Here is a 72,089-nt window from a genome sequence, read left to right on the forward strand (position 1 = left end):
TGAGAGGGGCTCCAGTTCCGAAAACGGAAATCCGATTGGCTTAAAATTTTTACCAGATACTCTATAAAACACTAGATGATTGTACCTTGTCTCGCAAGTTCAAAAATCTTGAAGGTACTCTACTTTGGTTTAAGGAAATCGTATTTTTACTTAAACAAAAATATTTCAAAAAGCATAGAAAGAATATGATGGTGCTAGATGAAGGAATTAATTAATTTTTTGTGTCAGAAAAATGTAAATATAGACACAAAATATGTGTTTTTTCCTTTTCCTTGCGAAGCGTCAAAAATCCTTTTAGGTAGAATCATTTAGTGTGTGATAGAGTATCTGGTAAAATTTTGAAGCCAATCGGTGAGTTCCTGTTATCGGAAGTCAAGCCGTGAGAAATTTTGTTATTATTTCCAGCAACGACTTTTTTATTTCTAGTAATTCTTATAACATGCAAATCATCAATTAGTTTTAATGTCCTGAACCATGAAATGGGAAAAAATATGTTATAATAATGAATCAAAAGAAAATGTATAATTTGCATAGGCTTATCTAAAACATTGCAAAAATATTACATGAAGTATCCTTTTTTCGTGCTTAATTTGATGTGATGAATTGATTTTGATAACAAATGTTCTGTTGCTTGACATTCCAAAAATCCGCAACAACACAATGAGAACAGTACATTTAATAATTTTTGAATAGGTGAATCATCATACAATTTAAACAACTGTATAAAGGTTAAAATTTCGTAGTTGTATATAACTGTTTACAAATCAGTTTATCTACTTATAGAAAAATTGAAATACAAAACTTTTCTCCAAAAAATTCTTAACAAGTTGCATTGATTAATATCCTTGTCAACTGTTCTTAAATCACTATAATAGGGAAAGTAAATCGTGTCTTTTTATCCTAGATTAGTGCAAACCGAATAGGTCTTTCTTGGTAATTTAAACCTGTTCACTTCACTCTCAGTCTACAGGTAATCATAAATATTTATAAAGCAATTTGATAAGACAATAGATAACAACCAAAAGATTGTTTTGTTCCTCGGAATACCGTTCTTCCCAATGAATTTATCTTTAATAATCTAGTATAACTTACTCCATTTTTTGAGCAAGTATTCTATCCGCGATTGTACTAATTTACCAAATACTACGGCCGATGCGATGATCTTACTGCAATACTTTCTTCAAACAATAAATTTTATTCTACTGATATTATCGGCGATTTTGACTATATAGTTCTCACAAATTCCAAGACTATTCCATATTTTACATTGCAATCGCATACATCTTGACTTAATTTTCAAAAAATTACATTTTCTATAAAAAATTTGAAATAAAAATTATATATATATATATATAAATATATATATAAATTTCTTATTTCTTAGACATTTTGATATATTAATGCATCTAAATGTTCTTGATTTTAGGTCTCATCTGTTGTAAAATTTCATTTCATTTTTTTCAATTGATCAATATTTCTATCAACGTCACTTTGAGTATTGAATTTTGAATCCTATATATTTTAAATTTTTACAAGAATTTATACAATTCAAAGCCACCACAAATCTCAGTTAATTATTTCCAATTTCCAAGACGATGATTACATAAGTTTTTGAAAGCTCGGAAATATATTAAAATAACTTTGGTGTTTCATTGCCACGTTCTCAATAAGAAAACGTTCATAATAAAGCTGGAATAGACTTCGTTACAATTCACAAATATATATATATATATATTTAAATCAGTTTTTTATAATTTTTGAAGACAGATAAAAATTTGACGTTTCGATTACTTCAGTCTTTATCAAAAAATGATTTGCGTCTTTATATTAATCAATAGATCACCTACATCGTGAATATCAAAATAAAAATAAAATCAAAATAGAAATCTGTTTTAAGAAGAAAAATGAATAGATTTTTGCTACATATTTTTAGATTATTCTCTAAATTACAACCCAAATTTAATAAAGTACTTTACAACGATGCTTCTCAAAAGGAAAGTTCTATGGGATATTCCATTACTGTTTTCTATAAAACAGTTTTTCCAACTATATGTTCATCTCTCCTTCCTCTTTGCAAACGGTCATCTTAAAGTATGTTGGCATTATAGTAAGCCTTCCATTAGAATTTTCATAATTGGAAATATTTCTAGTCTTTTATAAAGGACCCGACAAAGACAACTCAAACTCTCATGCACCAATTATCAGAACTAACTACAAAATACAATACAATACAACTTAAATAATTGTAAATTCAATTTTCATAGAAACTAATCTTGTATTGCCACCTGGATCAATGGCCTCCAAAGCTTTCAATTAAAAAATATTTTATTCACATCAAAATTTTCGACTTTTATCTAAATCTAAAATAAATTTTAATACCGTCAACTGTGCAAGTGTATAAAATTACAGTCGACAGTTCAAATCAATAATATTATATCAAATATCAGTATTAATAATATTATTTTTAATTAGAAAACAAGTATTGTCTCCTCGAGTGGTTGTAAAATAGAAGAAAGTAGGTACTTACATTTCCTCTAAACAAATAATAAATAGATTAAAATTATTAGTTAATTGTGCAATAGCGACTGGTTTGAAGTACATGCTCAATTTCGCCATTGAAAGATTTCTAAACAAAAAAATATCAAAATTATATCCAGTTTAGATCTATCATATAATGGTAGAAATTTAAACTATTTAACTGTGTTTTTCATCAGGAAAATATTTCAAACTCATTTCTCTTAATATGAACTATATCTACAAGTTTGAACTCAGAATTTTTTGTAGGTACTTACCGTCGGAAACAGAATAAATCTTGAAAAACTTAACAACTATATTTTTCAACCAAAAATCACAACGTGGAATAAATTTGTTTTTATATAAAGAGGAAGTAGGTTAACTGCAGTGATACTTAAACGTTAAAAGTTAACTGAGATTTATTTTATATATACATAAGAATAAATTAAAAACTCATATCAGAGTTCTTCTTCACAATGCGTGCGCATACTAATATATGGATATATACATTACTTTATACATAAAATCAGTCTAAATACATAATCACAGAAACATATTTAGTCATACCTAAATAATAGAAAAAAAACATTAACTAAACAAGTGAATTAAAGTATGTAACTTTAACGTAATGTCAACAAAGGTTTTTCAACACTAATACATCACCGAAACTGGCACTGGCCGTCTTATTTCTAAATCTGAACTTGCTGGACTCGATGCCGGACTTGATGTCGCTGAGTACATCATTGGAGCAGTTGGGATAGAAGGAAACATGCTCATGTGATGAGCTGGTGCAAATGCTTTCGGTGGTTGATACAATGATGAGTACAGAGAATTATGAAGTGATGAATGAAGACTTGTTACTACCGCAGGTTGAGTGATATGTTGTTCTTCCGTTTTCATCGGCATCCTCGAAATATCAAACGCTGGGTTGAAATATGGATAAGGAGAGTTCAATGAATCCATACCTGGGAAATGATACGGTAATTGTGGCATTGGGAAACCTCCCATAGAAGATTTCATACCACTAACTAAAGGTCCTTTGGGTTTTCTTCTCGGTCTGTATTTATAATCTGGATGTTCTTTCATATGGAGAGCTCTGAGTCTTTTTGCTTCATCTATAAATGGTCTTTTATCGGATTCAGTTAATAATTTCCATTCCGCACCCAATCTTTTAGATATTTCTGAATTGTGCATTTTTGGATTGTCTAATGCTATCTTTTTTCTCTGAATTCTTGACCATACCATAAAAGCGTTCATCGGTCTTTTAATATGGCCTTCGACACCAGGAGAACTTCTCTGTTGATGTTGCTGTTGATAATCATCAGTCATCGTTGCGTTGGCAGCTGAAAAACCGTACATATGAGCCATCACTAAACACTTTGTTGTTCACTCGACTAACGTACATTCAAGACTGATGTATCAGCAACTTGTCAAAAGGTATTTGTGAAATTTCTAGGCGGAGCGTTCGGCTACGAGAAACGTTGGAAAGGGGTAGAAAGCGGACGACTCCGCCTCAATTTTTTACCATTGGTTACTTTTATCCCCTACTATATACGTAACAACACACAACGGTGCTTTTTTCTCCTCTTTTTATTGTTGATATTCTTTCAATTCAAAATACCTGTTCATATTTTCTTGGGAGGTTTGTTATGTGTTTTGTAAATGTTTGTGTTGTAAAAGTAAATTTTATGAATAGTTGCATGGGTTTTAGAAAGAATTGATGTTTATGTAGCGTTGGCAATTACATTTTTGAAGCGAATAACACGTCTCTAACATAACCGATTCTTTGGACGCGGTCTTCTTACAACTCGAAATTAAGATATTGAGCATTACCAAATAATTCTATTCATAAATTGTTTCATTTAATTTAATATGAATCTTCCTATATTTTGGATGAGGAAAGAGACTTGCCGTTTGTGCTTGTAACATACTAGATATATATCTAAAATAAGACTAATAATCATAAAACTATGCCTCAAAAATTAACTATGTTATTAACTGATGAACTATTGGAACTTTACTTGAAATTATAATTTTTAAGCTGATAAATTCTTCAAAAAATAAAACAAAGAGAAAGGTAAAGACTGGAGTAGTCGAAACGTCAAATTTTTATCAGTTTTACAAAAATTTTCACATCAAATGATATATTCTTAGATTATAAACATTTTTGTATATCTTTTTCTAATGCAGATGTTGTAACCTTTTGTACCTTACGACTGTGATAACATGCTCAGATCCTGCATGAAGGATTATTAAATTATTATTAAAACTTTGCCTTTTCCAGATAGATTTTTCAAACAAGTAGAGGATTATTTGAAAAAAGCATCTCTTTTATCTCAAATAGATGTATCTATCCATATTATGAAATTTGTTTGACCTTCATTTAGCCAGATGTCATTAAGGAAATAAATTGGTCCCTGTTCTCACCTATACTGTTTGATAGATCTTAGGCAATCTTACAATATAGTTGCGTTCTATTAAAATACTTTTTCTATTTCTTCCTTCTTCTCCGGTATCTAAAAAAATATAATTTTCTTAGTACATACATAAAATAAATAAAGGAGCTTTCAATTTTTGTAAAAAGTATTATTATTTCCAGCTCATTGGAATTTATTTTTTTTTTTCATAACTTCATGTAATGATGAAGAAGATATTTGTGGTAAATCTGGGTATTCTTCCGTTTCAGTTGAAATTTTATTCAAAGTTGATATTTCATTTGAACAAAGCGTCGAATTAATTTTTTTGTTGCATCGTCGAATGTTTATACAATACCTGGACGACTTCTACGATTGTTAGAAGATACAAGTTTCTTTGATGTGTTTCTTCAATAATTCGGAACACATTCGATCTATCAACTCTAGCTATTTTCTATAACTTACCCATAGTTCTTACAAGTTTAAATACAATGGGCATTCGAATTTTCCTCTGGTTCATCATCTGAGATGACAAATTCACAATGTTCAGCTCCTCTGTAGATGATAAGTGGCCTAAAATTACAGAGCTCCTCTTTTTGAGGGGCGAATAATATCTGTTCTTATATTTTAATAGAACAATAACAAGAACTCAAAAAAGAGCAAAACGGACACTATTCTTTCCCAATATACAATTGTCAAGCATAATATATGTCAAAAATGCTGTCTAAAACAGTCTGCGATTTAACCAATCAGAAATCTACAGAATTTCCAGCTTAAATTCGAATCAGTGCTCCCAATTAACAGGGTATACACTACTATATTTCAGTGATAATCACAGCAACGCCCAAAGTATTTCATTCATTTAACAGTTTTTGAATCTTCCTTTTACGCAAAACTGTAATATGTTCATCACAATCGACTTGACTGTTTTTGTACAATTAAACAATGGTTTTTCTCTTTTGTATACATTTTATAGAATCACAATATCTTAGTGTAATGTGCTTCCAATTTAAAATTAATCAGTGGAAGTATATGCGAACCAAAGACCAATCTTCACTCATTATATTCGGACTACACTCTTAAAAGACATTGGGAATCAAGAATAACAGTTTTAATTAATAGTGATTATATTCTACACTGGTAGATGGGTAAAAATCTTTCTAATTCTATAGAATAAGATATGAAAACAACAATTTTATCCTTTTAACGTTGTAAAAATAGAAATGTCATTTATAATTTATGGTATTTATAAAATGTATGTGACATTTAGTTAATAATGTATAGCCAAAAGTTCTATTTGCTTGGTTTTATGATTGAACTAACAGACAGAATTCTTAGAAGGACGTCTTAAGTTGGAACAAAGTAATTTCAGCTTTCTTTTAATTTTATAATCAATAATATGCATTCGTGTGGCTATCGGTTTGATAATGAAATTCACTTGAAATGATATATTCGGAGAAGTAGGAATATACGAATAACGATCACTTATTAGTACCCAGAAAATATTTTTATCTAAAAGAAAAACTGATTTCAAGATTATGCAATAATTTTCAAAACTAGAGTGATTAAATTATTTCATTTTCATCGTTGATAGAACGCCGTAAGTTAAATAATATAATAGGGGAAAAGAAATAAATACTATACACATATCCACAAGAAAAGATACAGTCCAAGTTGCTAAATAGTTTTGATACGATGACAATCATATAAAACTACGAAGGACATTTTAATTTCGTGATATTTGGCATCCATATCAGATATCGAATGATTACCATTTCACTGTCCAACAAATTTAATAACGGTACGAAGCCTCACGATTTCTGAAGCATTTTTATTTACGTACTTATGAATGGGTGACGAATATCCTTTGGAATTAGGGTTATAAGAGGATGCTTCAATTCTCTTGACTTTCTACTCCCTATGTGTCATGAAAATCCTAGATATTCTGGGCGAACGTAGGAGATGAATTTGAGCCTGCAAGTAGTAGTCCAAAGTTCGTCCAGCTACCTGATACCAAGCGATATCTAGCTGCAAAGTTATATTATGAAGGCTTCTGACTTGAGACACCATAGGATAACTTCAAAGTGCGATATCCAAAAAATTGAAGGTCACCCTCGCTCGACCATCATGCATGTCTAGTCAGAGACGAGATGTATCAACAATCGTGTTTCATACTTGTTAGTCGTTCTTGGCAGTACTGAAGTCTATTTCTTTGATATTCCCAAATTAAAGATAAAACTTTCTTTTCTGTCTATAAGCACGTATTTCATTATCTTTGTTGAAGAGAAAAGGTAGCTTTCATAATAGCCCAAGATAGTGATTTTGACCCTATATCATTTTGTTCATGAGTCTAATATTAAGTGGGATGAAATTTATCCAGATCCAAACTAGAGAAATACGAGTAGGTACACCTATTGTTAAACGCTTGACCTAATTTATTATGGAAAAGTGTTGAAAATCAACATTGTTACATATCAACGTAAAATTCGAGTTTTACGATTGAGCAGCTCTAAACACTACTCAGAATTATCAATTAGTTGTTGTTATTGGTCGATTGTTTGATAGCGCGGCACCCACTTTGACAAAGCTTTCGCATACCCAATTATTTATTCATTCACAATATACACGTTTCTTTAATATTCAGTTTCACTTATTGGTTTTCCGAAATTATGCTGCAGACTTTTTTGATATTTTCGTCAGTGCGAACCTCTTCGTGACATCCACCGTATGCTTTATCTTGTCTTGTCTTTTTAAGATTTTGGCTAATTGAAAATCATATGGATTTAAACTAATAGCTCCATCTATGTGTTAGCTTACGAACTTCTCAACCCACCTTATAGAATCGGTTTATTTCTATTTAATTTTAATTACATTAAATAATAAATTATTAACGTTTCTTCGCATTCTAGACCTAATAAACGATTGTGAATTTTTGTAAGGCAACTGTATTTAAGTAAATTCTTTATGCTGATAGGTCAGTTCGTCCAGTACTAACAGGAAAAAAATAAATAAAAACAGGAGTATTCAACTGCATTGAAATTTTATAAATCGTATCAAGACTTCAATGTTAAACGTATACGTGGAATATTTTTGAACTAAAATTATTGCTGGGTGTTAAGATTTTCATATCACTGAGTATATTTTTAAAGGAAAGTTCATTTACTAAAACCACTTCGAATACTTAATTAGTTAATTCAATGGACATCATTAATGTAGTAGGATATTTCACTGGAGACAAATTTTCCGTGAGGCTCATTGTAAATTATACAAGGTGATGCAAACCAGAGCGAATGGTCCAGTGAACATAGACAAGGGTCAACGTGACCCTCAATATTGACAACTATAACGGTTACAATAGCCTTTTGTCTTGCACAGGTCGGGTTTATTCTAAACAGTCGCGTCTGTATAATACCAGTACAGTTATGAACAAAGAAGGTTTAATATACTGTTGCTTTCAACAAACTAAATACGATCCTTTAGGACATTAGGATAATTTGTGTAAATGTTACTCTACGGTATTTGGAAACGAAAGTGAGTATCCATATTGGTCATTAAAAAGATTTATTTAAATGTTGTACTACGTGCTCAAATATATGAGGGAAAAGATAAAACAACTTATATTAATATCCCAAGTTAAGTCAACTTCATCAGGCATCAAATTAACCACTATAATGATTTTTAATTATTTTTTTTTGTTGAAGAATGAAGTGTTAGTATCAAGAAAGAATTGAGATATCTGTGAGTGATACAGTCTAGTATATACATACAATGCTTCTTTTGATAGTAAACCTAAATGGGACAAAGTAGATCGATCAAGGAATCAACATACTTCCATTACATCGTGTTATCAACTGTTGACTTAAATTATAATTTTGTGGCATCCGTTGACAAACTATTAAGGGCAAATTTATAAATCTGCGTCTGGGTGCAATTTGTATAATTTAATCAGTCTCTGTTGTTACTCAATTTTCCTTTTCCACTAGTTTAAATTCTCCTTTGCGGAATACACATTCACAATAAAAATTTTAAAGAAATTTCTATTATTATTTTCTCGGTTGCTGTGTATGCAAATGATGTGTCTAGCTTAAATAGAATATCATAATAATTATTTTCCATTAGATATTAACCGACATAAAAAATATATTTAAATTTTCATGGAAAACATTTCTCTCTAAAATTATTCTTGACATAACGCGAGTCAAAGCGATATAAATTAATATCGAAGAATTTAAATAAAAATATCTATATTTCAATAATTTCCCATAGCTTTTGTCGTTAATAATAATTAACTCTCCCCAGCTCTGGTAAAATATACCTCAAGAGGGACATCAAGGGTCAAATTCACAGCAAAATCGAATTAGATTTATTATAAAGCTATTTAAGATTACGCAAGTGCATTGAAAATAAGTGGATAGCTGACAAAGAAAGCTGAACTTGAAGTACTTGCAACAATTGTCAGCTCGGACCTTCTAAACAAGGTACTCAGGATAAGTGGACTGAGGTTTCACTGTGGGAACTCCACCGGTCTCACCACTCATTTCTTTTGTTTGAGAAAACAACACATGTACGAGATCAAACAAAGAAATTTGGAAAATTGAATGGGATATGCTTTGATATTGGAAACAGAGATTTCTGTGTCTGATAGCATTATAGGTATTGATTGATGAATTGAATTGAATATCTCGTTTTATTATCGTTCCTTATAAATGGGTTTATTGAATTACGGGATAAATATTAACGTTATAGTCAAAAGTCAAGAAGATTAATAACTTGATTTATATAGCTGAAAAATCCATGGTGCCAATTACTGACTTTATAGATTTATTTAGAAAAACTACTTGGAAAGATACAAAAAAATGTCTCTTAGTTTAATCAGACTACTTTTATTATCTGAAAATAAGGCATGAAAATATCTTGACATATTCGAATCGATAAGAAAATATTATTAAATTAGAAAAACTTCGTTGGTTTTGAAACCAAATAATTTGCGATCACTCGATATAAATTCATCTATTCAAATGATTGTGTGTGGGTCAAACGAAAAAAAAGCTCCACTAATATTCCAGATTTGAAAATAAAGACAAAAGTACGGAAGGATAGAGTCAGATATATTGCAAAATGCATTATAGAATCTTTGATGTCGCGTAGTCCGTGCCACGAAGGAAAATTTTGAGCATATCCTGTACTTACCCTAATTTCTTTCTATGTTTAATAAACTGCCCTTTTAATGGACAATTTTTTGTCACTTTTTCTCTTCGTGAGTCCAATCTTTTTTATACCATTTCGACAAATTTTTATTTAGTTTCATTATTATTCATTTATTGTATATATATATATATATATATATATATATATATATATATATATATATATACGTGGACTGATTCTATTATTCCGACCCTGGCTCAATTATATTATCATTACGCCAAATTATAACCTATTATATGTAGACGGATGTTTAAACCTATTGGAGCGTGCCTACAGTAGGAGTCCTTATTTCATATAGTCAATAGTAGGTACCCAACACAGAATGCACAAAAATTTTGGGGAAATATAGGAGGAATCTGTAGTATCATATGATATAGATATAGAAACAATCTCGTGTCTTGGTTTTAAATGTGGTAGACAGACGAACATGCAAATTGAGCCCCCACAACAGCAAACATACACGAAAATGTTCATGATATCGTGTTGCTAGATCAAAGTGATAGTATAAGATAAATAATTGGAGTCAATGGTCTCTCTTATCACTTAGTATATAATATACTTACTGCTAAACTAGACATAAAAAATTTGTCTGCACGATTGGTTCCACGAATGTTAAGAGACACTCACAAGCAAACTCCAATAGACTTTCCTGTCATCTTTTAATGCAGTATAGACAAAACAAAGGATATTTTCTTGCATTATTCGTTACAATGGAACAGTTATAGATCCATCACTATAATTTACAGGCCAAAATACAGAGTGTAGATTGGAAACATAAAGATTCGCACAGAAAAAGTAATTTTAGTGAATTACTTGCAAAAAGGATACATATTCAAGGGTGCTTATTATGGCCATTTATTTTCAAACTTGAGTGAAGCATTAAAAGAAGAACATCGGGGAATTTGCGCGAAGTTGCTCTCTTGCATCACGATAACGAACCCAGTTACAGATCCGCCATAGCTCAGGCAGGGTTCTAATTAGTTGAGCATCCGCTATATTCTACAAGTTTGTCCCCAAGCAATTACCGGCTGTTTCCAAAGCTTAAAGAGTAATTGCGCAGTAAACGATTTTTTTCGGTTAATTAATGAAGCCATTCGAGCAGTAAATCAGTGCTTTACAGGGGTTGAACAACTTCCTTTCGAGACGCATCAGAAATATTAGAACATCGATGGGAAAAAAGTGTTAACCTCATTGGAGAAGAGAAAATTAAATGTTCTGTTACCATAAAATTACGAGATTTATTATAACCCAACGAGTGGCATAATGAGTCACAATAGTATGAGTTTAATAGACTTCTGAATATTATCATAATTTTTGTAATTATTATAAACTGCTCGAATACAATATAATTCTGTTACGGTAAGAACTTAGCAGCAAACACGTTGTTATTCACCATTATCAAGAATAGCTCATTCTCCTCTTTTATTCAAATAATAACGAGCTGCCGTGCATAGCTCGACGTTAAATAGAATGACAAGATCCTTTGGATGCGAAGTGAAAGCTAATAAGATAAATTACTGTTTTGAATAATTCTATAATACCGAACACTTGACATTGTCCATGTTTTGCTCTCATAATCTTCGTTGAAGTTTTAAAAAAAAGTCCGATGGCATAAAGAAATGAAAATTCATGAGCGTCTGCAATAAAACAAAAAGTATCAGTGAAAATATGATTACCCGAATGGAAAATTATTAACTTTGCAGTATTGAACTTAATTTATTGTTAGAAAAATCAAATTAAGTCACATTCTGTAAATAATCTTGGACGTCGTTTGAAGCAGTTTCTACTACATTCCTAATCGATGGTTAGTGCTAACAACGAAGAAAAACCAAACCTCAAATTCAAAGCAAAAAAAAAGAGTTTGAATTTCATAGCTCCGCATTTGATAAGCGTAGTTGAAGTATAGTTAAATTTCTATTAAAAAATGTTTAATGTGGCAAAAGGAAAATTTATAACAGAAGTTTAACAAAAAACACCGTTACAACTCGAAGAATTGTCAATTATAGTTCACTACCTCTTGAATTTATATCAAAATGGAAAAAATAACAAAAAATCATAAATTCAAAGGATTTATTGGTGTATTGGAATATTTACCTCAATTTTATTGTCCACGTTACAACCCTTTATTTATTTTTTTGCGCAAGGACCTTTCCTCATTGAACCCGCCTCTGAAGATTTACCATGAGCGATGAAACGGATCGTTAGTTTTCATTCTCTAATGTCATTGTGGTCTGTACGAGTCATTAGAGGCGTATTGTAACGATGTGAGAGAAAATCTTGAAGCATTTTGTTAAGGGTTAATGATTAATTATTCCTATCGGCATTGTAATCCTTTTTTTAATAAATTAGAAGAACTTCTATATGTTACCCCGATGCCGGTGTCAACAGTACAAAAGAGGCGCCAATACGCTTTCAATAGATACAATCTACGCCTATAGCGCATATCGTTTTTTGTCATTGTTTGCTTAATGTTTACCTAGGGTTATAGTTTTCAAAACACAGGTAACCACTTGGCAATCAGCCTGATTGTTGTGTGAATTGATTTCACAGTAAATCTTTTAATGTCGCACATAATATTGAATTGAGTGTACTAAACAATATTATCTTATTCCAGATTTTGTAAAATGAACGAAGGATACTTTTATGATAGATTGAAATTGAATGATGAAGCAGAAAATTTCCAATAAGTATGTAGACTTTATTTCACTGAAAAATATATAAAATAAACTATTGATCGCATGATTCATCTAAAAGAAATAATTACAATTTACAAAATGACAATTGAAACAGTAAAATGATTCATGCAGTAATTTTATGGGAATAGAATACCACATCCCAATAGTAATAGTTATAATTCAAATATAAAAAAGCGACTAAATTCATTAATTTTTATACATCCACGTATAATTGATGTTATAAAACAGAGTTCAAATGTTTGAATATTGAAAGTTTCTCCTCATATTTAACAGAAGTACCTCCCCTGTCATGCTTCCAGCGTACTGCTTTTGGTAACGTGAATCATTATAGATGGAAACGTAATCCTTGTTCTTCTAAATGTAATCTCCAATAAATTTAGCTGAAAGTGTACCATCCAATGACGCAAAATTTTTTCAATAATCAGTTCTAGCTCTTTGGTTATCAAGAAACCAAGAACCTGTTCCAGGCTATTTGTTCCTCATTGCTAAATAACTGCCATTACATAGTACAGTCACACAAGATTCCAACAATAACCTTTGCCTCTGATGGATTTGGGAAAAGCTTTTCAAATATTTGGAAGCTTAGGACTCATAAATTATTTAATAAGGCCCAATTTGAAATACAATATTACAATTTTCAGGCCAAGGTGGGGCGGAAGTGAACTGAATTTTTCCTACTTACCTAAGGCACAAATAACAGGAGTATTCATTTCAACCACTACGCAATTAAGTTAAGAGCCTCATCATCTCGAATTCTGCAGTAACTTTCCAAATTTGGAATTCCATACATTTTATACCCGTTAATATTATTTTAATACCATAGTAACTTTATTTGAGATGTACGAGGATATATTGGAAAATTCTTAGCCTACTATAGAACCAGACAAAATGTCAAAATATTATAATACTCAACATATTTTCCTTTTAATTGGATACATTCATTACAGCGAACCTACAACGTCTCTAGACGTTTCAAAAAAAATGTTTTCTCTTGCTCTGCAAACCAGACCTCCAAAGCTTTTATTACCTTCTCGTTGGAAGAAAAATTACGACCTTTTGAACTTTTTTTCAGTTGAGGAAAGAGATGATAGTCGGACGGAGCCAAATCTGGTGAATAAGGGGGTGCTCTAGTAATCTAAACCCTAAATCACGATAGTAATCTCCAATTATTATTCTACCCTTATCCAAAAAATCAATCATGATTACTCCATGGCAATCCCAAAAAACTGAAGCAAGAACTTTTCCAGCAGATTTTTGGACACGAAACTTCTTAGGTATTGAAGAATCAGAGTATCGCCATTCCATCGATTTTTGCTTTGTTTCTGTATCGTAGAAATGTACCCCAAGTCTCATCCATAGTAATCCATTCGGTTTGAGAAGGCTACATTGTTTTCAAATCGAGCACAGATCGAATATCGATGATCGGATATCGATGGTAAAATATATTCCTCGAATTTTCACGTTTAAGCTTATTTACATGAAAACAAAAATCTGTGTGACATCCACTTAGTTCTTCCCAAAATTTCCGCACCAACACGCTAGTAGGTAAGATAAAACTTAATGGAGTGAACAATACAAAAAGAGAAACAGCTCACTCTTTAGAATATATCTGCAAGCGATACATCTGGAGTCAATTTTATACTTGTAGTAAATTTGATAAGCTTCACAAATATTCAAAATTTCTCAAATTGCACTTTTTTCTCTCACTGCAATAGATTTGTCGTTCCGTTACGAGTATATTTTGTACAGGTTGATACAGGTAAGAAATACGAAAAACTCGTTACGCCTCTATCTTCAAAACCACTTCTTTCTCTTTTTCTATCTCATTTTTAGATAGATATTCTGATTGCAGAGCGTGTGTTGAGGTGTATGACCTACCATTTTGTTTAGGTATAGCTACTAATTCCTACTAATTCATTACTTCTTTTGCAAAACAGTAATCTTAGCTATACAAACTAAACACGCTCTCAGTCCCTCCACCATAGTTTTAAATATTCAATAGCAATTCAAAAGCCTGTCAATATCAATTCTATCTCTATAATTATCAATGATTCTCAAAACTGTTTCAGAATTTTTGTTCTTCATTGCTTTATAACCGCAGAGAAATATCACAATTCATAATTTTTTTCCGAGGAGAATACAAGATTCCATTTTTAGGTATATTTGCCTCAACAGCTTTGAACAAATATTTGGAAACTTCGAACTCGGAAAACCGTTTACAGCATACGATAAGACCTGAGATAAAATGTAAGAATATATAAGAAAAGATAATAACCTTTTCGGCACTTGAATCAAATATCCCGTAGCGGAATCTGCAGAACAGAATGAAACGAATATAATTCCTACAACTCTACTTAACCGGTACCAAAAAAATGTGAAATTTTCCGGCTCCGTGTTCAGACTTCAGGTCTGTATAACAGCACAGACCAAATATAATATTTCATCATTTTTGTCTCAATTTTAAGATCAGGTTAAGTTAGTTACGAATCAGTAATCTCATCTTCTGGAAAGTTGCACCGGCCGATTCAATCCGGTATCTAAGTTTCTTATTCGCGTCCAGTTGCTCGGTGATGCAACATCCTTGGTATTTAGAATAGAGTATAAAAGAAAAGTAGCTTCAGGAGCTGAACATATGAGACTACAAAAAGTTCATCCATGGTACAAATTGGACATAAATTTTTTCAATGTTCACATGAATTTTCTTCCCAAATACGATGATTGTTTATTAATAACATTTGATCTTTTCTGCACGCGTGACTAGTGAGATTTATCTTCGTTTTGTAGAAAAAGGTCTACGTTTTATAATGAATTGCATATTCCAGTATTTCAAGTCTTCAATTATCTCAGTTCTCCTATGCTAGATTCGCAAAAATACCAAGTAAAATCATCAATTTGTGAATATGAAAATTTAGAATCTGTTCCATGAAAATGAGTTCAGTGGTACCTTCCTTATATAGATAATTTTTTAGAAATGCATCTTCTTTAAAGTGAGTTACAGTCGTTGTGTAATTAACTACTGGTGTCCTCATTGTGGAAGTCTCTTAAAATATGTGAATCCCATGAAAAATGTGATTTCCTGAAACCCCAAAGATTCGTGTATGTGAATTATTATTATGATTAATATACTTTTGAAAACTCCAGCCAGGAGCTACGAGGGGTTATGAGAGAAATAATTAATTGAAATACAAAATCTTCATATACTGCATATACTCATTTTCACAGACAGGGTATTCAAAAGTAGATGTAAAGGATAAGGATATTAAATAATATGTAATAGAAGGAAATTCTGGAAGCATTTCAGCATAATCATTTTATGAATAATTTTATTCATATTGATTAAAAATATGATGCTAAGATCTGCAAATTATACAGGAGATTATAATTTTAAGGATTAATACGTCCCTCGAATTTGATCATTTTCGGTTTAATTGTGAAGATTAGACAGATTATTTAATGTATTGAAAGATATTTTCTCTATTTAGTCATAAAATTTTAATCTCTATCTTTTAAAATAAAAATAAACTGCAACATCTCTAGTTTGATCAGAGCTGAAGTTATATCTGACCCTAACAAGGTCTGTTTATGTAAGGTCCCAACGCTTTTGCCTGTGTCAGTTTACTTCGAGCCATGGAACAGTATGTATTATAAAGTTCGATAGTATCTTTTAAAACGTCTACCAAACAGCGCGAATGTTTGACCGTTGAGGCAAAAATTATACTTTGGGTATTTACTCAAAGTCAGTAAAGTGAGACCACGAAAAATAATGCACTGATTTCTTCAAAGAAGACTTAATTCACCGCAATCTTAATGGAATGCATGCAGAATAATAAGTGCCAGCGTTATTGCCATTTTTACAGAGACTGTTCCAGGAAACTAATGGTGCGATTAATTGTTCCATTACAACTTTGTGGCGTACTCTACGTTGTATGGGGTTTCTATACAAAGGAACAGACAAAAGGCGAGCTAGCAAAAACTTACAGCTAGATCGGAGAACCGAACGATTTTCTATCTACATACAAGCTCAGAAGAAGGTGTGTTTTTAGCAGCCAGAAATATTTAGGATGCCAGTCTGAATTATCACTGCGATATAACCGCGGTTTTACAACAAAATTGTAAAGAAAACAAGTCACGAAGTAATTCGACTTCCACTATATTATAGTAATAATCCGATTTAGTTGATATGGCATAAATTGAAGTCTAATGTACGTGGACACAATAATACAAACAGTAGGGTGATCGAGTTGATAAAAAGTTAACAATGTAACCGTTAAAAACTGAAGAAACTGTATTCAACACGTGAAAAAAATTGAGGATGAATCCAAATAGATGTATGTATACAAATATAAATAGTTTAGAACCCGTAAAAAACTTATTATTGATATATATTTATGTATTAATGTTTTGTGTACCATTTAGAAGATTTAAGATTAAAATTCAAAAGTGCCATCATATTAAAGTTTCAAACACAACATTGATACAACAACATAACAAATATACTCTGTTTTAAAATCAAATAAATTTCATAAAATTCAATTTTCTCTTTAAACTATAAGGAAAATATCATGTATTATAATAGTGGGGTCCTGCAGAATGCCCTTCCAATAAATAGCACGACTTTTGAGTCTTTATATAGATCTTAGATTGTGAAAAATACTATAAAAATTATATTTTAGAACTTGGAAGGATTATGTAAAAATCATACAAATTAGTAAATTGTTTCAAATATAAATAATATTCACAAGATTTTGGCTACTTTTTTGGAATATGAATTTACCATAATTGTGTTAACCAATCTAGTTCTAATATTAAAGAGTCTGCTACGAATATCTCGCATAAAACGAGAGAAATTAAAAAAATAGTGTCACGCATTTTTCGTTAAGACAGAGAGAAAATGTTTAAGAAAGAGAAAGTGAATATTATAATCCCGAATAGAAAAATCCTGAAAGATGAAAAGTCATTGTTGGTTTCTAGTGGAAGAGGTATACACTTACAATATGAATAAATCGATGTCTTAGAAAAGCCACCAACTGAAAACGAATTAAATTTAGCTGAAAAGAGAACTTGTCGCCTTCGCACAAAACATTTTCTATATATATAACAGAAAAGCATATGCCTTGGAGTGCACAAGTGTAAATTTTCATCATAATACTGAATCGGGGGTCTTTCAATCGAATTTTGTACACAAATATCTGCAACATACAGCCACCCACAGTGGATATATTGAAATCTTTTCAACTGCTTTGTAAATTCAGACCGCACAATGCTGCATTTGTGTATTTTATTCGTAGCAGTCCACAATTCTTGTGCCTACGAAATGGGTTACATTTGTTGGATTACAGATTTTTCAGGGTGGAAAAGCCTTTCTTTACTTATCAATGGAGAATTTTAGGTTTTTATAAAATCGAAAAATGCTAGAAGTATTGCATTATAAACTTGATTGAAAGTATATGGTCTTGATAAAACGTGTATTCAAAAAAATTATATATAACCGCTTCAAACCATTAAATTATACCCACATGTATTATACACCCAGAAAAAGAACTTGAATTAGGTGAATGGTTTTACCTTTAAATTAAATTTTTCAATAATTTGCTCATATACATTTGTAGTAAAATAAATCATTTAGACAATAATCTCCATAAAGATATTGAGCCAATTAATTTTTAACGTCGAAAGCAAATAATACTAATTATTTTTAGGAAGAAAATGAAAAGAATTGTGGAAATATTTTCTCTACAAACAGAATTCGAATAAATTGATTTTTTCGAAACACAACAAGCATATAATCATGTTCGATAAAATCAGAGAATAGAAAACACTCGCTTTATTTGGTTTAATGTCATTCAAGTGGAACACCCTAATAATTAATATTCACAGTTTGAGTCATGAGCAAACATAATTGAAATACGCTAAGTTTTGATAACTAACCGTGTGAATTGAACTGTATTATCACGTAACAATGTACTACAAACATTAAATTATCAAATAAAATAATTTTTACAATGTTCACATGAACTTATTCAAAAAGTAAATGTTAGTATTAAAAGTATTCAGAATTTTCTAAAATGGGATTAATTTTATACGTATAAAGTTCGCAGGGTGTATGGATTGTAATCAATGTATAAAACAAAATTTTTGATTATTGTTCATAAGAATAATTTGTTGTTTCCTGCACGCTAGGGGGCTAAATCTTCCTGAAAGGACTACGTTACATATTGATTCGAACATTCCAGTGTTTCAAATTTTCAATTATGCTAGGTCTCCCATCATAGACTTACAGTATTACCAAGAAAAGCCATGAATTTATGAAGATGAAAATTCAGAATCTGTTCCATGAAAATGAGTTCAGTGGTAGCATTTATTCGAAATGCATCATTCATCACCATCAAGATGCTCTAAACATGCGTTAAACAATTTTGGTAACCTCAGAGAGTTACATTGAGGTTGATTTCAACGGATATTCTGATTGTAGAGCTTCTGACGTACCATTTTGTATATATATTCACTACTTTATTCATAGATGATAATGTATTTGAAAAACAGTAGTATTAACGCTCCCAGCTCCTCCAACAAAATTTTAAATTGTTTAGTAACAATTCTATTAAAAGAAAAATATTCTTAATATTTACACGTGGATATCTATAAAATGTTCTTATTTTCTCTCTTAATAGTTGGTTAAGCAAATTATCGCCTCTAACTATGAGTTGTTGTCAAAAAAATAGAGTAAACTTTTCTTTAAATTCTGGCGGGTGCGCAACGCAACCCTTAAATGTTTTTTATAAAAAAAAGATATTTGGACAACTGAATTGTAATAACTGCCTTAGTATAATACTGTTCCAACATCTAATTAAACAAAAAATTCTATCATTGGTTTAAAATTACGCAAAATGATGGTTGTAACAACCCTATAAATTATCTGGTATCCCTTAACCACTACGAGGACCGTGTGGCCTAATGGATAAGGCGTCGGACTTCGAATCCGAAGATTGCAGGTTCGAGTCCTGTCACGGTCGAATTTTTTTCAAATTTTTTCATCATCAGCCTCCTCAACTGATAAATTTTTAGTTAGCATAACTTTGGAATTAATATGGTTATGGGAACATGCAGAACAAATTTCAAATTTTAGCAATTTTTGAGCTAAAAATTGGAAATGTTGATTTTTCATTTCCAAGAAAATCCGATTTATATGATTGTTCATAAATATACTAACTGCATCTATTTGACTTTCTAAATTAAAATACCGAAATTCCCGTTTCGGCAATTTAAACAAAATCAATGGGGAAAAATTATTCCCATTTTTCAATCCAAATTCAAATATTCTAATTTGAAATTTTCGTTCACTATTGTATTTTTTAGAACTTCATAGACGTAAGTATAAATTTTTTCATATTATATATATTCCATCCTCAGTATATAATTTGTTTTCTTTTCACCCTATATACGCACAGTTTCCTGCCCTTTCTATTTCATGCCAGATTTTTCGCTTCGACCTATGACCTTCTCTAATTTTTTCTAGCGTGTTGTCCCATTTTGCTGCTTACCTTCTTTTTTCCTGTCGTTATACTTTCCAAAATTTTCTTAACTAGCACTGTGTTATCCATCCTTTGTGGATGGTTCTCCATCCTAGTCACCTTTCCTATTAACTTGTGCGGTTTTAAATCTTCTATTCTGATCTGATGTTCCAAGAAAGAATTGCACATATTCTATGACTATTTCTTTCGATAAATATTTCAAGGAACCTTTGTGAAAAATATTCAAACCCGTTCATTATTTTGAACCCATTGGAGTTCCCATAAACATCAAATATTTTCTATAAAATTACATACATTATTCAGTTATTAAAATTCCTTTCGCTTCATTTATATACAGGATATTCCAAAAGTAATCTGATAGATTCGTTATGGGTTTATTGACGCTAAAATAGCCGAGAAGCTTGTTTACTGAACCTCCGTTCACAAGAAATTAACGACTTAGTACTGCGAGAAATCTACAATTGGAAGGTCAAACTTATCAAATTATTGACAAGCATCCAAAAGCGAGTACCAGAAGACTAAGTCAATAAGTAAATAAGGAATAAATCTATTTGGGATATTCTAAAATGTGGTTTATTTTATCCGTATCACGTTTAAAGTATGCATGCAGTTTTGCTTCTCAATATATGGTATTGTAATTTTTCATAGAAACTATACACTGCTTGACGAATAAGCACACGCACATTCAAATGCAACAAATTTTTTTTGTCAATGTATATATACAAAATATCGATGATTGTTTATTAGGAATATTCGACAAACCCCTCCACTCCTTGGGATCGCACTCCTGTCGCTTGGACTAAATCCTCTAAATTTTTGGGTGTGAGTGGAGACATTTAAAATCTGTCTGGTAATTTTGTCGAAAAGATTAAAAAAAGATGTTCGTGCTTCAGGCAGTATCTGTATCATGATAACACGTGTTTGTTGAATAAGCGCATTTTCAGAATGATTAATTGATCACAACTTGGTGTACTGGAACGACCAGAATCCTCACGTCTTCATTGAAGAAGAATTACGCCTGCCTGGGGATGTGGATGTGTGTGGGCAGGTAACCATGCCGTTGATAACTTGAAGGGCTGAATTTATCTGTAAATGCTAGAAGATTTACGTGGAAAAATGAACAACGATCCAGCACTCGTGATCATCCGACATTTCGCTGCACTACGCGTTATGCGTGGGGGAATACCTTAATGTTTATTTTGGAGAATGGATAAGCTGGCGAGGATTCGTAATGTGACCTGACACCCTGTGATTTCTTCCTGTGGGGCCGTCTCAAGGGCCCCGTTTTTGCAAGAGGAGTACGTACCCTTCCCGATCACCGAACTGCAATTGAAAAAGAATTTGAACAGCTTGACATGTTTCGACGGACCTGCCTCTCCGTTGAGAAATGTTGCCGTAAATGCATTGATCAATTTAAACCTTTTTTCGAATCGCTTTTGTGATTTCTTTTAATAAATTCATTTTGATGCTGCATTTTTTCTCTTAATGCAAATTTGTTGCATAACTTATGCCGACATCTGTATAAACCGTTTCGGTTTTACTCAGCAATCTATTTGTCTTGTGTTTTAGCTTACAAATCACTAAAAATACTTTCTGTATTAAACATGACCTGTTTAAATATTATCTGATCTTGAATATATGCATATATATCACGTTAAAGGAGAATAAATAGAAAGAATTTAGGTAATTGAAGATTTGAAGGGATATTGTAACAGGATAGATTCAAATTAAAAATATTGTATGAAAGAAAACTGGACAAATCAAAAGAAAACGTATATCATTGTAAAACAGTAACAATCATTCATGTATCTTTGGATCCAAACCACCCCTATGCTGTTCTGTCACCCTCTATCTAGAGTGAAACTAAATAAATTCACAAAAGCGTATGCTACTGTGGTGAAATAAACCAACTCAACGACCACTATGCGTCTCCATACACTTTCACAACTGTGTTTTATTTTGACATTTTAATTATATGCAGTGGCGACGACAGTGGGTGTGACTTTCGGACTAAGGGGGTGTTTTAGTAACCACAGGGGGTGCAATTAGTTTAGTGGGTGTGCTAGATCTGCGGTTGATCTTTCTTTTGGGGTCTTTTATCGCAATTAAATATCTCACTCACGCCTTAATTATATGTTTAAGTGTGTTTATTTTTTTATGTTAGCCAGGTATTCTAAATACATGTGCAACAAAAAGCGATAATATAGATAATATACAAAACAGGACTATAAAATTATTCATTAGAAATTATGGACCATAGTAAAAAAATTAAAGACCTACTTCAACTAAATCGATGAAGGCCAACTTAACTTCCATCAACTTTCGACTTTTGAAACCTAAGAAATGGGTTCGTTAGCTTATTGACATCCACTAATGTCATTAACATATGATTTTGATGGATTCACTGAATAAGTTTGACAGCTGATCTGTCAAATTTTTTAGGTATATTTGGTGTTATGCCGATTTTAACTGATAAACGTGAGAAAAAACAATTTGAAAATTCAACAGTTGAGGCCTTCAGCACTTTGTCTCAACTGTCTCAAAATCGAACAAAAAAAGTAAAAAGTTCGATATCCTTCGTGATATGATTTTTGCAATTGGCATTGGAATAACGGAAAATAAGATATTCACGAAAAACTGACTTTTGTAACCTTTGGACTTATTTTGAAACGCAGAAAACAGATTCACGAAATAAGGTTAAAATCACCAACATAGGTATATACGAATATATATGTTATTATTTCTTATTCCGAGAAGATAAAACTACTATTAAACATCAAAGTGAAGATTTACTTTACAATTTTCAATCACTTGATCTCTGATAACTGACATACATAATTCAGTTTATGACCGATGACATTTCATTGAAAATTGTCAAGAATTATTTTGAAGATATATTTAAATTTATAGTCAGAAATACAAGATGATTAAGGTAAGCTCCAATCTTATATTAAGCATTATCGAATTTTGGAAATTTCAGGGTAGAGTCTATTCAAAGTACGATCCATATCTACGCAGGATGCTCAAGGATTTGAGGAAAATTCTTGAAATATTAATGACCGCCAAACCCAAGCAAATCTACATGTTTGAATTTATTATAAACGAGAACCTGAAACGTGTTAAAAGTGACATGAAAGAGGTCATCGAAATTGCCAAGAAGATTAGAGATTTCAAAACTCAGATTGCGGTCACAGAATTATATTTCATTATTGAGATTGATTTTGGAAAAATTTTCAAAAAACTTTGTAGACATTGAGCAAATGAATACTTTGTAACCATCACACAATATATGCTTCAGATTTACTAATGATTTTTATTTGAATTAAATCAATTCCGCTCTGCCTACGTACCTCCATTTTCTTCTAATCTATGACAGTATAAATTTCTTTTTCCGCTCACTAATCTATCTAAAATCGTTCTTTACATATATATCTTCAAATTTAGTTCTGTATTTCACCAGTTTTTTGTCTATTTTAAACAAAAAATCAGTAAGTCATTGATGACACTTTTCTTTTCTTTTCAACTTTAAAGGAACCTATCACTATTTTACATGTGAATTTATATAAACTAAGTTTTTTAATACGAAGAGACATAATTCCAGTACACAAAGAATATTTTGACAAATACAATTAGATTAGAAAGAAATAAAAAAATTTGGAAAAATATATCTATCAAATAAACACGAGAAGATAAGGATGATGAGAAAATTATTGAAAAATACTCTCAAACAAAAGTAAAAATCAAGGAAAAAGCTTCTCGTGTAATTAACAGAAGCATATGAGATAGATTTTCAAAAATTCTCGATAAAAATAAAGATTTAGGGGAGATAAGGAACTTGCAAAGAAGAAAGAATTTTTTTATATAAAACGCAAACACAATTACACTCTAATAGTTCGAGTGATGCCTACCGTGTGGATATTGAGCTTCTGTAGGTTGTAATGTTCGGGAAAGAATTGCCTTGGTAGCTGATTCTATAGGCTTGCACATCTCCAAAGAAAGAGGTCCCGAGCCCTCAGCGTTCATGAACCTGTCGAGTAGGTTTTTAAAATAGTATTCGTGGGAATATGCCGGACAACTCTGAAGAATTACTCTCTTCTGTATTGAGTCGAGCATCCTCATGGTATGCTCAGGAACCTGAGCCCCAAATTTGCGAGCAATAGTTCATAGATAGATGAATCTGGGTCTTATAGAGGTTTAGAAGTTGTTACGGAGTATATAGCTTTTTGGTTTTGAAGAGGGCTTCAAATTTTTGTGAAGCTGTCTTAGCTAATTGGGCCAAATGACTATGTCAGGAAATATTGCTTCGAAGCTCAATACCCAAACGGTAAATTTGCGGTGATGGTGATATTTTATGTACAGATAGGACCAAATTCTGAGCTACAATACCAGCCTTCTTTGTAAAAACAGCAGCCTGAGTCTTCACTCCATTACACTCGATTAGATTGTTTCCAAGATTGGTATTGATGGTGGTGATCTGTTGCTACCTACAGATTTGGGTGTTAGTCGAATTTATTGAGGCCGCTGATTGTAATGACGACACTAATGTGCTCTTATCGAGTTTGCAGTTTTGTCGAGGAAATCTTTGATGTACAGGAGAAAGAGAGTAGGTGACAAGATGCATACCTGGGAAACACCAGCATTAACCTTAAGCCTTTCTGATATGTGTCCATCGATAGCAACCTGAATGGATTGGTCTTTAAGAAAGTAAAGCTACTAAGGCAGTCGATGAGTCAAGAGGACAAACCGTACGATCTTAATTTATTCAGAAACCCTGTCAAAAGCCTTCGATATGTCCAGTGCGATTGCTCTGGATTCCCCATATTTTTCTACAGTTCCAGTCCATACGTTGGCGCCAAAGGACAGGAGATCTTTGTTTCATCTATTAATGAAAGCCGCATTGATAGTCGCTGATGATGTTAGTAGTTACAAGATATCTCAAGATTTGTTGATTAAAGATTTTCTCCATGACCTTGGCAATGACTGGGACTAGAGCAATCGGACGGTAGTCGTTGTTAACCGTCTTGTTCTTTTTTTTTTCAATACAATTGGTGGTAATCCAACGGGTCCAGTGGCTTTATTGATGTTCAAGCCTTTGAAAAGTTTTGCCATATCGCGGTGTCAAAACTCTACCGCGAATCAAGAATTGAATTTGAAGCAAACATGCGACCCAACATGTCCGAAAAAATCTACTTTAAAGGTACTTAGAAGAAGTAGACCGAAGCAAACGTAGATAAACCAAGAAAATGAAGAAAAAAATTTATATGTAATGAAAATATTAACGAAAGAAAGAGAGAGTAGAAGCACACTAGAAAACGGAATCCTAAAAAGATGAGAAGGAGAATATATGTACTTGATTTTAAGTCTATTTTGATAAAAAACGGCGTTTTATAAAGAAGTTATTTTTGACGTTTTGACCTAATTACTGAATACTTAAAGAAACAGGTGTTTCTAAGCCTTTAGTGAATGTGGTTTCGATAGTAAGAATATTTTCTTTATACTTATTCTTTTTTTACAATAAAGTTCCTAGTAAGTGGCCTAAGGGAGCGGTTTGTTGCATACAGTAGGCAGTAGGCACGAAATCGAATCACTTCTTGGATCAATGAACAAATAACCACCACCTCTCTTAATATTGGCTTCTAAACGAAAGCTGAAATGTCGATAAATTTCACATTTTCAATTATTGAACCCACGAAATTATATATATCCACAATGCTCCGTTCCTATTTCTTTATTGGCAGCACTGTGATCACAGTTACGAGCATGCTTTGCAGTTCCTCTGCCTCAAGCAGAAGAAATTTACATTATTTGCTGCTGCCGACGTGGTCTTTGTCGTGCTTTTTAATGATGTCAACTTTAATTGAAAATGCCACTTGTGAAATCAGATCTATGAAGTGAAATGCGAGATTGCAAGATGCTATGAGTAATTAAATATGAGATGGTTCAGACAGTTCAATGGAGAAGTGAACGATGAAAACGATGTTGACTCTCGCCTTTGGTTATTGATGTACTAGTTCACGCAATTGAAGAGAAGCTTGAGCAAAACCGAAGGTTCACAATTAGTGCTATGGAATGTCCGCAAATTTTGTGATCACTAACTTATCAACTTTTTACTGGGAAACTGTAATTTTATGAACTCACGTTGGGTACCCAAAATTCTTACTAAACAGCACATGAAACAACGGATGGATAATTGACTTCACTTTTTGACACGCTGCAATGAAGACGATGATTATTTTCTTCATCGAATAATCACGGGGGATGAGATGTTAACACCTCGAACCTCGCACGATTTTAGACAGAAACAACATTTTGCTTATTGATTTCTCACCACGAGACAAAACAATCAATGTACATGTTTAATGCGATAGCATTAAGAACTTTGATCACCCTATACAGAACAAATGCCGAGATTTACTATCAAAAGGTGCTGTGTTTTTTCACTAGTGTTTTGGCAGTGTCCGACCATCCTCTGTACAGCCCGGACCTCGCTTGATGGTCGGTACTTCAAAGATGATGACAAGTTAAAAGGACATTCTACCACAAAGTTGAAAACAAAGACGTATACTTTCTATTAATATGGGTATTGAAATAAATATTTTCCAAGCTTTCGTAACTTAATAACTTCCATTGCCACCGATAGTAATCGAAATTTTATCAGAAAGTAGTTTCAAACGTTATTTCTTAAAAATGATTCTCAAATTGTTTTTTTTTAATAATTGTACAAATGAAAAACAAAAAAAGCTTCTCAAAATAGTGTGGGTTTTCTAATATGTTTGTTTTGATATGTAATTCTTCAGCAAATTTGGATTACAATAAATAGAAATCACTATGTATATCTGAACCATCTATTATCTATTGGTTACAAAATATTGATTTAACGTCCAAAAATATTGTTGAAAACTCTCTCTATATCAAACTCAATAATAAAGAATAATTCTGCCAGCGACATCTGAACTTTAAAATCCTTGTTCCTCGTGACGATTTTCAGAAGTTCGTTTAGGTCTTTTTTGATACGTTCCAATCTTTCGTATATACTAGGTTCATGTCTGTATATTTTCTTGGGTCTGCAGATTACTATTGATTCACATGTTTCATAATCCGGGTGCCTCTTCGCAATTTTGACGAGTTCCTGCATTTCAGCTTTTAAATGCTCCAGGCATTCGTTCAGACTACATTCATATTTGTACATTTTCGGTTTGCTGGTTACTATTTCAAGAGCTTTCCTTAACTGCGTGTGGATTCTATGTAAAAATGGAATAAAACTGGAAGAATTTTCACTCTGAAATTACAAAAACTCAATATTTGAATAAAGCGTGATATAAAATGGAGCTTACCTTAATCATGATGTATTTTTCACTAGAAATTTGAATATATTCTCACAAAGAATATTTGACAATGTTATTGTCAAAAGACATCGAACAGTAATGAAGTTAGGTATGTTAATAACTATAGATCAAGTGCTAGCGGAATGATCATTCGCAAGGTATGACACTTGAGGTATGTCAATTTCAATAAATCAAGTGTCTGTAAAGTGAACAGTTGTCAATTAGGTATATCATTTCGTACTTGCGATATGATTGGTCGTAATTATCCACTCATTTCTTAAATCAAAAGATCTAACTTTTAGCAAACTCTTGTCCACTTCCACCAATGAGAATCAAATCAACTAACTCAGAAGTTCTCAATTCATGAGGAAAAGTTAAGCATCATTTATGACTCAAGCAGTTCATTATTGGAAATTTCAACGACATGCGTTGTACAGAATAATGCAGTAAATACACCCTAAAAGAATTATTATAAAATTTACTCTGGTGTTAATGTTATTCAATACATATTAACGGACATATACACAGATTGCTCTCTTTCTCTCTACCTCCCTTAGTTTTTTCATATCATACTTAGTTAGTTAAGTTCGCTCTTTTCTATTATGAGGTTTTTTCTTACGCCTTTTGCTGCATTCATTCTTAATTATTAAGGTCCATATGGACTTCTAAATCGCCTTATTTATTGATGGATATTCCATTCAACTGTGTGTGAAATTGGTAAAAAAATCTTGATCAATTCGAAAAACTATTTCGGAAGGTATTTGCAATATATAAGATGGCGAAGGTAAAATACCATGAAACTGTAAGGCTGGTCATAAGGTTTTGCACTTTTGTAACTGGCGTAGGGGGTTGAGGTTAGTCTGGAGCGGTTCACATGGGATTACTTCACAAGAGAACATCATTACTCAAAGTGTCTAAATGTAAATTTGATTATCATGGGTTAAGAACTTCTGAGGACTCGGCAGAACTGTTAATAAAAATAGACCATGAAGTAGAAGTGAGAGACCACGGTGCAAGTAAGCAAGTCTGTGCGGAGGGATCAACGAATTGATTACACACAGAGGAGATATTTCGGAGCCTCCTCATAGCCCAGACCTATTTCTAGCTAGTTTCTTTTCATAGGGATTTTTTAAAAGTCGAATCTATGTGAATTGACGGATGATATTATTTTCAAGAAATAAGTTTTAATTGTATATTCTTTATTTTCATTAAATATGTATTTGTGACTTTTTCCATGGCAATTTAAACAGTGCAAAGAGCTATTAAACACTCTGCATATGAAGAGATTTATGCGATTACACATTAATTTTAGATAGAGCCTTATTATTATTGCTTTCTGCTTTTTTCCCTCGTTAAACTTATTACCTATAAAAATACAATTTGTAATCACCTATATTAGTAACAATAGGATCTACAATATTGGCAAAAATAGATGTTCACGTTTAATATCTCAAGATACGGTCACGAGAGGTAATTTTTTATGCCATATTGTTTGGATTTATTATCATTTATTAATTAGTATTATTGAAATATTATCGAATCGATTAAATAATTTGTTAATCTATTCAATACAATATTGACTATTCTATACAATATATAATAAATTTTGATATATTTAAAGACTTTTTTATTTGTCTTTAAGTAATTGTGAAGTCAAAAATTACATATGATTCATAGTTAATGGAAAACAAAATTCTACAGAACATTTATCAACTTTCAACCCAATTTTAATAAAAGTATTGTATTGTCATCGAAATTAATTCAATTTTCCAGCGTTCAACAATGTTTTTATAATCCGTTCTTTCAATAACCAAGCGGTCGAGATCACAAGCCCATTCTCATCAAACAATTTCAATTTATCTGCCAAGATAAACTGAAGACTCCGCCTTATCCGCCATCTTAAGAGCATTAGTTGAATTGATAAAAACCATCAGTCATTGGAAGCATCTGTTATGTTGATTATATTTCAATAGTCAATCAAGGAATGGCCGAGCTATTCAAATGGAAGAGAAACTGTTTGTCTTGCGGTTAAATAGAAAAATACATGTAACGGTTTAGAGATTACTCTTTTAGAACAAACAGTAGGTACACAAAGACGAAACTTAATGAATAGAGAAAACAAAATAGACGGTGAAAGAAAAATTAGTCGATTTAGTTAAAATCAATTATTTAATTTTGTTCATTCCATATTAAAATATTAAAATAGTTCTTCGCACTCTTCTCTCCGAGTTGATATATTGGTAGATTACATATTATTATTTAAAATAAGTTGAAAATTGAGCATCTCTACTACATAAATATCTTGAAACAGAATATCGTACTAGTCATCTCAAAAACTAAGGTTTGTAATATATGTACCTATTTAGAAATGTGTTAATTCATAAATGTACATTTTATGGTGCTAATTTGTTCCATACGTGGTATGTGTTCAGTAGCTAAATTTTGAAATGTTATAATTTAATGATAATAACCAATACAAATGGGTGCTAAAGTTTCGCAAGACTCTTGTGATACTTATATACTTCTTGTAATGGTAGCTATGAAAGATGGAACTTTCATTTGACTCTCACGCCATCTGCGACTTACCATCTGTAACTCGTTTTTTGTGTGCAAAAAAGTTCCTTTGGTGGACGTTCATTCTCAACTGTGTGAGTTGTATGTGGAAAAGTGTACGAGTGTGCATCATGTGCACAAATGGTGAAGAGAATTCGAAAACGGACGTACAGATTTAGATAGAATACTTTCTCATACCACCTTACAGCCCAGACTTAGCCCTCAGTGATTACTATCTCTTTCTTGAATCAAAACAACCCTTGAGATGGATGCATTTCTCAACGTCCAAAAAGCCAAGTAGGTTTTAAGCTACCTTGGCGGTGCGGCGGCAGACTTCTACGACCAAGTCATAAAGAAGATGATACATCGCATGCAAAATTCATCAAATCAAACAGCTATTATGTCGAGAATGGAGGAAAGTCTAAGCTTTCCAATTATGTATTATTCAATGCCAATAAATATGTTATTTATTGTTCGTTAGGAGCCTTATTTTATGGACAAGCAATTTGGATTTCAACTGAACGATATTTTTGAGGAAAGGCATTACAATAATTTTGAAATGGGTCTTAGCCATATATTTAAATATGTGTTTATTGGTTTTAAAAAATAATTTTAATGAGGGTTGTATATAAATGTAAATATTCGATATTAGAATGACATAATTTGCCATAAAACCTTAAACCATAAAAATGAAGGATAAAACTTTGAAAAATGTGTTAATTTTTTTTCATTTTTATTTGTTAGTAATCAATAAAATATTCATTTTTGGCAGATTTGGGGTAAATCACCTATGAATTAACCAATTCTTACCTTAAATAAAAAAAAATGATATATTTTAAGAAACATACAAAACCAACCAAATCTGTATTTATGTCCAATTTTTTGCTGTTGAGTGTATATTGGAAAGAAATAACAATAGATTTTTTGTATACATTATATTAATTTAAAAGACTCGTAAAACTCTTAGTCAGTAATACAAGAAGCGAGTAGAGCTAGTTTTGCAAAACATATGTGCAAGATATATGTCACTGCAAAGCCAAGGTCAACCTGGTTTCAATTTTGGTCATGTTTAGTACATTCCTAATCCCTTTTTTTAAGAAGATTCGAAATCCTAGTAACGGATTTCCCCTGGAGAGCTGATGGATATGTGGGACTGCCGTAGCCTATCCACTAAACCGCCACATTTTGTCATCTTCGTCCAACCAGGAACTATGATGATATTACTTCTGGTTGGGAAATCTGTCGATATATGTTGTTCTATTTGCTCGTTTTCTATGATATTATAATACCAAGCAGCCATCTACATTCTTATGCCTAAGCATATATCAGGGTTTGGGCTGCCAACAGTCTCTCTCAAACCCCTCTAGTGATTACACACGAAGAACTTGTGTTTGGCATAATCTGAGTCATGTTCACAATACGTACTTCCAGGTGTTTGTACTTCATTTTGTGGAGGTAACGTAGGAAGTAGCCGTGTCCGATTAGAAACTGGATAATGTGGAAGTTCACATCTACGGACTTCTTCTCGGTCTATAGTCTAATGTCTTTTATCAGTCGTCGCTTCCATTTACCTGATTTTTTCCTGTCCACCATTGTTGCCACATCTGTATTGCTCTAGTGCATTGGGTAGTTGCCGTCTTGTACCTAAGCTTCTTCTGCATATCCTCTTATGGGGATTACACGCACCACTGCATAGACAGTCTAGTAGAAGCTGGCGATTCTCAGCGCACTTTGTCTCTGTACTATCATCATGGATTTACAATATTTCTTTATTTCTAGGGCCTTAGACTAGACCTCCGCCCAATACAGTAATATCGAGTGAGTCGTCGGCCATCAGCAGCCTTCATTTCTCTGGCCGTGGTCCGTTCATCTACTATTTGTATTAAGCGGCTCAAGGATGCCGTTTTCCGTATGTGGGGCTAGAAAGACATTTTAGTAACTAAGGCCAAATACTTTAGTTCGCACCTAGAGTCGATTTCGTCTGTCCCGACCTCAATAGGCAGTCATGTCTGTATTCGTTTCGCAGTATTGATTCTTTAACGACTGTAATTTGTCTTGTCATCTGTCCTTCTGTCGTTTCGTAGTTTATTCGCCTGTTTGTCAGATAATCCTCCACCACTTGGGTCGAATAGTCTAGGAACTCGAAGCGATTTTGAAGAGCTTCTAGAATGTCCACCCACCTGACCGAGTTGTAGACGTTCGGTACGTCTAGTGTTGCTAGCATCACGATTGGTCGCGCCGCGTGGAAGTGTCTGTCTTGTTCTCTTGTTCCAAAAAGGTGCCGATCACCCTCTGGGCTACTTCGATTGTTGATCGGCTCTTTCTGAAGCATGTAGGTCTGAAAGGCCGCCTGCGGTTTGTATCCCGTTTATTAGTCTCAATAAATGTTCAAATTATTTATCTGTCGTATTCAGTAAGCTCAGCAGTTGGTCCACGTATCAAGGTCGCCTTCATCCTTCAGAGCTAGCCTCTCTACCTTCCACCTGTCGCTGTCTCGGTTGTCAAAAACGTGTTGTACAGGTCGAAGAAAATTTCTGGCCTCAGTTTGACCATAAATCGAATAATTTACGTCGGTATCCCGTCTGAACCCGGTGCCTTACCAGCTTTCATGGCGTGTGATGCCTCCATGAGTTCCTTCAGAGTGAAGGTGGGGGCAGTTGGTGTCTCAGTGTAGCGTTCGCCAGTATTGGGTTTGTTGGGAACAGGAAGTGAACGATCCATTCTGCCGCTTGAATATCATTGAGGTCTGATGAGAATCCATTCCTCAGTTTGCCAGTTACAATCTTATATCTGGTTCCCCAAGGTTCCATGTTCACTTCTTCACAAAGCTCTTTCCAACATCGCGTTTTGCTGCTTCGTATAGCGTTAGTAAGTAATTTTCGAACTGTTCTGTAGGTAGATTGGAGATTTTCCTTTTCGGGTGCTCCTCTTGCCCTCGTAGCTTGTCGTCTATTTGCTAGACACACCTTACGCAACTCAGCTATTTCGCCTATCCACTAGTACTGTGGTCGTCTTTTACTCCTCTGTCGGGTTTTTGGCATGTGTTATTGCACAGCCGCTGTTTTAGTCTTGCCGTCTCATCTACTAATTTTTCTGGCCATGCCAGCCAGTCAACTTAACGGAGATACTGGCCATTGGAGCCGGTGCAGTCATTAATTCATCATTGAATTTTTGTAGGTCTAATTTTTTAAGGTTCCATCCAGAATCAGCCGACTGTATGTTGGTTTAAGTTGATGTATCGGTGTTAAACGAGACATATTTGAAATTAATTATTGTTTTGTCCGCTCTGCCTTGAACTAGGAACTGATAAATAAAAGAAACATGAATATTTAGTTAGAATACAATAATTTACGCATTGTAATAAGATAATAAATCACTTAAAAATAAACAATATAATATATAAATGAGAAATTATCGAAAAACTTTTTTGATATCCTTTATAAACTGCCTCATTTCTGCTTCATTTCTCTGTTTTTTCTCGATGGGCGGTAATCTCATTTGTTCTTGTTTTAGCAAAATTTCATTGTGGTATTCCTCCCATAGTTGACTTGAAGTCTATAAAAATATTCATTTTACTTAATCAAACACCTAATTATTCTAATAATTATTGTCAAGTACAAGTAAATGCTGAATTATTGATTGAAGTTATATATTGAGGTTTTATTGTACTTGGAAATATACAGATCTAGAAATATGCTGTCATTGTTAATTTTGTCCAATGGCAAAAAAATGCAAAAAATGAAAAAAAATAATCAAAATATTGAATGCAGTTCACTTCAATTAAGTAAATACTAAGAATGTTGACACTATTATGAACGCGATTATCAAAATTCATTTTGAACGATAATGATTGGAGAGAAATTAATCTACATTAATTACATATTCATACAAAATATATCGATTCGGTATAAAAACTTTGCTTTTCAAAAACCCCTATAGAAAAACGTCCAAAGAATTGGGATCTTGGGGGCCACTTGACAAATCTTCTTCAGTCTATCCATATCTGCCTGAGAATATAGCATTGAGCAGGTTTTGCAAAAAGAGAGCGCACCATCTTATTGAAATTAGATTCAAAGCATTGCTTTTAAATTTTATTGCGGTACTAATAATTTTTCCAAAACTTCCAACTCTCATACTTTTATGAGAGTTTCGTCAAAGTATATTGGTCCCATAACTAAGTTTCCTATATTCCCTGTCCCACAACATTCAATTGAGATGTACTGTTGATACCTTTCCTCATCATTTTTATTTCACCAATATTGACAATTTTGTTTAATTTTCACGCAGAATTGTGTTTGTGTCTAGTGGATCCATCATTTATTAATAAAACTTCCATCAAGATTATTAGAGTAGTGTGAGTTTGTAATAATGCAATTATGTGCCTTAATGATTCCAACAAACTATTGTTTGTTCACTTATTAAATGCCACAACACCAATATAAAGACTAGTTTTTATCCAAGTATCAAAGCATCATGTCAGTGATGCCATTTAACAACAATAAGGTTGATTCGCTCGCCAGACTGGAATCATCAAATCCATACTTCATGTAACAAATCATATCTCTTAGTAGACTGCTCGCGGAGACCGATGAAAACACCTGACATGAAAGAATCTAAAATGGGACCACCAATCAACTGCTCTGTTCCAACTAGCAAAAAATATGACTAGTGACTGGCCTTTTAACCAGATACGGTCAGCGCTATGATATATGCATCATAGACGATCCAAGATGCCGCTGGTGCATGGGGGAAGGAGAAAACTTCAAGGCAAGTCTTACATTGATATTCAAACCAAGGTGCATAAAGAGCTTTTCAAAGGACATCGTGAGCTTTTAGGAGGAAATGACGGTTCCATACGGATGTCTATGTAAGTACGCTCCTTGTCATAACTAAAAACAATGACGTCATATCTCTAAATTAAGATAAAATTCCCTGAAAAGGTTCGTTCATTCAAAATCAGGATACTCATCAAATCATCAAAAATTCCATCTAATATCTAATCCAAATTGATTAATGGCTCCTCAATGTATTCAAAATAAAAACGATAACATGTTCTTACCTTGAAAATACTTTGCCTTGGATACTTTTTTCTATAAAGTGCAATTCTTCCAAAAGTTTGAAGAGATATGGGCTCCACAGTAACAGTAGAACCTGAGAAAATGTTTATTTCAGCTTATTTTTATTTATTACAAAAAGTATTCTCTAAGATGTCAGAACAGTGAGATATTGGGAAAGTAAATATTTAGTGAAAAGACAAACATCAAGAATCACACTCCAAACTCTATAAAAATATTGACGAGTTAGTTTAGATAACAATTAATCAAACTAATCGATATTGAATTAGGCGTTGCCGTTGTTCAACAAAAATTCTAGAATCTGTCAACTGATGAGGAACTAGCTCAAAATAGTAGAAAAAAAAAGAAAGATGAAACTGATACGGATTTACTGAATATATTAATGCCATGAGAAATAGATAAAATGAGGAATTCAACCGGAAACTGGAAAAACTTTCTATAATAGATACAAAAGTATGAGCATTAATAAAACTTACTATAACGATCAACGAAGACCGAAGATTTAGGTTGTTCCACGGGCTTCATTTTATTAACGTGGCTTATGTTATCAATTTCGTAATTTTCCCATGTTTCAGATAATATTTCTGATCTAAGACACTCCGATAATTTTGGGACACCGATTCTAGATTTAGCCGGCGGCGCTGGTTGTTTTTTAGGGATTTCTTTAGATACATACTCAGGGTAACAGGGTCTCCCTAAAATTCATAACACTATTACCAAACAAGTATCAATATATTTCATTGTATTGATATCTTTGATATTACGTCTAATTTAATACAATTTAATACAATAAATATCTCGGTTTTTGAATAGAAAATATCTACCTACATCCTTTGGTTTAATTAAATTAAAAATCAAGAAAATTAATTTCATTAATCAATGCTGCGAACTTACATGAAACATTCATTGTAAAACTAGACAAGTATGCAAGTCTGCAAGTAATTTGTAAAAATTGTGAGCTCACTAAATTATTGATTAATATATTGATGAACTTCTACGTTCATGAAACTGCGCGTGAGGTATATTACTAAAGCGATATATATATTAATCGGATTAAAACGTTCTTCGCCGTCTTCCGATTCCCAGTTTCCATCTTTCTCGATCTTCCCAAAGATCTTCTTCCAATCCTCTTTCTCGAATATCCTTCTCGATACCCTCCCTCCAACTTAATCTTGGTCTTCCTCTCTTTCTTCTTCCTCGTGGTGTCCAATTCAAAATTTGTTTGGGTATGCGGTCTTCAGGCATTCTTTGGACATGCATGTACTATCTTAACGGATTCACCCTAATGTCTTCTGTAATTGTATGCTGCACTTTCATGATCTCCCTGATCCTCTCCTTTTTTCACGTCTTGAGATTCCTGCAGCGCGTTTCCAATAATCCATTTCTGTGGCTTCAAGCAGACTTCGCTACTATATGTATTAAATTTTGTTGTTCTCCTCCAATACACATATACTCCGTTTTACCCAAATTTACTCCCAGACCCCATTGTTATATATTCTAAGTCTTCGTAGTCCTGTGCCAAGGATTTGGTCGTCTACAAAACACAGAATATATAGTGTGGAATCAATTAGTGGAATGCCCATGTTCTTACATTTTCTTTTCCAGTGTGCCAGTGCGTGTTCTAGGTATATCTTGAAAAGTGTGGGCGATGCGATACTAGAGCGATGTGAAAGTAAATTCGAGAAAGGGACACAATATCCTGAATCAAATTCTTAAGAAAATCAGTTTAGTTACCTGCATGTTTTCTAAGGAAATTATGTGGATCCGGCGGTCCTGTTACGGGTCCTATAGTAGCATATTTCTTCTTCTGAGTGTTACACAGCCCTTCACCGTTACCATATTTCGACTTGAAAAGCTTTTCTTTCGGTGCTTGATTCATATTTCATATATATTTTGTAAATATTTATTTGAAAAAAAATCACAAATGAAATTGACAAGGTATAATCATGATAGGTGTAATATATACTATCAGAATAGAAAATGCTGAAGAAAGAGATATGTATATACGATATAATATGTATTAGAATGAGATCAAGTGGTTATTGAGACTAATATACCGGATATATCATATCTAAATTATAAGAACGCAGCAGTAATTATGTCAAACATATATTAAAGTCAACCTTTTCTTAGCAGTGGTCTGATTTTGAGAGATAAACGGCACAGCGTTCGTAACAAAATATTATCAGAGCGAAAATAATGACCATTGACAATAATATAAGAATATATAGCTTCCGTTTGAATATGTAGTAAGTTTAAGATGCTGTTGAAGACATTCATATCGATTTGGTAGGCGGAAATTATTTTAGCGTACGAAGGTTATGTGATATGTAAAACCAAATGTCATACTTCATAGAGCAACCGTCTGAAGTATGACGTAATGTAGAAGAGATGAGAAGTTCATTGATCATGAAAGTCATGTGGTAAGAGGCTGGGTCGATAATATAAGAAATCAATATTGGCAATAGATTATTCTCTAATTTATTAAATATCTCCCGTAAGAATATCAATACGTCACTTGTAACACCGCACACTGTATATATGAAATGAAATTTAAAGAATATACGAGGTGCGTTCAATAAAATTTCATATATAGTTTCTACAGTCATCTCCATTATATTTCAAAATTAACAGAATTAATAATTCCGAGGAACAAGTGAACCAAATGTTGGATCTCAACTTAATTTTTTCATATAAAAAGCAAGCCCAAGAGGGTAAACCCTGTTATATTCGAGTAGTTCGAGTTGCGCCTGCCGGGTGAAGATGCCTTTGGATATTGATCCCGAACTTCTGTGTTATAGTGTTTCCGTAGGCTTGCGTTTCTGCAAAATGCCGATAAATTGATGTTCTGGGCATCTGCAGCCGAACTCGGTGTTCATGAAGCTACGTCTGCCAGTACAGTAGGTCATGTAAATACTGCTCTGGGGGGATTATGTTGCAGAGCTCGGAAGAGTATCTGCTGAAGTAGTATCGGTAAAACAAGTCAGATACCTTTCTTCTATGACCTAATTTTCTGTACAACTCGCCGTCACCTATAAATCGAAATATTCTTTTCTGTATGGATGGAGCATCCTAAGAATGTGCTTGGAAGCCGAGCTCCTACAAACTCTTTGAAGCCCCATGCAGATAAATTTATGATATAGAAATAAAATACGTAGATAGGCTTTATATTGGAAATACTGAACACTTACCAATAGCAGTTACAATTTCAAGAATCGCTATGATATTGCTCTTTACTCATTTAATGTAATATTTTTTAGTTTTTATGTGTTATATAATAGCACTTCTTGATTTTTCCTTTGATTCTGCTATCATCAATACCCAATTTACTGGTTTTCTGTTCCACAGGTTTTGATCTAGTACTGCTTTTTTTCTAATATCTCTTTCCATAGTTGCAGTTTTTTTCCTAATTGGCTGATTTTCGCCAATAATAAGGTCATCAATCCGATCTTTATGCAGTATTGTGATAATTGCAAAGTTTTTTGTACGTAACAGTTTAAAATATCATATAAACATGTGTTCATGAGTGTTTACTTGATTGTAAGTCTGTTTTTTCAAGCATGTAAGTAGAGTCCATTGTATTGGATAGTGCAAGTTTAATCAAAATTGGTTGAGTACGTTTTGAGATATAATCAAGTGCATATGGAACTCCGTTCTACAATGCTTTTTGGGCTCTAGTAAGTAATCTCAGTTCCTCCAGAGCGTCTCTTTTAGTTCATTCTATTTCCTCCAAATCGTCAATCCATTGTCATCCTAGTCCTCTGCATATATTATTTCTTTTCCCACTTTCTTAATGATTGTGCCTTGACAATTTTGTTGCAATTTATTCTTTTTTATTCCTTCGATCTTCTTTCTTCCTTACTTTCGTTATCATAACTTTTATTTTTCTTGTGTTTGTTTCATTTTTCATTCTTACAACCTCTACATATATCATTCTATCTTCCCACTATTGTATCCAAGTCCTATATAAATATCAACGGGCTTAAACTGTCTCCTTGTACTATTTCTTCTTCCAGTGGACATTCAACTCATCTCCTTCATCCTATCTTGGTACCTTTCATTACTAGTGTTATTATTGGTATTTCTATGTCTTCAAAGTATCTCAATTTCTTCTTTCCATCATCACTATCAAAATGCGCCCTCAGATCTATGTATACTGGATATGATTTTTCTTTAATCCTGGATTTGCCTTTCTTCATGTCTATATGTATATTATCGTTTATTTGTCTGCCTCAGCTTTTCTCTAACCTTAACATATCCTCTTAAGTGTTTCAATTTTAACTAGTTAGTAGTAGTCACGACCTAGATAATCCCAAATACTAGGAATAGCACCAACAGGTTAGTAGATACATCTCTATTATATTTCCCCTTTTTTATTATTTATTAAGTCCGTTTTACTTTTTTAAATCACATTCATGATCGGCCCCATTTACTAAATATTTCATTCTCGCTCTGCAATTTTTTATACTTTTACACCCCTCTCACTATTAAGCTTTCTCTATATTTGAGGTTTCCACGTAGTGTTTGTACCGCAGTACTTCATGTAAAGTTTGATTGACAATGAAACTCAAATCAACGAGATGAATTCACTTTTAATTTAGCCAATAATAAATAATTCAATGAACAGTATAATAAATAAGATATTGAATAAAAAACATATTGTCTTTAGTTTTTCACAATTGAACAGAATTTATCAATAACATTGATCAATAGCTTCCAAAAGCTGCCGCATTCTTGAATCAATATCAATTTTTCTCTCAGTTCTCGATAAAATAACTGTATTTTCTTTCACCATAACTTGGCGTGATTGTGGGAGCTTCTTTCTGATCGGAATTGAACTCTGCGAAGGTATAAACAAGATATTACTAGTAATATAGTTATAAATTCAATATATATATATATACAAAAAAAGTTTGATATAAACTTTTGTTTCGAGGTATTTTGACTCTATTAACCCACCTTGATGTTTCTCGGTTTTTGATAATTTCTGATATCAACTTCAGTTTTTCCACATGTTTTGATGGGCTCCTTACTAGCTGAGGAACCTGCAAACGATTTTTGGTATTTTGAATGACTACTAGAGAATAACCATGAGAGTATTTGGAGATTGTTAATTGTTTTTCGTATACTTACCAAAATGATCTATAATCACAGTAGATTTGGGTTGCTTCGAGCTCGTTTTTTTAACGTTATTCTTGTCGTTTGCTTCATAATTCGCCCAAGTTGTTGATGGTTTTAGCGATGGGAGACACTCAGATAACTTGGAAACAACGGTTTTCGATTTAGCGGGCGTCATTGGCTCTTGTTTAGTGGTTGCAGCGTAACATTGTCTCCCTTGAAATGTGTAAAGGTTATTGGGTTATTAATTTTTTAGTTAATAGATATATTATAACTAGCGACAACATCAATAATCAGTCACATTCATCTCAATATGAACCTGCAACTCAACACTTATCGTTAACTCAACATTCAACTATACCACAACAAGTCTTATTTCAACTCTTACCTTTATATCAACTTTCCTACTCTGAAGTTGCTAGCAAACCTCTACAGCCTACTACACCTACTTATCCACCTAAATTACAAGCCATTGTTATTAATTTTCTAAGCAATGTGAAATTTCACAAAACATATCGAGAATATCAAATAATCGGAGATGTATTTACCTCTCCAGTAATGACATTGTAGACGATTTTATTTTATATAGTGTATGTCCCATTATTCCACATGACAGCTTTAAACTGTCTTTTGAAATATTCTTCTTAATAATACGCAGCACCAGCCCCCATTGTAAACATATTCAGTTTAAGGGGGAAAGTATATATAATACCTACCAGAACTTCTATACCAGACTCAATTTTGGTAAATTTTGATATCACAAATCCAAACATATCAACTCAAGCACCAGATGATACTTCTACACCAAAACTGCAACCAACCGACCTATTCTAAATTTAGCAAATGGGTAAGGTTCTAAACCACTAAAAAATATGGCACCATTCTCAATTACCAGCTCGATTACAACAACTACTACTCAACTCCCAAATAAAACAAATTAAACAGCAGCTGCAACAATATCAAATAGCAATGACCCTGATAAAACACATTGTAATTCAAACCCCATAGAAAAAACATCCGTACTTCAACAAACATCGTCCTCAATGATTATAGATATCGAAAACCTAACAAACAAAGCAGCTTCAAAAAGAAATATTACCAAAATTATAACGTCTCCTTCTGGCACTATAACACCTTAGGTAAATCAGAAGTGAAACCCTATGAAGCTAAATCCACTTCTAAATCAACCATTACGCTGTAAAATCAGATGGCACCTATCAAAGAATTATTCGATAATGAAGCATAATATCATTCGAACAAACAATCACCTTTTTTGTAAATGTACAAGGGTCAGCTGACCCTCTCAGTACAGCGAAATCTGGTACCTCTGATATACTAGAACTATAGCAACTCTTATCTAAAATATAAACAAATAAAGACCAAATACACTAAAAGAAAAAAAAGGATTATTGAACAATTGAAGCTCTCTCAGGAGAAGAAGATGACTTTTCTCTTACCACATCTCAGGAATCCATAACTCAATTTGTATAATTTTACCTCCAATTTACTACAATTACACGAAACATCAACAACTACTTATATTTCTACAGAAACAGGAATAACGCGGCAAAAACTAGCGAAAGCGTAGCCATATATTCCTCAACCAATCAATATCTGCAACATTTATATCCTTCCTGATCAAATAAGAGACCATTATCCAATAAAAATGACAATCACCGAAGAAAAAGTCGCTATCCCATTCCCAGAACTAAAACTTAATAACAATATCTTCAACTATCGATAACATCAGATTTTCGATAAAAACTGGAAGCAGTACTACACGTCAAAAATCATGACAAAGCCTGGGGATCTGACTATACCTGTTCAATGCACATATATGAAGCAATTATTCGTTCAAAGATATACTACGGCTGTATTGTTTAGGCACCTTCCAAGAAAAACACTTTAAATACACTAGAAATTATTCAAAGTACTAAGAGTAGCAACAGGAGAATTCCGTTCCAACCCAATAAAAAAGCTTGCAATGCGACACCGGAGAACTTCCTCTACAGAAAATAACTTGTAGCTTCATATGCACTATCCGTCAATAGAAACCAGCAGGATTCAGTGTACTCCAACACACACCACAATCGCTACAAAATTCCCTATTAAAGAAACACCGAAACAGATCAACCATTTAAGCCAGTCAAATTCATGCAGAACTCCAAATCGAATGCCCAAACCTCCTGTCCAACAAAATTAAGTCTATAATCGATCAAAATCATACCAACCCTATACTGTGCAAATTCAACAAATTGGAAATTCTCAAGACCCTGATTATAGAAGAGGTTTCCTCTAGACTAAGTTTCCACAATTTTATTTCGCATCCAAAACCTCTGAGGGCGTAAGCGCAAAAAATACACTATAATTTAAGCTACCTGAAACAAGCAGTGACTATACTGGAGAACTTCACGCTATTCTGCAGGTACTCATTCACATAAAAACAAGAAACAATCAAAGATTCCTCATAATAACAGACTCTGTTAACTCAATTCATAAAATTAGTTAGCTCCCACACATCCAATAGCACTCCAAATTAAAGTTGAATTAACACAGTTGGACCAAATAAATAATAATGTGGAAATACTTTGAGCTCCTTCTCATATTGGCCTACGACAAGCAGTGATTAGTGAAACCTCAATTGAAGTGCAAGCCGTAGTGTAGAACGATATAGAATCACTACTTAAATCAGAAGCGCAAAAACTGTGGCAAACATCAAAATCGAAGTTCAAACCGGAAGTAAAACCCTGGTCGCAGTCAATCAGTGAACTAGGTTACGAATAGGCTACACAAAGTTTACCCACAGTTATTTAATTACCAAAAGTGAACGTCCAAAATGTGAGCTATGCCAGAAAAAACTCACTGTAAAGCACCAAATTTTAAAAATCAAGACAATAACACTTTGCAAAAATTGTAATATCAAAAATATTTTTCAATATTTAAATGATGATCACATAATAACACGAATATAATTCATTTATAATTCCTGTCCCAGTGGTAGATACGACCTGCTTACAAAATAGAAAAAAAAAAATATAAAATTAAAAATATTCGGCTACAGTTCCAAAGAATATTCAATACTATAGCCAAATCACTTATAAATTATTGAAAACGAAGTATTTCATCAAGGAAATAATAAAAAAATCTACATTTTTCTATTAATTTCTAAGCAAACAGAAAGAATTCGAAGAAAATCTAAATATAAACTAGTTCTTTTACATTTAAATCAAGAAAATGTATCCTAATTGTAGTTACCTTCATGTTTCCTGAGGAAGTTGTGGGGATTAGGCGGCTCAGATACAGGTGCGCCTAAATATCCATACTTCTTTTTCGGAGCTGGACACAGACCATCACCATTTCCAAATTTCGACTTGAAAAGTTTCGGTTTGGGAGCTCTATCCATTTTAAGAAGTGTATAATTCGTGAGAAAAAAACCGATGTAAATTAATAAATCAAAATTGACAAGAAATGATTTAAACAGATATGATATACAAGCCTGCTACAAATAGAATGAAAAAATGTCAAAAATATAAATGGTCTTATTTCCTAAGAACAAACAGCAACGTATTAGTCAAAAAAAAGCAAAAATCACGTCTAGTGATAGTAATATACGAATATATAGTTGAAATTGGAAATTTCAGTGTCACTTTATGTGATTATAAAAACATTAGTATTAAAATTATCATTTTCGAAAGAATTATTTTGTAAGGTTATGTGATATGTCAAAGTAAACGTCAAAATTCACAGATCAACAGTCTAAGTACTAAGTACTAAGTACCTTCGTGAGTAGAAGTGAAGTGTTGGTGATTATAAAGAGTTGAGTGGATGGATTGTATTCACTAGACCAACGGAGTTTTTGCTGTAGCGATTAAATACGATGCCGATGCCGTACCGCTTCTATCTTATACGAAGAACTATCGGATTAAATCACAAGTAAGTTTTTTTCTTATAATAAAAGGATATATATCGCTGTATACATGTTTCCATAAATTCACTACAAAGCTTTGTTTTCAATTTTCTTCTCAAAAGTTGCAAAGTTCTGAAGAAAACTATTGCAATGTGATCCCAGTGTGTACCTCGTCAGAATAACCTAATGAGAAATAGTCTTTATTATAGCAAGGCAATCCTGAGAGATTCCTTGCATGGACATGACCAGGAAAGCCTGAGGAAAAATTAATTTATTTCCATTAGGGTCCTCCTTATGTGATCCTATTACGGATCTCGTCAGGATAACCCGGTAAGAAATATTTTTCTTTTTAATAAGGTGATCCTAACAGGTTCCTTATGTGAACATGAACAACCAACTGAAAAATTAATTTATTTTAGATAGGGTTATTCTGGTCCTCGTCAGGATTGCTCTAATAAGGTAAACATTGTTTTAACATGATATCAAGGAAATCAGGCAAAAATTCTAATCGAGTGATATGCTCCCAAATTAAAATGTATATTCTCATTCTTTCCCATTCGATACGAAAAATATTGGTCAATAAAACCAGATTTGCTTTTCTTTATCTCGTATTTGTCACAGTTATACAGGGTGAATGATTTTTACAGGTGATTGAGGGAAAAAAATTTCACAAAAAAATATATTTATTATCAATATATAACGATAAAATCATGAATATATGAGATGTAAAAGCTGGTATGATGAGCATGGAAATATAGAAGACGAATTATCATAACACACGGCAGATAAAACAATCAACGGAAATAAAATGCTAACGGCTACCGAAATGGATTTCTGACGAAGAGCAACGGGTAAATCCAGGAGACACAGGATAAAAAATGACAGAATAAGGGTATAATAAGCATCAGATACATATTAGTTGATAACATCGAAATCAAGAACTAATCTAAGATATTCGTGTACAAAGGATGCTAAAAAATAGGTCCTAAAGTGAACACCACAAGGAAGTAGGAGGAGAGGAAGACACGAATGAGATAGAGAGAGGGCATGAATAATGAAATGAAAGAATGATAAGAAACGGATGGCAGGACAGAAACAGATGGCAGTTAGATGTCGAAAATTGAATAATAAATGAAACAAAGATAATAAAAAACGGCGAATGAATATTGAGGCACAGAATAGGGGAAGTAGACACAGAATCAACAAATAAATAGATACTGAACTAAAGGAATGGGCTCCGGTACACACTAAAATAGATCAATTAAAATATGAACTCTATGTAGGACTACAACAATTCTGTGGAATCGGCTCCAGGAGAATGGATAAAATACTAAAAGAGAAAGAAAGTAAACAGAAAAAATCAATTACTAGGTTAATCTAATCGAAATAGGCAAAAATACTCCTGCAAACCTATAACTGAACAATAGCTACTGTATATCAACCTAAGTATGAGCAATTTCGAATATTAACAGAAGTTTTGTCGGGATATTGTCGCTTCAGCGGAAACCTGAAGACGCTTGGTTAAACAGAAAAGGTAGAGATGAGAGGTAGGAAAACGAAACGGAACGGAGATAATCTAATACGATTAATAAAAAATATAATTTTTAAAATTAAGTGAAAAGACAATATAATTGTTATGGCCATATAATGACATTGAGTAAATAGAGAATGGACAGGATGGAAAAAGCTAAGTCAAGGACTAAGTTAAAAGCAAATACCATCAAGATAATGGATTGACCAGAGGAAATAGGAACCAGGGAAAGAAAAGAGGGCGAAATAAATAGACAAAAAAGGGACAGAAAAGCATGGAAATGTTTCGAAGGGAACACTGAGTTCGAATCTAACGCATGAGAGAAAAAAAGTGGTAATTTTTGCCTTTGAAGAAACATTATCCAACATAGACAACTAGTACACAAATATTATTACTCAACGTATAGAATCAAATCAAAAGGTAACTTGCAACCATTTGTAATGGAACTTTCTATTTATATTATATATTAACTAAGTTGAAATTTCTGTAACCATTTGTTTCGATATTATTCAATAATTAATAGTTTTATAATTTCTTGTATCTTATGATCCAATAGCCATTGTTGTTGGTTTTTTTATTATCTTCCATTATTACAATCTCAATATCATTTTAATGTGAAAAATCACTCAAATTTATTTAAAAATTTGTATACTGTTAATCATCCCTCACTTATTTTCTATCAAGTGTCTATATAAAACAGTTCTTTCAAGTATTTTTAAAAATAGGACAATTAAACAACACAAGCAGAGTTAACTTAGTACATGTCAAGTGTTATTCTCTACAATTACAAAATAGAACCAAAAAAAATGAATCATACGGTTTATTAAAATCCTTGGTGTTTCCATATCAAACATATCTGACCGTATCAAATAAACTGCTTTTGGGCCCGCCCTTTCATAATACGACTAATAGCCACCGGAAAAGGGTGGCACTATAATCGCTTCGGTGACCATTTAGAAAACTTCCTGACTACCGAAAACATTAGCCATTTGTTGTAAGGTTATATGCCACCATCAATCATAACTTGTTCTCGAGATGTGGAACTGTCTATTGTCTAGTTTTATATACTAAGAAAAATATTACATTCAAACTAGACATCAAAGAAACAATACAGGATCTTGCCACCTTGTTATTTTCGTAGTTTGAACATAGGAAATAGTGATAGTGATATCAAAATCATAGTTATATATGAGATTAATCAATATAATTAACTTATATCGAACCAGAGTATGAATATTTGAAGTAGCTGATGTTCCTTATAATTTTCAATTTATAATTTAAAAAAAAACACGAGATATCTTTTCCTCTTTCCTCTATTGAATTGGTATATATATATATATATATATATATATATATATATATATATATATATATCAACTTTTTTGATGAATTCTAGCTTCGTTTGTGTTTCGTGTTGATACAATTTCTATCCCACTTTATATCTCTCTATAATAAACTACTAAAGTTTGATTTTCGAGCGTAGTATCTTAGTAGTGGAAATAGAGAAATGCTTTATTGTCAAAAAATTGTTACAATTTGTAGACAAAAGCTTTTAAAACCAAATAAAATAAAATTTCAATATAAAGAAGAAAACCACAATGAGTAACAAAATTGTAGGTAATAGTAATAGGGAATAATTTGTATATAAGTCCATAGCAAAATTAGATCAGTATATAGCATACCCGGAATTAAATATTATTATTAGAATAGAAGTCGCTTACAGAGTAGAAGACACTTATCAGTAAATATTAGGAAATGCGGGAAAAGATTATATCGATTTGATTTCAATTGGCAAATAATTGTGCATTTTTTTACATTGTAAAATATTGAGCCCTTAATTCTGAATGTGGAGTAGGTAGATATAGGTCGTGCTCCGCATTCCTAAGTGGATATCCGTGCAACATCCTTTCTGAATTTGGAGAAGAGTGCTTACGAATGAAGCAAACGGATTTAAAGATGAATAAAGAAGGAAAAGCCAGAATTTTTAATCTTTTAAAGAAGTCTCGGCAGTGAGCCCTGCTGTTTAGTCCAAGTTAATATCTAACAGTTCCCCAGAAAGGAAGGGCGTATCGGGGATGCGACTCAATAAGGGCATAATAGACTGTTATGGAGATGGATCAGTTTAATGCTTTGGAAACTGATCTCAGCGCAAAGCAGGAGGAACTTAATTTAATAATTATTTAATAAAAAAGGCTGCAATGTATTTTTACGTGATAAAACTTTGGTTTTAGAAACGTTGAGACAGGGAAGATTAGAATCGCACCATTATTTAAGGGTGATTAGGTCACTAGATATGGTCCTATGAAGTGTCGTAAGATCAGGATTGGTCCAAGAGAAACTAGTGTCATCTGCGAATAGACATATCTTACCACTGATGTCTAGATAGGCGACATAGCACATAACATAATTTTATCTTCCTGATTTTGCCAGGTAGCTCAACAATCAAATGAAAAGGGCTTTATAACTAGATTATAAGCCTAATATGGGAAGAGGAATCATCCTGATATAGTATTATTCTATTTTCAATGTTTTGTAAAAATAAATAATGAGTTTGTTACTTCATCTTGCTATCTTAGTATTTTTGTACAAGTTGATAATATATTTTTCCAGTTTTCACTATTATATGCTTAGTTTTCTGTTCTTTCAATTTTATAGTCGCTTAAAATTTATATTTTCAAATATATATTTCTGAAAACCAGTCATAATTTACTTTTTCAAGAAAGATGTTACGGGAACTTTTTTCAGTGTAGAAGCTTTCTTTTAAAAAAGAATTATTATTGATATTCTTGTTTGCCATTTCGGATCCAATTCGTGTTATAAATGATATTTGTTGGCACGACACAAGAACATGTTCCTTTTTAGGGTCTTTGTGCTCTTCCCCGCATCATCTAAAACTTTTCGCTTGTAATGCTCTCTGTTCTCTCCTATATTGCTCTCTATTCGCATTATTTATGACATTTTGTTCTTTTGTGTCGCGACAAAGTTGAATAACTGATTAATATCTTCATGAAATTAATGATAATGGAGGACGTTTAAGAAAGATCGTTTTTGTGGAAAGTTTTCAAAGCGAGTAGGAAATTGGGACTGTTTTATGTTTTTATGCATTAGTTTTCTTAGAAGAAACTCAGAAACTATGTTTTAGTAATTTATTTGCTTAGGAAATTCCACTACTTTAACACAATGGATTAAATTGGATTTTAAATAAGACCTTAAAAATATATGTTCATAATTTTAGTGAGTGGATTATCTTAATAAGAAAGCACATGAATATTTAGGAACTTCATAGTAAAATCTAATTATAATAAATTAGAACAAAAACAGAAATAACAGCAAATATATTTTTATAAAAAAATCGCAATAAATCAAATTCACGTGAAAAACTTGATACTTGAATCTCACAGTGTAGATGAATAAAAAAAAATTTATCAACTTGAACAATTAGTATTCCACACATAATAAATTTATCAAAATAATATTTTGTTGGGTTAAACTTAAGAATAATTGGAAATTTCTTCTTAAAAATGGCGAACGCGCGTCGGACGACTCCGGCAAAAACTAAATGTATTCACTCCATCTGTTTTTTAGGGATAATACAGCTGAGAATCACATCTGTATTCCGGGAACAAAGTAACTATACAGCTCATAACCTGCGAATGATACTTTGGTTAGTGAGGGGCCATGAATAACACCAAGAATGACGATGGAGTTAAAAATCGTTAGAACACATGCCTGCATTTTGTATACTTAGTTCAATTGTTATTAGGTAACTACATTTACAATTCAAATATCAATTTGAGTTTTTATTGATTCTTCAATCTACTATAACTTTGTTTTTCAGTTCCTGTGTCGATTCGAAAAGCGATTTTTTTCTTGTAGTTGAATTTCTATAATATAAGGTTCAGCTTGAAACGTACGACGCTGAACCACTCAAACTCCCCTGTCCCCATTAGATCTGACAATAATAGAGCTTTCATCAGGATTAGCGAAACTCTCTTGAGACGGGTCTTCAACTGTTTACCACTTTCTTCCCTCCTATTAATCACTATGTGTAAATTAAATTTGCAAATATTGAGCGTCGGTGAATATTTACTGAAAGCTTGACGATTTTTTAATTACTCCGACAATTGCATGAAAAACAAGATTAATACTACAACGAAAATTTGATATTTGTATAGTATATCGTTTATTATATAACATAGTTGAGTAGACCCAATTTGATAATAGAAATTTGAGAAAATTTGATTATTTAAAGATTCACATGAATATAATGGAATTCTATAGATTAATGTTATTAGGTTATTCCGAATAGTTATTTATTTTTTCTTAACTTAGTGTGATACTGTTTGAATTTGAGAATAATATTTCAGTTTTGTAGCTCATAATGGTGAACCCATCTATGTTAGTACAATCTATATACAAGAAAATCTTTAAAAGGAATACTCTGCGCAAATGGATTGAAACGCGATAGATGGGCATTGAGCCTGTCTGACTTATCAAATTGCTCGCTATATTCTACTGGTTATTTAACCAGACACAGTGATCCATGCTAGACATCACTGACGACATGGAATTACGCTGGTGCATGAAGGAGAAAGAAACTGCTGACCACGTCATCGGTAAGTGCCCTATACTCACACAGCTAGGTTCAAACACTTGGACAAGTCCTCCAGTTTGCCAAGTAATGGATCTCATTAATCGACTCGATTAAACTTTTTTGTTCTTTGACAGAAATCTATATTTACATCACCATTAGTAGTTTCTTCAGTTTGATTTTCATTTCTTGTACTAGGTTTGTGTTCTATTACAGCTTCCGTTTAAATATTTTCCAACGACATCGGCTTTTAGTGGTTCTAAGTGGGGCACTGTGGACCTGATGGTCTATTTGCGAAACAGTCCCTCACCCCCCACTAATTAACTATAAACTATGAAGATACATGGTGGCTTTGTTCTATTTTTTAAAGACTTTAAAATTATTACTATATTCATACATAAATCCCTACCTTTTTTAATATTATATGAATATGAATATTTTCCATTTAAGTTTAAATTTGGAGTAATTTGGAAGGGCTAAATAAATCTTTTCTTTTTTCAATTTATGATAACATAACTTTTGGAATACAATAATATTGCAACAAAATAATATAAGCTCAATAATTTTTGATTTACAATAAAATAATTAGAGCAGCATACCTCAAGAAGTAACCCAAATTTTTGCTTCTCGCGCAGTGAGTAACTTGAATATATAACCGCAAATAAAAAGTTAACAATATTTACAAAATAAAAGGATAATACCTAAGCAAAAAAGCTTTCTAAATCGTCTATTTGTAGAATCCCTCATACAAATCGGAAGCATACTGTTTTGTTCAAGATGAAATTCGGAGGACGAGGTAGAAAGAAAATAAATGGGAATATTCAAAATAAATTATCAAAGTAATCATTGTGACCTAATCAAAAATTCAATTGCAAGAAATCATAGAGAAGGGGGCAAAATAAACGGAAGCAAAGAGAAAAGATACGATAAAAATGAATGCAGACAAATGAAATATTATGAAAACTGGAAAGATGATCAAGATCAGAATTCATTTTCTCAAAAATAATGTATTAGAATGAACCTCAAGAATAACTGGACAGAAAATTTCGTCAATAAAAAAATGAAACTGTGAAAGATCTAAATTTGCTGCTAAATAAACCTATCGGAAGTGACAATTATATAGACCCCAACCATTAAAAGTCATAGTCCAAATCGGATACACAAAGGATAGACATGAGCTTTTAGGGATCTTATAGGATTAAAAATCGATCCTTATCACTCAACACATTTGAAGTTTTTAAGATGTTATTGTTACTTGTATCAACTTGTCTATGTATGTAAGTATCAAGGTCTTATTTTAGAAAATACGTCGTTAGCAATAGCCAGAGCAAATAAGGTCACGGTATGTCTTCAAAACGTAGTATGACGAAACAGACAACTAAAATAATAAACAACGGCACAAATTTATGAAGCGCCAATACAATTCAGAGCCATAATATAACAGAAACAGGACCAGAAACATCAGAAACGAAAAAACTCTTGGAAACCACAGAAATAAAAATTCTCATTCGGATTTCGGGATAAAGAAGCGAAATCATTAGATGATCATGTGACGTGGATAACATGAATGAAAGAGTATCACATAAAAGAATATTCACAACTGTATCAATCATCAGAAATACTTCAAATCTATGGTATCACTTGGACTCTTTACAAAAGGATTTTACTAAAAGGTTTTATTATTTCTCAAATTGAGAAAAATTTCTCAATGAAGCTATTGATGAACCCTACGGAATAATACAAGAATTGATTAATATCAGCACAGAGGAGGAAATTTACACAAAGCTATCAGAAATGCTGATTGCAGTGCAACATTTATTTCTACAAAATAACTTATGACTTTTTCATCATTATAGAAGCTTTGTAAAGCTCAATAAAAATAACGATTTCTTGATAATACAACTCAGTGAAAAATACAATAAAATAAATATTGAATTTTATGCCATAATTTGGATAGTTTGATACGTACAAAGGACGCTGAAGTCTTATTTTATTTTTCAAAACACACTATTTCAAAAAAAATATGTGAGTCGAGAAACCTATTCAAAGTCGCCACCCTACATTTTCATCACGTAAAAAACTTATTCAAGAAAGATAATCCATTCTCGATTCATTTCACTCATTTCCCATCATCCTTTTTCCCGGGGACAACAGAAGTTTGTCTTCTTATTGCATTTAAAAATCAACAAAAGTGGAAAGCGTCGTCGAAAATCCATTACCAATATCTGCATTATTTCTCCACCTTCTTCAACGCCAACTTACATAATGAAAACCATTCTAACGTCCACAATGGCGTCTTCGTCGAGACACTTCGACAATGGGCCGGTGGCGTGCATTTGACAGATTTTAAAAAGAATATGCCGAGAATATGCCGATAACGGTCTAAAAACGTAAAGTGGAGGGTTTTGGGTTGTAAGGGGATGGGCAGGGTTGTTCGTTTTCTTCTATTTAAAATGTATATGTATGTATCTGGGTATTGTTGAATGTTGTGTCAGATTCACGATTGTAGGTAATAGTGATCAACAGTTAAAAAAACGTTGAAGTGTGAATAGGAAACAGATTCAACAGTATGATATCAACTTATGATAGAAAAATTACCAAAGTAAAACAGTACTGAAATGAGAAACAAAAGGAAATTTGTTGAATAATATCTGCATATAGTCAGAATCGATTTGTCTACAGGTGGTAGTAATTTTATTCACAAATCAAAATATCCAGTGGTAACGTTATAGGTAAGGTGAGAGGGGATTTCACCCTCCAAATAAAAACTCGATTGGCATAATTTGAAAGAAAAAGAATAGAGGACAAAACATTGTTCAAATAAATTATAAATTATTTCTGTTATGTTTAAACATTTCGCTACAAAAAATAAAGATTATAGATTAAGTTAGTTAGAGCTGAGATAAGTTAAGTTATCTAATGTCCTAGATGTTAAATTTTTGACATCCGAAGGCGTCTTTCAACAGTACAAATATGTGATAATCGCAAGGTGATAAGTCCGGACTGTGAGGCTGATGGTCTAGTATCTCCCACCCAACTTCTGATATTGTATCGAGTACATCGCGCTGAAAAGCTCCTACGTTTCGAGCGAAACGCTGGTTTCACTTGTTTTTTCAGAAGGCTAGAGTAGTTTGCAACATTTATGGAATGTTGTTTGGGCAGGAAGTTGACTTAAAGCTCTCTCGGTCGGTCCCAGAATATAGTATATACATAAACATACCTGCGGACCTGGTTTTCTTCGCTTTGACTGGCGGTCTCTCATTCTTCTTCCTCAATTATTTGGACGACGATTCGAATTGCGTCAGCAAGCGGCGATCAACCGCATGAATTTTTTCTTGAAAATTTTGGAAACTCATCCCGCCAATATTTTACGATATTGAGGGTGTTCGTAGAAGATAAAACTCTTCACTACCAATACTATTGCCGAGATGATATCAGTCGAAATTTTTCGAAAATTCGTCCTCCATGGGTCGTTCTACGGGGCAAATGTTGTTTGGTATGATTCTAGTTTGCGGCTAATTTCCGTATTTTGAATGCCTTTCCCCCACACACGCGCGTGCATTCAGAACAAAAACTATGCTACACTGTTAATGAGGGACCCAGCTAACACATAATCAAGCCGCTACCTTCTAATCACACAGGTGCGCCATCTACACTATCTTCATCATCTTTATCGTAATTTCTCTAATATGAAACTTGGTTCAATAGTGATAATGCGGCTTCGTATCAGTGGGTAGATGGTTCAAAGAAGTTTATTCTTCGTGTTCTAGTAGGGGCAAAATAATAGTTCAAATAGTTAGTGAGGATTGTTTTGCTCCAGCTGATTTGGCGGTATCAACTGAATAAACAAAAAATCGCATACCCTATTACTACGATAACATGATTTCTTCATTATTTGAAAAGTATTCTGCCTCATGTTCTGGCCTACTTACCGATTCAGATAGTACAATTGAATAACCAATTCTTCATTCGATTAAATTAAATTCTTAGTAATCTATATTCGCACTCTGTGTACGTCACTAGTCGGTCCGACATTTTTTTATTATTATTCACTTTCTTCAAGCAACTCTGAATAAACTGTAACTGTGTAGATTTGCATATTAATTACAAACTTTAAAAAAATCAAAATAATGCTTTAGAGCCTCACATAATATGAAAAACAGAGTAGTCACATCCTCCAACCCCTTTCCTTCCCAAATATTCTTGTAGCACCACTACCAATACCTGTTAGAATATACAGGGTATTTCTAAATTCATGCGACAAAATTCAGGAAGTGATTGCTTGTATAAAATTAACATGGGTCATACCTTCAAGGCAAAAGTTTAGGAATCAGTTATTTGCTGCTTAATTTATATATAATTTTTTGATAAAGGACGACGAATGAGTACTTGAAGGATACCACACTGAATTAATCAAAATTGAAGAACTCTTATTGGAACACTATTACAAGTAGTTACAATCATTTTAATATAAAAAAGATCAAGAAAAAATTGTTATATGGGAGTGAATATAAACTTTCCCTTCTTTCCACACATCTCATTACTAGAATATTTTGTGATGATTATATCCATAAAGAAAAAATAATTCCCTGGAACAATTTTAATTTCCTTTCCTTTCAATCAGTGCCAGAATATCCCCCAGCATCGAAAAGAAAGGAATAATAAAAAATTAAAGTGGATGTGGAGTATTGTTGTTTTTAATGTTTTATCTTTTTGTATAATACCGTTCATTCAGCTACACCCTCACATACAAGGGTTAAGTCTTCGATTAAACTACAGAAGGCGTCAAATATCGGGGACTTTCGCCCCTAAAGATCTTTGTTATATAAAAGGGAGGGTATACATAAGCTCAAATTTCTATTCAGATGTTATTTTGCATGTGCTTGTTTGTTGTTTCTTCAACAACCCCTCATGAAGAAAATCAGATTTGTTGTTGCGTGATGCGTGTTCAGAAATTTTTGTAAATATTACAAAACAACAGTTTATATAGGAAATAAAATCTTTTTTCTATTACACTATATTCGAATGTCTATCTAAAAACCAGATTAAATACGATTTAATTGAAATTTATTATAAAGTGACATGAAACTCAAGCTTTTCATGAAAAGCAACTAGAATGATGGAGAATTTCCAATTTAATTTGAGCCTCAATACAAAGAAAACAAAAACGTTGCACAGGGGCAAATGCAGTAACGTTTTGATGAAACTGTTAAATTACATTCTTCTAGAATGTTAAAACAAGAACGAAAAAGGAAGTCTTCGAATAGGAATGTCAATCAATTTTGGTACATAAAAGCTGGAAAGTCAATTTTAAACAGAATGCAGTTCGGTCAGTGGTGTAGACAATGGTACATATCAAATTCCATGAATGGCGGATAAAGCATTAGGACCTGCTGTGGGCATATATCATTTTGTTATCATTGTTGATGGTAATTCAGTTTAACGGAAAATTCTGAAACAGGAAAATGTGAATATACATGTTTCCATTGATTTTTTGTACGTGAACCGTATAGAATCGTGTAATACACGCTTCGAATGTGATAGCTCTGTATAAACATGGACATTCTCCTCACAAAGGTTCACGTATTTCGACAATTTACAAATGAATATAGAATAATTTTAAGTAAGATACTCAACGTATTTTTTTAAAAAACTATCAAATTCAAAGACCTTTTTTTTTGATCAATAATTTGTACCAGTCATAATCTACCTACTCACAGGCTTTCAATAATAATATTGTAAACGATAATGTTTCATTTCATGATAAGTGGATAAGTGGATATTTGGAGAACGTCCAGCCTCCAAAGAATTACCATTGGCTGATCAATACCAAAAGCATCCTTACCATATCAACATCAACAAATGAAGGCAGGAAACTAGGACTTCAGGGAAATCGGTATCATATGTACATTGGTTTTCCGGAATGATACTATAGTTGTTGACATTTCAAAGGTTATTCAGAATGAGCATGATCTCTCCTATCACGTTTGTATCAGTAAGAAAAAAAATTTTGAGCTTGTTTATCATTTAAACTTCATTGATAATAAGACTCGTGTTGACGTTATTATTAATTTTATTGTAATACAGAAGTTTAAATATTTTAGACATGGCAACTTGAAGGCATTTACAAATTAAAACTTCTTATTGTGCTTCCAAGTACAGATGAAATGCCACTAACAGAAAGTTGATCAGTCCTATATATAAATTCCTATATATTTAAATTCAATCAATCAGAAATACTCCATCTATTGACATCGAACATACTTGATTAGATGGACTAAAGTGGAGATAGTAAAGGGTAGATAGGGACGCGGGGGTCTTATTGTTATCTAGAGATCCGGATTTTAATCACAAGGGTATCTCTTTCCCTCGATACGCTGATATGTGAAATTAAACGTCATTCATGGGATATTGTACACTTTTGACGTGGCTTTCAAACTCAATAATTAGCTTTCAAATTGTTGGATTCGGCAATTTTCCTTTGCTTTTTGTAATGTTTAGATTTCGAACGTTTCACGGATTATTTTAAATTGTAGAAAATAAATTAAACTGTAATTTACTTTAATTTCATTAAAAGTATCAACTGAATATATTGCATTATAGAAAATTGTTTTCTATAACACAGAAACAAAATCCGAACGGAAGTAATAATGCACTTATATGATAATGTGTGAAATAATCATATCAAAAAACATCCAGAAAAAGGATAAAAGAGCTAAAACCATTTGAAAATGAGAAGTTTCGCTAAAAATAGAGTCAAACAAAGGATTTCAATACGACCATAATATAAAACGACCATCATTTTCGTCAGTATCGGAACTGAATAACGTAAAAGCTTCCAGAATGAGCTTTGTTCTTTCAAGCTATAGGAAGAAACGTAAAAGTCATACAACAACGAGCTTTTTCAAATAGAAAAAGGTGCATTGTTGTTAGCGAACGCGTTCTCTCGATATTCATTCTAAGAAAGAACTGTGGCTGCTATTTTCTGTAAAGAATGTAGCTGGCGCATTCAGCAACTCTATTTTAGTCTCTTCAGTTTTAATAGAAAATTATTCTTATATAAAAGCAACGAAATGTATCCGTTTTTTATTTCAATTTTACTTTGAATAGTACATTTCCACAATGAGAAAAAATTCAGCGACTATAAACTGAAATGCAATACTTGAAAATAAATTTTTTTCACTAAACTGTATTGTAATATGTTTATAGTTTCATATGAATAACAAATTTTCAGTTTTGCTAACCAAAATGTAATATCAGAATTAAATTCCTAGAATTATTATGAAATTTGAGTTGAGAAATATATTCTCACTATAATCTCCGCAATTTTGGACGCTCAATATTTTTCTGAAAATGGAAAAAATTGAGTATCAAGTTGGCATTAAACTTTTGGAAAACAATATGCGTACGCAAATAAAAGAGGAGTAGACACTGTTGCCGGAGAATCTGCATAATCATTTACGACCGTAGTATTTTGGGCAGCTGAATTCAAACGTGTCATATCCGCTCAACTGACGCAGGGGAGGATCCAGGGAGTGGTGATCAAAGCGATCGCCTCCCCCCTAATCAACTATCCCGACACGAAAAAAAATTAATAAAAATAGAAATCGAAGAATTAAACTTAGTTTAAAATAATATTGGTTTATTGATAATTAATATTAATAGTATTATATGACAAGTCAATATGATAAGTATCAATAATGTTCATAATGATAATTATTATAAGTATTATTTCATTAAATTAAATTAATGAAGTCCTGCCTATTCCAGTGTTATATCAAACACATGTTAAAAGGACTTTTTTGTGCGTTGATCTTCCATGATATTTTTTATTTACTTGTATAATAAATTATAGATGTCAATAATTGTTATTGAGCAGTTATCAACGATTAACTACTACACACACAAACACACTAGTAAAGAGCTATTTATGGAGAATAAATAATTTTTAAAGATCAAAAAACAATAAACGAACGAAACACAACCGTCAGCTGATCACATGATCACCGATCTTCCAGGGTAGAAAGGATCACATCATGTGACTACAACCTAATTAACTCGACTTGTTTCCGAACAACAATGAACTCGGTCCGGGTTCGTTTCGGAACATTCAGATCATGATCGAATTAATCCAATCATATTTTCCGAAAATTCCTTGGCAAGATGATGAAGGACACAAAAAATCAGATTAATCCCATACAAGAGCAAGCTGATTTGTACTGAAAGAACCAAGTATCTATCTGCTTATAATTGTTGTTCTTGTTGCTTTAATTAATTTTTAAGGATTTAAAAAGTGAAGTAATTAGATAATGCAACAAAAATAATTCCAAATGCCTGCAAATAAAAATATTCATTTTCAAAACAAAAAACTGATACTTTTATATAATATGAAATAACGTGTTGATCACTCACTTTTTATTTATGAATAATTATAATTTTTTATTTATTTGAATCAACCGACACATTTCGATACTACGAGATGTCAACAAACAAATTGTAAAAACGTGTTAGATACAGCTTAGAGTTACAGAAAACATTTGACTTTTTTAGTAATTTTTGGTTGTTGCCCCCGCTCCTCAACACAGATCGCTGGATGTGTCACTGAACTGACGACGAGCATTCAGGCCGGTCGAAAGTTGCGACAACCAGCGATCTCATTGAAAAAGATCAACAAAATGTACTAGACGAGCGTTGGAGGTCAAGGTTAGAAAAATAAAAGAGGCTATCGGCATATCAAAAGAATTATGCATGCGTAAGCTATCCGTGCGTTGGGTGCCGCGTTTGCTCACTTAACCTAACCAAAAGCGCATTTTCAGGTCTTATTGATGTTTAATTTTGTTCATGGTGTAATTTCAAAAAGTAAAGGGAGAAATAGCGAACTATGTATGAAGAAAAAGAAACTGGTTGTCTAACACGCCAGTGGATCTTTCCTGTTACATAACCTTGAGGTTTTCCTTGCAGGAGAGAGATTGTCATCAGACGAGGACAGCAATTATTATTTAGAGCTTTTAAAAAAGCTGGAGCAACTCTAAAACAGGTTTATATACTTTAAAGGAGAGTATGTTGAATAATAAGGATGATTATGGAAAAAAAATCGTGTTTCTTTGCAGGCAACCCTCGTATTATAAAACATAAATCCACCCTACAAAATTAAAAATATTAAAGATATTTCTCATGAAGTTCCCAGCCAATATAATAGTAGTATCATACTTGTATAACTTTCTTTTTGAGAAACACGATAAAACTTACGAAAAGAGAAAATAATGAGCAAATTTTTATCAGAGACACTATTCGCGTATCAAATGATCTCAAATGAATATAAACATTAAAAAATGGAAAAGAAAAGGTTATATGAAAGACAAAATTCCAATAATCTTCATTATATTTATTGGCAAATAGATTGATACTTGTATAATTAAACTAGAAACATTAAATGCGCGTGGGACTTAGTAAATGAAGTCAAGAGATAATTCACCAAACGTACTACAAGAGCCCTTCGCCCTTCGAGATTTTCATTTCTTATTGGTTGGAAAAATATGGATGAAGGGGTGGAAAGCTCATCTAAATATTTAAGATGAAATCAAAGAATATGTTTTCATAATTGACGTTGAAAACAAACGTTCTTTTTCTAATTAGGGAACTTAGAGGTTGACAAATATAAAATTTGTTCGCACCCAGTTTACCTTAAATCTCACGTGTTTTTTGTTAAGTTGCTTATCTCGTTTATTCATCGGTTAAAGCCATTGGTAAATGATTCTTCCTGAATAATTATTCATATCAATTTTCGTGATTTGTTATAGCGTGCCAGAGAAGACGTAAAGAGGGAGCGAATGTATAGAACACGATTCAATTTGCACAAGCCCATTCTTTGGATTGCTTGCCTACAACCATCTTAAATGTATGATCCCGCCTATTAATGTCATGACGTAATTTTCGAGGTGTGTATGTATGCTCCATACACCAATTCATCCATTATATCCAGAACATTCGCCCCAAGGAATCACCCGTGAAAAATTACCTCAATCTTTACCACTACCGAGCTGACTCGACGTTTCGACACGTCACAAATCTTAATATGTGCATTAATATGTCACTGGGAAGGCGAAATCAATTTATTTTCACCTTTCATCGCTAAAATCGTATTATCATTTGAAGTTTGCTGAGAGAGAGAAGGAAAATTTATCATGCAAATGAAAAGCTGCTGTGGCGCTGATGTTGGTATTTGCGGATCTTAGAATTAGAGCCGTATGGGCTTTCTATGAATGCCAGCATAATGTACGTCTTCCTAATGAATTTACTGCTTATAATATATTGTGTTGAGTTGAGTATTCGTTCGATATCTCCTTTCAGAGTTTATTCGTACCCGTAGAGAAGGATCTTTCTACTAATTTTATTGAAAATGATTTACTACAGGTTTCGAAGTATAGAGTACATAAAGTGATTTTCAGCACGAATAAGTGACAAATTGTACATGCAAATTATATAAAACATTAAAATAAACATAATATATAATACAACATAATATTTAATCGAAACATTTCATTAGTCTATAGGACAGAAATTGGAACAAATCACATTATATGTCCCTCGTTAATAGTGAAACTATTTTTTTTTTACAATAAAACGTAAAATAGCGAAAATACATATATATTTAATAATAAATATTCATAATCACGTATATAGAGTCAAATATGAAAAAAAGAAAATTTTTAGGAATAATTTATATACGTAGTAATAAAAAATCCATCAGTAGTAAGAAAACCTTAACAACTTTTTAGTTTTTAATTTTTTTAAAAATTTCACTGTAACTATATGAATAATTTTGATATTCAGATGGTAGGTCATCATATAAGTATCAGAGTTGTCAGTATCAGGTTATTTTTATCTGTAGCTTTTTTGTGACGACGAGGAAATACTCATACAAGAACTGAGAGGTGTAACTCAGAACAGTGCTGGACTCATGAATACTAAAACCTAATCTAATTCACTGTTGGGGAGCAAGACAGTACTTTCGATTTTATATTTCTTCTAAGGGCCCCTTTTCCCTGCCTTGCTATAGGATTCTCTCTTTCCCCAGCTTTGATCAAACTTTTATAAGCTTCTACGTTGTGTTTATTTCATCACCTTTACTTAGGAGTTCTCTACTCTTCACCTTCCTTTAATCTGTTAACTCCCTTGTCTTTCAACACTAGCAGCACAAATCTCCTACCTTACGATTATTTTTCTGATGAATGTTTCAGAGATAAGCCACACCACCTATTGTGCGCGATCATCCTGAAGGTGCGCCCACTAAGCAACTTTCCGATTTTTTTACAAACTATCAGATGTACCTCGTTAGGAATTGCCTCAGGTAATAATTTATTATACTCATTATACTTCCTTTATTCCCAGTCCTTCATGCTCCTGATTAGGGTCCATCGTCCTTCAGTTTCGCTACTCCATCTATTCTGTCACCTTCAGAGAGTATGTTTTTGATCGGACAAAGACTTGGAATTAGTCGAAATGTCAATTTTTATGTATCTTTTAAAATTTATTGAAAAAACTAATTTTGTTACAGACGAGACCTAAAATCAAGAACATTTCGAAACATATCAAAAGGTCTAAGAAATTGAAGAAATAAATATATATATATATATATATATATATATATATATACAGAGAGATTTTAAAAATTTTTAAAGCCAATTAATTCAAGAATTTCCAATTGGACAATTGAACCGCGTTGAAGCAAATACATAACTAGATTAAAATCGTTGCTGTTCTGCGAAATGATGCTCTATTCGTTGATTGAAATGAACAGTGTTGAGAAAATGAATCAGCATAGGCGCCATGGGATTTTCTGGTGTTGAATCCTTTAGAGACGTAATCAAGATAATGCATGCCAACGACAGAGCTGTAAAAAGGATAATTGGAAAGGTTTGTTGGATCTATGTAAATTTTATGCTCGTGTCACAACAACAATGTATATAAACTGAAGTGTCTGCATATTCACTTGTTAATGAAAGAATTCTCGATTATTTTTTTCAGAAAATGTTTGATTAATAAACAGTAATTTAATGCAATTAAAATAGAAATGGCAAATTTATTTTGTTGAAAAAAACTGGGATTGAAGGCGGATAAACGGTGTAAGTAATTTTCATCTGTTTCTAGAGTTGAAGGCTTTTCGCCACGGGAATCATCTTCCATCGACTTCTTCTAAAAATGTCTTAAACCTGCAAAATCCATGAGTTCTTGACAAAATACTCTTCCCTTAGGCCTGAAGTTTGTATGCGTTTCTGTTGTATGCCCAAGTTTGGAGTAAAATCTGAGAACTGAACTTTGCTCGAAATTAATGTCGTTTATTTTAAAACCCACTTCAAAATACGCTTTCACATACACAAATACATAATAAAAGTCTATTGAATGTCCACTTTTCGTACTTACAAGTGGTGGGCTCGACTTATTACTCGCATTATTATTGACCTTACACGTCACAGTTAGCCAATTGTTTGGATCTTCGAAAGACTTCTGCTTTAAATACTAATCTAGTCTTGTTAACCACCATCAATTATTTAGATCTAAAAATGTATTCAAAGATTAGTCCCATAAACTTAACTTATATAATAATTTTTGGAAAATTCCTTAATTATTTATGTTGAGGAAGCAACATTCGTTTGAATTCTTAATAATTGAACTTTTGATAAATTTTTAGCAATCGCGGCATCCACCAAGTAGCTTCTTTATATGTAAATTTACATTCAAAGCAGTGTATAGTTGTATTCGACAATCGTCACGTGAAAGAACACGGATTTTATCAATCATTTCTAAAAAAGTTCAGTATAATTCGTTTTTGGCCACTTTTAAAAACAGAGAACCACTTACAAAATGATTCCATGGGACTAAACATTTTCCTAATTTTTTTTTCGGCGTAACAGATCAAGAACAAATTTCTGCCAAATTTACGTAAAATTTTGACAGATGGTATCAGGGTCATAGAGAATACTAACAATATAATCACCGTAGTGCAAATGTGATAAATCTTCATCTCCCAATAGATACAATCTTGGCATCGGAGCCATCCATATATTTAATCCTAATGAATGTTTGACCAAGTTTCACGCTCCTAAAAATGTTAAAATAACGTTAATGAATTTATAATATCTTAATATAATTATAATAATTATGTTCAAAATCGTATTTATTCGAAACATCCGGAAAACATTAACATGTTTTGAGTGACATTGACAATTGAATGGTTACGACTAACACCAATCATTATTTATATTTCGAGTTAAATACAATAGAGATAAAAATTATTTTAATAAATATAACACGTTATACACAATAGTGAATACACACGCATTTACCGAAAAAATAGCTTGGACAATAACATAAAAATGATTGTACTATCATATTTCTATATTATTAATGGTATTTCTTAAAGTTATCGAAATGTATAGGAAGTAACAATAGAAATAATAGCACCAAATATTTAAAGTTAAAGTTAAAATAGTTAAAAACACTTTGACAGAATTCATATTTCAATATAATAATCATATAAATACAGGGTGTTGCGTCACTTGATGCAAATAATTCGGGAGTGAAAATAATGCTGTGACAAAATTTTAGTATATTTTCTAAATTATACATTCGAACATTATGAATTTTTAATGGATGATTAAGTATGTCCATGTAGTGTGTTTGACGGATTAAATAATTCTACACTACTATCTGAAGGCCAGGGGCGGCTCATGCCCAATGGTTAACAATCCGTAACTTTTACAGGGATAACCTCTACAATCTAAAGATAGCAAAAATGGATTTTTCAATTGATTTTTCAACAAAGATGTACTCTTTGTTTAATTTGAGGAAATACATAGTTTAGGAGATATGTATATTTTCAGATCGTTGTCCATGCTAAGGAAACCGTTCGCTATAAAGTGACATTCTGAACAAAATTATTATAAATTGTAATTATTTAATGAAAATACTTACAAGCTGTATTAAAACACATGAAACCATTCAGGTCGCTATAAAAAATATGGGCCTATTGAATTATTACCCACTATTCCTACCCAAATATCAACAAATGCCCATAAATGTGAATTATTGGAATTAATAAAATCTTCTTTTGTGAAACTCATTTCATCAGTAAACAGTACTTTTCCAACAAATGTATTATCAACTCGTTGTTTATCTAGAAACCAACGAGCGTAGGTCAATCTTGCTGGATAATCCTCTACTTCCATGGCATGCACTTTCTGGATGTGAAAAAGGTAAAGAAGTTGCTTCTGGAGAATCCTATGAATTGTTGTCGTTTATGCGTTAATTTGTAGTGGTATATTGCGTACGCTAGTTCCTGTTTTGAATGATACTCTGATTAATTATTTTTTGATAATCGTTCTAAATTTTATATTGTTATTAAAAATAGAGTGGAAAGCAAACATTAAATCCTTGACTGAAATCATTTATGGAAGACTCTTCTGGAAACTGGCTCTGTCGAATAATTTTTCCTTTTTGGCACATTGTCACTTTCGGGAAGAGCTATAACTCGCATGACAATATAGCAGATGGACATCAGTAAGACTTGTAGAGGTCAGAAATCTCGAAACACAAACGACAGGTGACACGGCACGCTGTGATTACGAAGAGAAATGCCGTTCGTTGACATTGTTTTCCAAATGTTCTTATATCCCTTTCTCGAATTTGATTGATAGGTAGTGTAGATTAAATTTAGATTAGATATCTACTCCGCTAACTATTTGATCTATTGCGTACCACGCACTGTTCCACTGTATCAGTCAGGTAAAAACGACTTTGCAAAGTAAGCTACCTATCTGGGGGTTATGTGGCTTACCTCTTATGGCTCTAAAAAGCTTGAAAGTACAGTAACCGTTGTCTAAGAACAGCCACGCAGAGGAGGTGTTCGGCGGTTTCTTTTGGTTCCTAATAGAAACGGCTAGAGCTGTCAGGAGTTTCTCCGATGTTCTTTAGGTGGTAGTTCATCGGTGAGTGTCCAGTAAGCATATCAGTAACTCCTGTTTCCTCATATTGTCCTATTTTTTTCGGTGGTCAGCTTGTTGCCGTGCCGTGCACTCCGGTGGGTCCAGGTACCCACATTAGGGTAACTTTGTTGCTTGCTCTCAGTGAGTATGCTTATCCACACTAGCATCGACTCAATTTTATAGGAGTCAAGGGCTTGAAGGGCTTCTCTGCCGAGGTAGGATAAATATATTTGCATTGCGGTAGTTACTTTTTGCCCAATGAGGGGTGCATGGAAGAACAGTGTATGTTTTGCATGGAAAATAGAAGATTCGAAGTCCATTGGGTAACGGACCTGCCTCCTGGGCGGGATAAGTCACCGATTTATACTTTAAATGTGGTGAAATTTTGCGTACGCTAGTTGTGGGATTAGCATCAATTGCAACTAATGCATTTTGCTCTGAGACTGGTGTTGATATAGTTCGTTATTAACCTTCGCTACTTTTTTTTGGTAGGATACTTCCTAAAATATCATTTTATAGAAAGAAATGGAAAATAGTTTTCTTAATTTATGTAGACAAACATGTTTTTCGTAAGCTGTGATCAACCCTAACAAAAGTTCTACTGTCGGATATAATTCTGCCCAAAAAGCGTTCTGGCTTCTGACAAGTTACCAGAAGCCAAACCAGACATCAAATGCTTATTGGCATATTCTACCATATTGAATCTTTAAATACGATGTGATAATTATCGATGACAGTTTTTGAAAAGATTGAAAGCAAACTGAAAGGTAAAAAATTAGGGCATTAGTTCTCCAAGAAATGTTCAACAGTATGCAGTTCAATTATAAATGATGTTTGATTGTGTTTTAGTAACTCGTGTAAGTATTTTCAATGAATAATTACAATTTATGATAATTTTCTTTAAACTCTCTATTTATAGCAAACGGTTTCCTCGGAATGTACAACAATAAAAAAAATCTGCATATCTCCTAAACCATAAATTTTATCCAATTAAACAAAGAGTACGTTTATGTTTAAAAATCGATTGAAAAATTCATTTTTGCTATCTTTAAACTGTATAGATCGTCCCTGTCCCTACAGATTGTTAATAATTGGGCATCATTTGCCCATTTCCTGTAGATAGTAGTGTAGAATTATTTATTCTGTTAAATACACTACATGTACGTATGTTCGAACGAAAGAAGAATGATGAATAGAAATTGTGACATATAAACGTATACAAAAACAATCTTTCGTCATTTTGAAGATAAATATTTCAGCTTTCTATTGACATACACAAAGTATGAGTACTACTATTTCTAACTGCTTGAAATAATACTCCAGATCACTGAAATCTTGTCTCTATCTTTGTAGCGAGTAAAATTAAGATTTGAGGAGTACTTAATTGTTAAATTCCATAGCATTTAGTCGGTACCAGTACTGCTGGTTTCAAATACGATTATTTTCGAAAGATCGCTTTTTTGGGTTATAAAACAGAGTTGATAACTTCAAATGTTGATATCTCAGGAATAAGCGCACGTATTAACATGAATCAAAAGGGAATCTAGAGGGGAATATCTACTCTTTTTGAGAGGCTTTAGAAAACTGCGCTTACTTGCAGGGATTTTAAATAAAACACAGTCAGTCTTGTAGTAGCTGGAAATATAACTCTGTCGACGTTTACTCGCATTGCATCTTATCCGAGGGAAAATAACGGCATTTAAGAACGGGGAATTCCACACTGTGACGTCCACAAAGCAAAAAAAATCGTAGGAGTAATTTAAGTTGAACTTTAGGGAAAAGAATTGCTCTATTTACTGGCCTAACAAAGGATACATTGTGCTCTTCTAGCAAGATGACTTAAGACATAATTTCAGCTATTTTGAAAGATTTCGAAATAATTGGCGCATTCAGCAGACGAAACCTTTGAGCAACAGTTATAAAACTCTAGCGGAATTGTTTGGTGGCACATACGCTACAAATTCAACACGTTCTGGAGTGAGAAACTGAGACAGAGACACAGCCAAACTAGATGAATTATTCTCTAAAATTTGTGAGCGATGGATACTACCTTGTAATTCTTTAAAATGCACCTAGACAAAGAACTACCACTTTATAATGTAACACTTGTCAATAAACCAGCCAAAATAGTCTGTCAAAAACTAACAAATGACAGAAAACAAAATGGCTTCACAGCGAATGTTCAACACGTTCCCGATCGCTATCGCTACCGCTGAATGCAACTATTGATAGAAACAGTCTCCAATGATATTGTCAATTATAATATCACAAGAGCTTCAACAACAATAGATTATTTTATGTGCAACGAGATGTAATCTGCGAAAAATCAGGTGAATGTAGTATCACGTCGATTTATAGTAATAATCGATTATTTTCGATTCATCCAGATGTATTAATTACGATTATATAATGAATGGGCCGATAATAGTAAATCATTTATCTCGTTCAATTATTGTAAGTAATTTATAAAAGATTTTAGCGCGTTCAGAGTCATTGAAGACCCAATTGCTTCGCTTTTTTCCAAACGTGAAGCCATTCCACAACGATTCGTTGAGATTTCAAGACGTTTTCTGACTTTTTGATGTGGTTACTGTCACAACACACATTATTGGAGCCACCAAAAAATCGAAGTGATTAAACCACATTGCCAAGCGTATAATTGCTTATCTATACGTCGCGTCGTAACTATGATCAATTCGTAATTTCGATTGAGTAATTTTGTCATGAATTATATAATCGAATTGAAATAGAAACGGCAAGAAGAGTAAGATGACCTAATGAAAAAAAAATGAAGGGTGGAGTACTCAAATTTCTGATAACTGTTTTAATATAAATTTCAATTATTTTATTGAAAAAACTATTCTTCCGAAATTGGACTGTTATCTCTCAATCTTCGATTCACTTGAGATATTCTAATATCACTGAATATCATAAATAACCGTTGGGTCTCTGAGCACTTTGTTTTTTTTTATCCAAGCAGGTCGCTAGCCTCACTTGGAACCCTCCTCTTTTACCCGCGCTTGGGACCGGCTATGAAACCACTGAGCTACTCAGTCCACCCAGCGATATCACAGGCAGAGTAATAAGAAGATGTGAACTAGCGATCTACGATCAGAGTGTGGAACAAGTGATGTCTTTCAAATATCTAGGGACAAACTTGCGTAAGGCCGGTCATGACATATGCAATAGAAACTAGAGCGGAGAACAAACACAACCACTAAACGGCTCCTAAGAACAACAGAAATGCGGACTCTGAGATCAATAACAGGACATCCTTTACTCGATCGGAAGAAAAATGAAGAAATAAGGGACATGTGCGATATTCAGGATGTAGTAAGATGGGCAAGGAGGCGCAGAAGAGAATGGAGAGACCATGTTGACAGAATGCCAAATGAACGGTTAGCAAAAATTGCAAAGGAAAAGAAACCAGACACAACTTGACCTCCTGGACGACCACCTATAAGGTGGTATGAAAGCTGGTCCTCAGCATCCCAACTACTCCTGGCAAACCCTTGATGAAAATACAGGACCTAATCCTAACACGTAAGAAGAAGAAGAAGAAGAAGAAGAAGAAGTTTTTAATAGACTCAAAAATTTATTGTAGTCACAACGAGCTTAATGAACATTGTAAATTTTGTCTGAATTCATATTTTCAGTTCCATTTAATTTTTTGTTTGAAATCGAGATGAGAAATTTCAGTAGAACTGCTTTATCGCACGCACAAATTTTATTTAGCTCAATTTTAATTTCTTAGAACAAATTAACTCATAGAATCACAAAAATCAATTTAATCCATCGGCCTATATAAACAGGTTACATAATAATTATTGTAAATAAGTTCGGAACATAACCATACTATATGCACAATTCAATCTCTAACAAAAGCATTTTTTCAGTATGACAATAGATATTGGACAATACGTCATTGTCAATTGCACAAAGAGATTAAAATCAGTGTTTACACAGCGTTAAACGCAGGCAGCGTCCATTCGATCAATTTGTATCTCGACGCAGTCTATTTTCATGGCGCCTCAAAGTGAACATATTAAAAGGCCAATGAATGCGTTCATGGTATGGTCTAAGATGCGAAGGAAAAGGATTTCCCAAGTAAGTACTTTCTGATTCACTTAATACTTTATTTAATTTCAAAAATTATTTTGCTATATAGTAATGATATTATTTTATATATGTATATATATATATATATATAAAACTTTTTACATTTTTTTATCCGTAATAAGGTTCTGTTAATGACCACTGTTAATAAACACGATATTAAAAGAAATTAATTTTTTTAATAATTTTCAAATCATATTATACTGATAATTTGTATATCCATATATATTTTTTTTCCTTTTCTTATTTCTCAGACCTTTTGAGATATTAATGCATCTAAATGTTCTTGATTTTAGGTCTCTTTTGTTTCAAAATTTTTTTTATAGTTTTTAAAAAAAAGATAAATTTTGACGTTTCGACTTTTGTTTAAGTCTTTATCAAAATATGATATTGACACTGACAATTTGCTTATTTGTATTGATCTATAGACCACCTTCATCATCAAAATAAGTTTCCACATCTGAAATATTTGAAATTTATTAGAATTTACGTTCTTGTGAATGTAAACCATTTCTAAAAATTCTCTTTTTCGTGTATTAGATTCCGTTCCAAGAATTTTTGGATCTTTATAATTGAATTTATGTTTTTTTTTTGATATTTCATTGCAGTTCTATTTTTTTATTGTATTGATGACCTCTTAGTCTATTTTCTAAATACTGAGATGTTTGCCCTATGTAGACAGCGTCACAATTAGTACAAAGCACTTGATATATAATATTACTTCTTTTGTTTTTTGGTGTTTTAGATTTCAATTCAAAGTCCTTGTACAATACGATAAAAAAATAGAAAAAATATATTATATATACACAAGGTGTTTCTAAATTTATGTGACAAAATTCATAGCCCCCTCAAAAGGTGGTAACAAAAAATGAGTGCTTATTTTTTCCAGTAAAGCTGGAAACTTAAAATTCTCTCATTTTCTTCCTCTTGTTAATGACATGGGACCATAGATACTTCTTCAAAATTCTATTATACGGGGGTAAAATTAGCAACATTACTTTATTTCATATCAAACATTTTTCTTAAAATTAATTCTTATAAAATAAAATTATAACTTTAGTGATCACTAGTAATTTCATGAAAAAAATAAAAATTCAATTTTAATCACAACCTTTTAAGGAGTGGGCTTAGGAAATTTTGTTATAGGAAAGACCAATCTAAATTTAATACGAACAATGAATTTTGTCGTATGAATTTAGATAAGAAAGATAAGAAAAACTGAAATATATCTAGGGGTACTTTCGACTACAGAGGTGAACTAATTTCACCCAATCAACCGATCCTTTTTTACTCCTTTTGCCTTTTCACATGCTTCTATGTACCTTCAACGTCTACAAAGTTACGTCTACGTCATTATAATGCCATAATCCAACTGTTTCTTTTCTATATTTTACTGATTATTAGTCATTTTCGTTTCTGGTTCGGCTCCATTTTTCTAAAACTTCTCATTTCAATATTCTGTTACATAATTGATTGTAGGGGTAATTATTACACAATACATTATTCTTCATTTTAATATCTACTAGTCACCTCATCCGTTACCAATTTTGTAAAAATATATCAGTATGAAAGTGATAATATATTACAAAAACCTTCTGTCCCCTCCAATAATAGTCAATGATCAAATTTGCATCTTCTTTTCTAGCAGAAATTTTATAGGTAATCTTCGGAACAATTCAATCTATTCAATTAGTCCAAATTTAATTTTAAGAGATAGACTGTCACCATAAACATATGATACTTAGTTTCAGACAGCAAGTATATTACACCCCTAGTGAATACGTCTTTATCGTTAATATCTGTATTATTATGTACACATACCCTTTAAACTTCAAGTTATTGTTCTTATTATTCCAGGAAAATCCACGATTACATAATTCCGAAATCTCAAAACTTTTGGGAGCTGAGTGGAAGCAGCTTTCCGAATATGATAAAAGACCTTTTATAGATGAAGCAAAACGTCTTAGGACTCAGCATATGCTAGAGCACCCTAATTATAAGTATAGGCCTCGTAGAAAATCCAAGATTATGCTAAAAAATTCAATTCCTAATCATCAAGAACAACAATTTATTGAGAAGAAAAATATTTATGGACAAAATGGTGAGAATTTTTTGAAACATGATTCCATATTTTTTGCACTTTTATACATTTTGACTAAGGACCCAGTGCGTTGTCTTATTGATGAATCACATTTTTATTTATCCGAACCTTTTCTTAAACATATTCATCTACCATCCAATGAACCAATTATATATTGTCAAACTCATTAATATTAATAATTACTATAACGAATTTGACAGAAGCTAGTATTTTTGGCCTTAAGTTGTACATTTTTTTTGAAATTTTATTATTTTATTACCAATAACAAGAATATTCATCTCATTCTAAGTATAAGTTAATATTTTCTCTATCATCGGTAACGTCTAATAAGGTTTACATGCAGGGATAACCTCTAATACCTTAAATACCTTAGGTCAACTCTATTGGCCACACTTTCTTTGGTCGTTTTTTGTACCTAGTGGCT

At 32.5% G+C, this 72,089-nt stretch overlaps 5 protein-coding genes and 1 non-coding gene across 6 annotated transcripts in view; 2 read left to right on the forward strand and 4 right to left on the reverse strand.

Annotated features, from left to right (window-relative positions):
• Positions 1-2,921: 2,921 nt before the first annotated feature.
• On the reverse strand, positions 2,922-3,924 carry LOC130450842 (SOX domain-containing protein dichaete-like). Its single transcript, XM_056789506.1, has one exon. It carries the CDS (start codon positions 3,880-3,882, stop codon positions 3,166-3,168), a length of 717 nt encoding a protein of 238 aa, XP_056645484.1. The 5' UTR covers positions 3,883-3,924; the 3' UTR covers positions 2,922-3,165.
• A 15,848-nt stretch (positions 3,925-19,772) lies between these two features.
• Positions 19,773-19,845, forward strand: Trnar-ucg (transfer RNA arginine (anticodon UCG)). The gene has a single exon. It is a non-coding gene; the product is annotated as a tRNA-Arg (tRNA).
• A 7,379-nt stretch (positions 19,846-27,224) lies between these two features.
• Positions 27,225-27,756, reverse strand: LOC130451451 (uncharacterized). The gene is made up of 2 exons (XM_056790467.1): positions 27,699-27,756; positions 27,225-27,643 (listed from the first exon to the last, which is right to left on the reverse strand). Exons 1-2 carry the CDS (start codon positions 27,705-27,707, stop codon positions 27,239-27,241), a joined length of 414 nt encoding a protein of 137 aa, XP_056646445.1. The 5' UTR covers positions 27,708-27,756; the 3' UTR covers positions 27,225-27,238.
• Positions 27,757-33,594: 5,838 nt separating this feature from the next.
• LOC130451810 (uncharacterized) lies at positions 33,595-37,196 on the reverse strand. The gene is made up of 4 exons (XM_056791070.1): positions 37,052-37,196; positions 35,794-36,012; positions 35,302-35,393; positions 33,595-33,797 (listed from the first exon to the last, which is right to left on the reverse strand). Exons 1-4 carry the CDS (start codon positions 37,194-37,196, stop codon positions 33,654-33,656), a joined length of 600 nt encoding a protein of 199 aa, XP_056647048.1. The 3' UTR covers positions 33,595-33,653.
• Positions 37,197-39,902: 2,706 nt separating this feature from the next.
• Positions 39,903-43,917, reverse strand: LOC130451307 (uncharacterized). Its single transcript, XM_056790248.1, has 4 exons — positions 43,691-43,917; positions 40,451-40,651; positions 40,277-40,362; positions 39,903-40,157 (listed from the first exon to the last, which is right to left on the reverse strand). The coding sequence occupies exons 1-4, from the start codon at positions 43,836-43,838 to the stop codon at positions 40,011-40,013; spliced, it is 582 nt and encodes a 193-aa protein (XP_056646226.1). The 5' UTR covers positions 43,839-43,917; the 3' UTR covers positions 39,903-40,010.
• Positions 43,918-69,430: 25,513 nt separating this feature from the next.
• LOC130450875 (sex-determining region Y protein-like) overlaps positions 69,431-72,089 on the forward strand; it is a 9,672-nt gene continuing 7,013 nt past the window's right edge. The window contains exons 1-2 of the mRNA XM_056789575.1: positions 69,431-69,555; positions 71,422-71,665. Coding sequence (XP_056645553.1) covers positions 69,472-69,555; positions 71,422-71,665 — 328 coding nt within the window. The 5' untranslated portion in view covers positions 69,431-69,471. The remainder of the gene's footprint in view (positions 69,556-71,421; positions 71,666-72,089) is intronic.

The sequence above is a fragment of the Diorhabda sublineata genome, chromosome X (assembly GCF_026230105.1).
Source record: "Diorhabda sublineata isolate icDioSubl1.1 chromosome X, icDioSubl1.1, whole genome shotgun sequence".
NCBI classification, from domain to species: Eukaryota; Metazoa; Arthropoda; class Insecta; order Coleoptera; family Chrysomelidae; genus Diorhabda; species Diorhabda sublineata.

Bases quoted from the DNA above. Each gene is read 5' to 3' on its own strand.
- LOC130450842 (XM_056789506.1), bottom strand. From the start codon at position 3,882: ATGGCTCATATGTACGGTTTTTCAGCTGCCAACGCAACGATGACTGAT.
- LOC130451810 (XM_056791070.1), bottom strand. From the start codon at position 37,196: ATGAATCAAGCACCGAAAGAAAAGCTTTTCAAGTCGAAATATGGTAAC. The intron at 35,394-35,793 runs GTAAGTTTTATT...ACATTTTCTCAG, and splicing joins GGTCTTCGTTGATCGTTATA to GTTCTACTGTTACTGTGGAG. The intron at 33,798-35,301 runs GTAAGAACATGT...ATATTTTTATAG, and splicing joins CAAGGCAAAGTATTTTCAAG to ACTTCAAGTCAACTATGGGA.
- LOC130451307 (XM_056790248.1), bottom strand. From the start codon at position 43,838: ATGGATAGAGCTCCCAAACCGAAACTTTTCAAGTCGAAATTTGGAAAT. The intron at 40,652-43,690 runs GTAACTACAATT...ACACATTTCAAG, and splicing joins CTTCCTCAGGAAACATGAAG to GGAGACAATGTTACGCTGCA. The intron at 40,158-40,276 runs GTGGGTTAATAG...ATACCTTCGCAG, and splicing joins AAAAACCGAGAAACATCAAG to AGTTCAATTCCGATCAGAAA.